Source organism: Helianthus annuus, chromosome 8, assembly GCF_002127325.2.
Source record: "Helianthus annuus cultivar XRQ/B chromosome 8, HanXRQr2.0-SUNRISE, whole genome shotgun sequence".
NCBI lineage: Eukaryota > Viridiplantae > Streptophyta > Magnoliopsida > Asterales > Asteraceae > Helianthus > Helianthus annuus.
Genome location: NC_035440.2, coordinates 42,150,026 through 42,222,114, shown reverse-complemented (window position 1 = coordinate 42,222,114; position 72,089 = coordinate 42,150,026). Strand labels below are relative to the sequence as shown.

Genomic DNA, 72,089 nt, shown 5'->3' with positions numbered 1-72,089 from the left:
GCCCTCATGCATATGAAAATCAAGTTCCTCATCAATAAGTGATTCTATCACATAGGGCTTGTTTTCAAATCAAAATAAGTGAGAATCTCACATCATATACGGTCAAACAGATGATAATCGGTATACTCACCGGTAAGATGAATCCTCGTGCATACCTTGATACGGGAATGTGTCGTGATGTGGATGAACACCGGTTGGTAAGTATAAATCATACCTCAACGTATCCCCTCGCCATGATTACATCTGATAAGTTGAGCTTATGTGGACAACAATACCGATAATTGTTATAGGATGCTTATCTTAATGTTAACTAACTGAACAAAGAGAGTGTTTTGGCTTGACCGTGCACTGATATGATTCTCTTACCCTCGAAACTCGCAAAAAGAATGTCTGTATATTTTTATTTACTGCTTTCAGTCTTTACATTTGAAAAATTCAAAAATACCAAAAAGATTTTAGGTGTGTTTTAATATAAACTTTATAAAAGCCAAAAAGATTTTATTTCTATTTTATTTTCGATCGTACGATGTTGGAACTCGAGTCTTCGTTGCCTGAAACCTGAATGAAAACCGAATTGACTAAATCTTCATAAACGGTCGAAATTTGCAAGTTTTGAAAGTTAGAAACTAAAACTGACAAATTTACTAAACTTTCAAACTGTCGGACGGTGTTTGATTGTGACATGGTCATTCGTGTGTCATTTGTTTATATAAACTATATTCCAAGCAGTTGTTCTCATTACGCGTTTAGATTTCTTGCATGTGCAGATTCTAAAGGTAAGGAGAACATGGTCGATGACAAGCTTCGGAATGAAGACACGACGTGAAGGCCCTCAAAGGATGAAAATGATCGAGTTGCCACTGACCATCATCAACACCACAAGGATCTCAAGCTATAAAGATCAAGTCTTTCACGAGCATAACTCAAGGGGGAGCTTATGTTAAGGGGGAGTTTGTCAACACACTTCCTACATGAAACGGGGAGTTTGTTGATACACTTTCTGCTTTCAAGACGTGAAGACTTTGAAGATCCTCCGACATTGAAGACTTGAAAGAACGTCAGAGACTTGAAGACACGAAGATCGAGACAAAGCTACAGCCAAGGGGGAGTTTGTTGGTGCACTTATGTCTGTACTTTGTCTGTATTTTGTCATGATACAAAACGATGTCTTTTGTTAGTCTGGGTTACGTCTTAGGTTTGTTAATATGTGTGTTTGATGTAAGTTTGACCAAGTCAACCATCCTCCTGGTTTGACTTGGCCAAACAGTTAGAACATGGTTGTAACATGTTTGTGTCGAAGGATGGGTCATCGAAGGATTGTTTAGATCCTTCGATGAGCTCGAAAGATAAACCTTCGATGGATGTTGATGGACCTCGAAGGATATCATCCTTCGAGGTATATGTGGATCCTTCGATAGGTTTCAGATCGATAGATGATCCTTCGATCAGTCTATCTGATCCTTCGACCAGACGAGCTGTGATGGGTATATATACTCATGTAATGTGTTCACTTAAGTGTGTGAGAAAGTGTGAGTGAACTTAGTCTTGTAGAGAGCGTATTTTCAGTTTGGTCAAGGGCTGTAACCGTGTCCACTGAAATACAAGAGAAAACTTTGATATCTCGTGTGTCTACCTTTCTCTTTGTAGCTTGTGTTCTCATATAAACTACCGGTTTGCATTCTAGCTTGGATTCCGCACTTGCTAGTGTGTTAAACATAACAAGGATAAGGTTTAACCTCAACCTCCGAGGGACCTACACGTGTTAGGCAGCTCCTTTAGATGAAAAAAAAATTAAATCGAGTCAACCAATTAAAACAAAAAACTTTTATAGTTTTGCTAGAAAAATTAAAACGATTAGGAAAACGTAACTTTGAACTGAGGGGGAAATCATAATTTTGTTTCAGAGATAAAATCGTAAATTAAATGGACCAATGGGGTTGAGGGCAAAATCGTAACTTGGCTGTGTGAGGAAAAAAAACTAATGGCAAAACTATAAATTTAAACGGGGCAAAATCGTAATTTTGAATCGAGGGCAAAATTGAAATTTTTAGCTGGGAACAAAAGCGTAAATTTATTTTTAAATGGGGGTAAAAACATAATTTTGAACAGATGACAAAATGGTTATTATAAGGGAAAAAACGTAATGGCAAAACTGTAAATTTAAACGAGGCAAAATCATAATGTTGAACCGAGGGAAAATTGAAAATTTTTAGCTGGGAGGAAAAGCGTAAATTTATTTTTAAATGAGGGCAAAAGCATAATTTTGAACTGATGGTAAAATCATAATTTTAAAACGGGATAAAATTGTAAATTTATTGTGTCAATAGGGGAGCGTCATGCATAAGTATAAATATAAACGGGACAAAATCGCAATTTAAAAAAAAAAAAAAAAAAAAAAAAAAAAAAAACAACCATAGGGTGGCATATGGCCGCCCAACTCACACAATCAAATCAATGGACTATTGCCGCCGTTGTTTTTTTTTTGTAGTAGGTAAAGGTAATTTTTATAGTAGGTAATAGGTAATTTGAAGTAAATAGGTACAACCTTGAATCCGAAATGCCCCAAAACATATTGAAAGGCTAAATGCAAATGTATATGAAGTATGAGGGGCTAGATGAAAAATTATACTTATTTTAGTGACTCATTGGTAGTGTGCAATAAGTGTCACTGTCATATAATATCAGTGAAAGGCTAAATGCAAATGTACATGAAGTATGAGGGGCTAGATGAAAAATTATACTTATTTTAGTGACACATTGGTAGTGTGCAATAAGTGTCACTGTCATATAACATCAGTGAAAGGCTAAATGCAAATGTATATGAAGTATGAGGGGCTAGATGAAAAATTATACTTATTTTAGTGACTCATTGGTAGTGTGCAATAAGTGTCACTGTTATATAATATCAGTGAAAGGCAGAGGCTAAATGCAAATGTATATGAAGTATGAGGGGCTAGATGAAAAATTATACTTATTTAGTGACTTGTTGGTAGTGTGCAATAAATGTCACTGTTATATAATATAACTTGAAGTAACGGTTGGAAATTTTTTTAACAACAAATTTGATGACTGAAGTACCACCGTACCATCAACGGAACCATCTGATCATATCCATCTTCACTGGGCAATAATGTCTATACACAAGGAAACCCAATAAATCTGACTCCCATGTGAGAATCAAACCAAGGATTAATGGTCCATACTCCATAAGTCTTATTTCAATTCCAAGATACTATTAGGCAATAATGTCATGGGTCAGTTAGAACTTTAAATCTGAAATGTCTCGGAGCATATTAAAAGGCGTGGTTTATAAAGTATGAGGGGTTAGATGAAATATTTTACGAGTTTTATATATAGGGAAGGATTTATTGGAGAACACCGAAAAAAGGCGTGGTTTATAAAGTATGAGGGGTTAGATGAAATATTTTACTAGTTTTATAAATAGGGAAGGATTTATTGGGGAACACTGAAAAAAAAATTGGCGAACTTGGGAACTAAGGGCATTTTTGTCCAACTACATTCCAAAGTTTATGAGTATCTCTCGGACTGCCATGAACCACCGGTCCACCGCCACCACAACCGCCACCCTAACTCGTTGATTCACACCAGAGCCAATCCTTCAAGCATATGTTCGTCTTCTTCGTGTTCGGATGATGACGATGATAGTGACATGTGCGTACGAGATTTGAATTTCAGTAGTAATGGTTTGGTATCGTTCGCTAGGGTTCCGATGGGGGTTTTCGGTGACTATGAGGTCTGGATCTCGCAACCGTCGTCGGTGGAGGAGCAGCGGCTGCGGTTGCTCCGCCGATGGCACTCGCCGGTGATAAACACGTGGATTCGTCTTCTGGCAACTTGATATTGGGTAAATCTATCCTAGTAGATGTTGTTCATGTTAATCATGTTCATAATGTTCATATTTACATGTAAAAATCATTATTTTGATTTTGTAAGAGAGATTTTAATAGCTAGGTTTTGTACAGTTTAAATATTTAGAAACAACAAACTAAGCCATTCACTATTGATTGAAAATTTTGAAATCGACCGGCCGAATTTAAAAGAATAAGCTGGCCGTGAAACCAAACCGATGAAACTGTGAAACCGGTTTGGACGATTTCAAAGCGGACTGTAAAACCACTACTAATTATGCTCCTTTTGATCATTAACTGTTTATGGTGACAAATGTGTTTAATATGGAATCTTGTTGAATTAAATTAACAAGTGAAATTAAATAATAATTCAAAAAAATTGAACTAACTCAAGTATATTTATTAAACATTTATAGAACAATAAAGTTGCAAATAGTAATAGACAAGTAGTAAATTGTGTCTAAAGATGTTCAGGATGATATTTGTTGTTTCAGCTGGAAGGTCCAAGGGTCCTATTTCAAGTGCGGTATCTACTTCATCCCACAAGAATGTCATTTCGGAGCCCTTAAATATTCAACAAAGGTTTACACCTAATCTATATTGTTTTATCCTGAGTATTAAAACAACATATTTAGTTCTTTTGGAAAATCTGATAATTTGTAATTGTAACAGCGACCCAAGAGAGACGCAACCCCATACCCCATCATACTATACACAGTCGAACTTTACCCTCAACGGTTTCATCTAATCAGGTGCAACCCTTTATTTTATGTTACTGACATATCAGCAGCATATATGAAGCTCTCAAGTCTCATTTGATATTGCATTGTATTTGAAATATCTGAATGTACTGCGGCATGCTGAATGAATCTGTTTACCTTGAAATCCACTAATGTTTTCTTAATAAATGAAGATGCGTAATGTTATAATATCCGAAATTCCTTAAGTTATGTTTAAGATTATAGTCGAATGGCGGGAGCCTATGTTAAGAGTTTCCTCAATTTGTATGACTTGAAAACTAGGATTTATGTTTGTATGGCTAAAAAGGGGCGAACGGTAAGAGTATTAATCATGTAAGTAAAGCTTTAGTCATGTGAACTCATTCATTAAGTAGGGAATCAAGAGCAAAAACTAACTTGTAGAAAAATTGAAATCCCATTCAATCTTCAGATATGGTTACCAAATTCAGCAATTTATGAGTGCACTTAGAGAGTTACACGTATATGTGTAGTATGCTTTAGCAGAGGCGTCTCCGAGAATTCACGTACCCTGTTCGAGCTTGAAAAAATATGCCCTTCCGTAATGTTTTATTATTATTTAAAAAAATAATCAAGTTAGTATTGAGCTCAATAAACCTAATGCCAAGTGGGCTAAATTTCTAAACCCTAAAAAATGATTTGTAAATGGGCCTATATTGGAATTGATATGTGTTTACTTTAAAAAAAATATAACATATACATATCAGATTTTTTTTTTAAATCGCGTGCCCCTCGAAATCACGGGCCTTGTGCGGAGGTCCTCCCCGCACACCATCAAAGCCACCCCTTGGAAAAAGAGGATTTAGTGTTATAAATACGCCAAAATCCCGAGCACACCACTTGTTATTTTGTAATCGCACCCATTAAACTTATCAAAGCCCTGCAGGAAGGACCTGCGTGTATGAAGAGAATGGAGAGAATATAACATCACCGGACTTTGATTTCTGGCAGCTGCAAGGGTGCCTGGTTATTAGGGGTTTGAACGTGAAAAAGAAACAACAAGATGGGCTTGAAGTTGAACTTTTGGTGGTATTTATTTTCTACAGATGGGCTTATAATAGCGTTTCTTTTACTTGAGCAAGTAAAGCCCGTATCTATTACTGTCATCATAATGGTCATTCATAACTCATAAGTCATAACGGACTAACGGTGGCTAATAATCTAGTAACCATCAAATTAAAAAAAAAAAAAACAAATACAAAGAAACAGGGTTTTTTTTTTTATAGGACGATATATCTTTTCTATTATTAGTTTATTTGATTGATGTGCTATACGGGAAATGTACTTCATATTAATTTTCTTTTACTTTATTTCCTCATTTGTAATAAGTTTAGTTAATTTAGAGTTTCATTTTATGATCAAGAAATGTATATGATCAGGCGATGCTTTTTATCATCATGATGTATTTTTAAAAATATACTGTGGTAAAAAAAACGTTATAATCGATCTTTATTAGTCTAAGTTATTATTACAAGTTGATAATTGTTGTCATTATAGTAATCGATTTGTAAAAAAGGTAACTAATATATGATTGTAAGACCACCCGTAGTGGTAAGGATTCTGGCGTTTTTCTCCTCCAATAACGCCTAACAACGCCAAGCCCCCACCCCCGGGGCGTTTTCCGGCGTGTTTTTGCAAAAATAAGCCACCGGCGTGATTTGAAAAACGCTAAAATGGCTAATCTTTGGCCAATCAGATAAGAGCATGTGGTTTAAAGAGAAAGAGATGGAATTTTTGGGTTTGAGTTTGCCGGGTTTTTTGGGTTTGCCCTAATTTTAGCCGGAGATGTTGTAGGTGTCACGCACGAAGAAGAAGAAGAAGGATGGAGGCGGGTGGTTGTTTTAAGAGTTTCCTCAGTTGTCACATTAGGCCCCTGTGGTTTTAAACTTCAATATCTTTAATATTTCCAGTTTCAAAAATGTTATATCAGTCCCTAAAGTTTTGTTTATTAAATGTCTCATTTGGATCTTTTATAGAACTTAAAATTTTGCAATGTAATTTTTTAGTATTGTAATTTTATTTAATTTAATGAAGTATTTTAAGTTTTTAATTTAAAAAAATAAATAATCGTGTAATGGTTGGATGGGGTGTTATTAGGCATTATTCCACTACGCCACTTTTGCAAAAACGCCCAATAATGCCCCCATGCTGACTGGACTGCCACATGACAGAAAACGCCACAGGGTGGGGGCATTATTTTTCAAACCACTACGCATGGTCTAAAAGTAGAAGAGAAAAAATATGTTAATGATTCGGCTCCGTTGTTGTGTACGGATTTTTTGGATCGTTGCTTTTTCGGCCATATTATGGTTTTTTTTTTTATTTTAGTGATGTTTTTTTATTATTGTATCATATATTTATTATGTAACTAATCTAACGTTTGTTGTACTTTTGTTGATTACATTAAATTTGGTTTAATTAGCCTATTTATATCACCCGATCCGATCAGATCCGACTTGAATCGGACTGAAAAATTATTATATAGAGATAGACAAATGATCCTTATAAATTTCCGCACCCCATAAAAAAATTTATTGGGTCTGCCACTGCTTATGGAATGGGTGATTTCATTCCATTGACCAACCAAACACCTTTTTCTTCATCCACTCGTAATGATCTATTCCATTCCGCCTCCATTTCCTGCATAATGAAAGAAACCTATGAACCTTAAAGTGAAGCCGAGGATGTATAGAACGACGATCAATGGGAGAAAAATAAGACGTGGAAGTGGAAAATCTAAACACTGAATACAAAACCTAAAAAAGCAATCCAGTTGTGAGTGATCTTTAATATTTGCTTATTTGATATTTGGTGGTCTAGTCATACGAAATTAAGGCTCAGACTATCCGGACACCTTGTCCGCCTATTTTCACACTTTTTGAAACCTAGACGCCTCGTATAGCTCTATACGAGGCGTACATGCACTGAATTCGATGGGGTCTCAGAGGGTGTCAGGCACGATGTTTAAGGAACCCTATACGAAGGGTATAGCCCTATACGAGGCGTCCATGTTTGGTTTTTTTTTTTTTTTTTTTGGCTGAAATGAGGGGTGTTTTGGTGGGTTTTGGTATGGTTTTTTGGATAGTTTTTGAAGATGTGTTTTTTTGTTGAAATTTTTTTTGGTTTTAAAAAAAGTTTTTTTTCTTTTTTACACTATAAAAAGTTTTTGTTTTTTAAAAATCTATCCAAAAATTTTAAAAATCGTTCTTTTTTGGTTTTTAAAAAAGTTTTGTTTTTTTTTTTTTGTTTTTTACACTATAAAAAGTTTTTGTTTTATAACGATTAAATCAACTATTTTAAAAATCGGCTCTTTAAATATATTATATCGATTAAATATTATATTGTTTTTAACATTTTACTTTTTTAAATATTATTCTTTCGATTAAAATTTTATTTCTTTCAAATATTGTTTCCGTATTATATTCAGGGGGTTATATTGTTTCCGTATTATCTAAATTTAAGACAACAATCATTAAGTAACCGAATAACTGAAAACAAACATAAATATGACATATATAAGATAACTTTTTACATCCATAACAAAAATATATAAGATAAGTTTGTACATCCATAATAACAATAAAAACAACAACAGGTCTATGCATCCAATTCCGAATCTGAATCCTGATGCTGCTGATGTGGTGCTCGAACCGGTGGAAGCGGTATCGGGGGCCATCCCTCTCTCTCTCGTCTATCCTGCTCCGCCCGTACCAGCCAACCTACTAAATCGTTGAGCCTGTCAAGCTCGGCTCGTACATCCGGATGTAGCGCAGCTCCTGGGGCATGACCTCGAATAACGTGACGTGGAAACTGAGGTGCCCCGGCAGGTGGCGGTGGCTGTGGCGGAGCTGCACCGTCTAGATCCTCCGGAGGGTCCTCCACGGGCACTACATCAGCAGGATCTGCAGGAGGATGAACGGGCTCGAAATGCTCTGGTAGGGCCTCCTCTCTCCATACGCCCCCCATAAAAAATTTTATTGGGTCTGCCACTGCTTATGGAATGGGTGATTCCATTCCATTGACCAACCAAACACCTTTTTCTTCATCCACTCGTAATGATCTATTCCATTCCGCCTCCATTTCCTGCATAATGAAAGAAACCTATGAACCCTAAAGTGAAACCGAGGATGTATAGAACGACGATCAATGGGAGAAAAATAAGACGTGGAAGTGGAAAATCTAAACACTGAATACAAAACCTAAAAAAGCAATCCAGTTGTGAGTGATCTTTAATATTTGCTTATTTGATATTTGGTGGTCTAGTCATACGAAATTAATTAAGGATGAAGGAAAAACATAACCGGTTATAGGCCTAAAAAATACATCCATCCTTCCATGCATCACATGGAAATTCATGTTTTCTTCTGTCTGTTGTAGTGTGGTTCGTTGTATTCGATCCAACATCTTCTTCTCTACGTTTACAGAAGTAAGCCGGAAAATTCATATAGATGTAACAATGAGTTTAGCCAACACTTTTCCTACTGATTAATGTACTAGACCTCTTTTTGGTTTATAACCACTCAAGAGTATATGAATATTGTAATTCTTTTTTGTATTTTTGTAACCATTTAAATTCGTGAGATGATATACTGATCATATGTTTCATTACCTTTGTATGTTTGGACTTGGAAATTAGACTTTGTTATGCAAATGATAGTCAAGCAACTAATCATTTAATCGGCACTAGCCTCTAACTCATAGTAAATCTCTAGTTAGATGGATTTAACATACAAAAGTTATTAATTGCATTTAACATAAATAAAGACTTTAAACATAAAACGTCATATGAACACATGCTAACTCAATTATGATTCTTGGTCATTTGCAGTGGCAGCTATGATAGTGTGCGGGGAGGACCTCCGCACAAGGCCCGTGATTTCGAGGGGCACGTAATTTAAAAAAAAAATCTGATATATATGTTATTTTTTTTAAATAGTAAACAAACACATACCAATCCCAATATAGGACCATTTACAAATCATTTTTTATGGTTTAGAATTTAGCCCACTTGGCATTAGGTTTATTGAGCCCAATACTAATTTGATTTTTTTTTAAATACTAATAAAATGAAATAGCACTTTTTTTCAAGCTCGAACAGGATACGTGAATTCTCAGAGACGTCTCTGATCATTTGAGTTTAATGGTAAATTGCGTTAGACTTTAACAAATAGTAAATTGGATATATTACTTTAAAAATAAATTGAAATAACAAAGACTGTAAAATACCAAATGCATTTAACACAAGACTTTTTAACATAAAAATTATGCAAGCATTAGAGAATAAAAATTATGCAAGCATCAGAGAATACAGTCATGAACAAAATTATACTATATGACAATATAAAAATGATTTGACGAGTCAACTTATTTAACTAAACAAGTTATACAAGTCCACAATCCGTTTAATCTAATTGGTTAAACATGGTAATTTGAACATAGTCTATTTATCAAACAAGTTATATATGACAATACAAAGCTTGATTGTTTGAAATCATGTCTAGAAATGTCACTCCTAATACATATTAGTATTAGTGTCAAATTCGTTGTGCTATTCAAATTTAGTTATTATGAGAACTTAGATGGGTGGATGAATATGTTGTATTCAAATTTAGTTTCCACTTTAATTACTTATTGTTTGTTTATAACACATTTCTTATGAGATGTTAAGGTTTAAAATATTTGTAAATAAGCTTATAAGGTTATGTGAGTTTTGGTTCTGAAAAAAAAATATGTCATGTGGCATACTTTTTTCACCTACAAGTAGAGGGATTTGGTTAGTGATTGACGTGCCAAAATATGATTGGTGAGTATACATCTAATACTAAAAAAACAAAAAATAACTTTCTTGCTCCGTCATGCCATGACTAGCCCTTCGGGCGAAGCCCCACACCCGCGCCTTTGTCGAGGTGTAGTGGTGTTGGCTGATGTGGCCTCTTCCTACGCCCCCAACGCCATGATAACACATGGTTTAAAAAACATAAAATTTACGGTGGTTTGGATAGATGGTAGCAAATACACTTTATATCTCTCTTGATAAGTTGATATCTAATAAGTGTTTGTTTCACTAAGGAGGTGTTTGTTTTTTCTTCAAACATCTTCAAGCGGCTGATGTTTGTAGGCACGCAGACGTTACCCTTGAAGAGTGTTTGTTTTTTTTAAACAGATCTGAACTCAGCTTTTTTCATCTTAAAAAATAAGTTATGGACCCCCTTCTTAAAACATCTTCACAAAAACCCTAATATACTCGTCCCTCATATACGTTTAAAATATCAGCCCCTCCCAGACGCTGCTCCTCCTCCGACCAGTTTTCGGCAACCTCCCTCTTCTCCTCGCCGTCCGACGACCTCCCTCTTCTCCTCCGACCAGGTACTTCTTTTTTGCTTCTTGATTTAACTTCTTAGACCTGATTTTTGCTTCTTGATTTAGCTTCTTTTTTGCTTCTTGAATGTTTATATTTCATTGGTGTTTATATTTCGTAGAAGATAATTACATTAATGTTGGATTTGTTGAACATAAGGTTCTTGAATGTCTGTAAAAATAAACAGTCTTATATTTTCAGCTTGCTTATAGCTACAACTTCTTCACGACTTGATTGTAAAAGTCTAATATTATATTTATGAATTTTATTAGGGTGATGGTATCTACACATCCCCTAAAATTTTTGTACATCCCTCAATAGAAACCATATAGGCCAACACGCTTCCCATAGGGTTTGAAGCATTAAATGCGACACCAATAGGAAGCGTATTGGGCAATACGGTTCCTATTGGTACCACGCAGTTCAAAACAAGTGACCCAATAGGAAGCGTATTGCCCAATACGATTCCCATAAGTTTAATAGGAAGCGTATAGGGCAATACACTTCCCATAGGGCTTGGGTTGGTGAATGCATTAAATCAATAGGAAGCGTATTGGACAATACGATTCCTATTGGTATAATAGGGAGCGTATAGGAAATATGGTTTCCTTGGACCCAAAGTATACGAAGCGTATAGGACAATATGGTTCCCCTAGACCCAAAGTATAGGAAGTGTATGGGGCAATATGGTTCCTCTAGGAGTGCCACCCGATCGAACAACCGTCCCTAGGAGTGCCACCCGATCGAACAACCGTCCGATTGGATTACTCTTCGGATCATGAGATACTTGACTTCAACACTTAATCGATTTTCAATATGTTCGACGCACTAGGAGTGCCACCCGATCGAACAACTGTCCGATCAGGTGACACCCTGCTGAGAACTAGTTTTGCCGAGATACCTAGCCGATCGGGTTGCCGGCCGATCGAACGACCGTTCGATCGACCGACCTGAAAGTTAAAGATACTTCAATGTTTTCAAATACTATAACAAAAACTTCAAAAGTCAAACCATCATACACAAACACATCCTACTCAAAGGGAGAAACAATCCACTCGAGCAGCCATCCGATCAGACTACCGTCCGACCGGACAACTGTCCAAACGAACTGTCAACCGAACGGTCAGCCGTCCGATCGGACTACCGACCGATCGACCAGCTGTCCGACCCTCCAACAGTTGTTTTCCGTTTTACGCGTTGCTTATCGTTATGCTATCAAACTATTCAGGCTAACCCTACTCCCAAGCACTCCCTTCAATCCATCAACCGCTGTGAGTATACTCGATCCCTTTTTGCTTTAAGCACTTTTGGGTGTTACATACGTTACTTATACGAAATCACATCGAACACACTACGCAATATTTTAAACGCTAATCGTTACCGCATGTATTACGTGACTTAATGAATGCTTGTTTGTTATGTTTACACATGGAATGTTGTCTACCTGCCTTAACGACAATAGTACTATAGTTTGGACTCAGCACCCGTTCACACGGGGATTGTTAAGGACAATTACTTGCATGGATTACGGTGGTAATCATGTATTGCGAACTGCCTCAGGCAGTCAACCCGCAGTCATTGGTATCGATAGATCTGTGTCGATAATTAACAGGCTTCGTTTTCCTCTGTGTACGTGTTGGTTATGCGTAAACTATTTCGAACTCTATATGCTATTACGAAACTTGTATGCTCACCTTTACACTATGTGTATTGACTTTTATTTTAACGTATGTGACAGGTGTTTAAGATGCTTATCTGCTAGGAAAGCGAGACTAGAATAAAGCTCTAGAGCCCAACAAATAGTTGTCTGTAGTAGTCAAATTATGGGTCTCTAGAAGCAGATAAACAATTGTTGTATTTAAAATCTGAGTTGTCGGAACGGAAATATTTGCCTGGATTTTGTCTGTAATAATTTGTTTACTGTTTGAGATACGGTATGGGACGTATTATTTTAAATGGAATAGTAATGATAATTGTTATGGAAATTTCTGGACAATTTGTTTCGCTCAGTGCCGCGCCCCGATGATTCCGCCATCGGTTGGGGTGTGACACTTTCCTTGCCACATTTTCCTCGGTCCGGCCAGACCATGCCGCTCTTTCCTCTGTCCGACCTTTCCATGCAGGTATGTTATTTTGTTTTATTTCTTTTTCTACGAACAATTTTAATGTTATGTAATGAGTATTTTGTTTGAATTTTTTATAGGATCCAGGCACGTCCTATACACAGCACAGCCCGTCACCCTCTACTAGGCGTGATCCGAACTTTACAGAGGAGGAGCTCGCTGAGTCTGACGAGGAGTCTGACGAGTATTGATAATGATAGTGGTTTTTATTATCATATTATGTAGTACTATACGAACAATTGAATTTAATTTTAAGTATTTGTAATATTTGTTTAATTTGGATATGTTTAATTTGTTTGGATTGCTTAATTTCACTACGTCTTTTATAAAATTTATAACAAAAAAACTAACATCATTTTATAATAAAAAACAACTTAATTAATGTTTAAAAAAATAAAGTTAAAAAAGATACTAATAACAATATGTTGTTCTTGCAAAAAAAAAAAAAAAAATCCTTCAGGGCGTATGACCCTATATGATTCCTCTTGTCTTTTGAAAAAAAAAATCATTAAGGGAGCGTATGGCCCTATACACTTCCTTTTAGCTGACCATCTTTTGAAAAGTTTGGTACACATATAGGAAGTGTATTGCTTAATACGCTTGGACCCAGAGGAACCGTATTGCCCTATACGTTTCCTCTGGTCCCCTAATCATTAGCTGACCATCATCTGAAAAGTTTGTACTTCAAGTACACATATAGGAAGTGTATTGCTCAATACGCTTGGACCTAGAGGAACCGTATTGCCCTATATGCTTCCTATATGGTTTAAGAGATGTGCAAATAACCAAGAGTATGTGTGAATAACCAAGCCCTTTTATCAAAGTATATCTTTAACCAAACTACTTTTTTTTGGGGAAATTAAAGTACATCTTTAACCAAACTATTATTCCCTTCTGCTCATCATCAAACTTCATCTTCTTCGTACATCTTTTACGCAAATCGCATTTTCACATAACCGAAGAACATGAGATTCAACAGATGCAGTAATCACCACAACCCAACACCATTTCTAATTCTAATTCTCCTTTTGAGTTTATCAGCGATCAATCATGTAAAAGCTTCAATCCACGAATACAAGAACGAGGGATTCATACCTCGATCCAAATATATCGGTTGATAGTCAAGACCACACCAACTGAGATATAGTTCCGTTAAATTTAATACCATGCACAACTAAGTCATATAATAAATTTAATACCATGCACAACTAAGTCATATAATAAATTTAATATCATGCACAACAAAAAAAGATTTACACATGATCAACAACATAAAACACTAAAGACAAGCAACATTAATATTCATATAATCATCAATAACAACAACAAATGATACTCTAGATATTACGTTTATCATATCAAAATGCATAATAAATATGTGGTCCTATTTCAGTTTTATTTGACTCAAAACATAATCAACTCGATTTCCAGAGCAAATATCAATAAAAAACAGGCTAAAGTGGTGGGGAAGAAGAAAAGTCAATAACTGATAAAATAACTAACAGTAAAAAAAAAACCTAATCTATGATAAACAACAGCGGTGGTGAGAATGAAAACAAGTAACCGACCTTTTTTTTGTTTATTTCTACCCGACACTTATGTTCCCCCATTCTGGGCCCACTTTGAAAGGATTTTAAGGCCCAATTCCCAAAGTGAGTGATCCAATATGTGATGAGAATAACCGGTTGTCCGGTTAACTGGGTTTTTTTACCGGCTATTAATCGAATTGGTTATTGGCCAACTTGGTCAAAACCAATAACTGTTTCGAGCATGCCTAAAAATCTAATATATCGGATTACGTTATTAACCAAACCAGTTAACCGATCCTATAACTATTTTTTTAATTAAAAAATCAATTAAATATATAATAAACTCATAATAAAGTTCTTTTTTATTTATTATTTTAACTTTAGAATAGAACCATAGAAAAATCGTGAATACATTTTAATTTTTTGTCTGTATGTTAACTAGTTATTTGTGGTTAAAAATAGCTACAAACAGGTTCTGACTCTAAAGCTCATCCTAAATCGGTTTCTCATGTATCAGTAACGAACTGGTCTTGATTAATAGCCGGTTTCAGTTATTGAACCCGAGTTTTTTGCCCTTCTATTCGTTGGTACTTGATTTGATGACCATATATGTGGATTTCAAATATATTTGATGTGACATGAGTGTGGGGGCTGGGTAGTGGAAACAGGGCCTGGGATGGGAGTTGATGTGAGGTCGTTGTCCCACCTTTTGTGTGACATGGGCCAGCCGAATGAGACTGGACCCATTGCCCTCCAACGACTATTTTAACCACATTATTTGAATTAAAAAAATTAATGGTTTAATTAAATTAAAACTAGAAATACCTGAATAATCTAAACCATTTTCACACAAATTTCCAACCAATCTTCTTCATATACTCTTCAATTTCACTCTAATGTAACTTTTTTATTAGTATTATACTTTTTTAAGTCTTCTAATCATGGTCGCAAAAGTCGTTAGGCACTCCCTAGTCGGATTTAAGAGTACCTAAGAAGTACTCGACTTAGGTGGAGAGTACTCGGGAAGTAATTGGCCTAAACATTGAGTACTCGAGCCTCGGCAGCCTACCTTGTAGTGAGTACTTGGCCTTCTAGACCTTGTTTTACAATATAGGCTTCTAATATTATGATTACCATTACCATTATCATTATCATTATCAATTATCATTATCATTATCATTATCATTATCATTATCATTATCATTATCATTATCAATCTATTAATATCTCATTGTTGTGAATAGTAACATAACAGAAACTAAACGGCGTTTGAGATATCTCATTGTTGTGAATAGTAACATAACGGAAACTTAACGACGTTTGAGTTCGTGATTTAATGTGAATGGGTCATTTGGACGGTTCTTCACACGTCATCCACTTACGTATGCAATCCACACCTCATTTGTACCCACTTTAGGGTTAAATAATTCAGTTGAAAAGTGTTATAAAAATTATTTTTTTTAATCAATCATACGTCACCTATATATTTTCTTAAAAAATCACTTTTGGGATTGTCAAGAGTTGCTCACTGCTTAAAACCGAACGTTGCTGGGGCTAGCTCAAGCTTGGCCCACATATCAAACGAGCCAACATGTCATAGCTTGAGATCCTCGATTGAACTGAAAACTTGAGCTCGAATGTGGCCTGATGAGCCGACTCAAAATAAGAAAAGAGTGGAGGACGAATTTGGTAGACTAGAGGAGAAAACTAAACGGATCGACATTAATCAATAATCAATCAAACGGTGCTCTTGTTTATTTATAAATTAATATAATAATGATAGACATCAACTACATGGTGGATACAACCTATTGAGTTGCATGCAGTCATGCACCAATGGAAAACCGAAAATCCAACATCTTATAAATATAACTTTGCACAAATATTCAGAGCTTAATTCATGCATACCTTCCTTCTGATATTGTGCTTATCTTCAGTAGTCCCATAGATTATACCATCCACCGGAGCTATCTTCGCACTGATCCTGTGGCGGGATAGAGTTCATTCTCGGCGGGCTCAGCATCATTCCTTCCGCCATATCGGATAACATATTTGGCATGTCGAATACTGCGTCATGGTCCAAAAATTCTCCACGTGTACTGCTTCGAGTCTCCTCCTTATTTGACGGATGTCGAGCAGCTGCTGCGCGTGCAGCCACCGCACATATGTCATCAGCAGTGGGACACTCAGGAAGAGGATCAGGCAGAACTGAGTCGGGAAAGTTTAGTAATGCATGAGATCCTTTGAGAGCCAATGCAGCCGCATCGTGAGCCGCAGCTGCCATCTCGGGTGTGGGATACGTGCCCAACCAAATGCGGGTGGACGTGTGTGGAACCCGAATTTCAGAAACCCATTTTCCAGTCTTAAGCCTGCATCTGATACCATGATACATCGGGTGTCGGCTTCCGGCAGTAGGAGCAGGAGTGTGAGGGTTGTTGTTAGTATCATTTGTGGAGTTGCTGCTTGTACGGTTAGCCATGCAAGTTTATGGATGCTTATGTGGCTACTTATAAACGTTTTGGATACTTGGGTTGCCGGTTAACGTGTGTCCAGATATACACGTGTTGCAGATATACACGTTTTGTAGATATGTGGGTTGTTTATTAACCAATAGAATTTATTTGTGGCTGGAGGTAGTTGGGGGCCCATATGGAGAATATGATAATATATGTGGTTTGTTTATTAACAAATAGAATTTATTTTGCGGATCTTTTTGTTTTCCAAACGAAGAAACCTCAGGGAAGAAGAAAAAGATCTCAATCTTTCCAGAAAACACTCCATTATTATGTAACTGTCAGGTAGAAGAAAAAGATCTCAATCTTTATCTTGACCTTCTACTTCCTATAAAGTACAGATAGACCCTCTTATTATGTAAATCTGAAATTGATGAATGAAAAACCAAGTTAAAGCACTAATCTTACCCACTAACATTGTAATCATAATCTCTAGCGCGCTAATACCGACCGAACACAAATAGAACCATTACTTATGCGATACCAATATATTGTACGGGTACCCAACCGGCAAAATTGGTACATCATTCGGTTTATACGTTAGCTCTTTTCTTATTCGTATGGAATATATACACATAATTACATAAATAAGATATGAAAACCTTGAAAAATAAAAATGATTTGTCATAAGAAACATCGTTAGTCTTTATTTAAGACGACGGTTCAATGTATAACTTACTTTTTGTTTTTTGTTTTTTTTAGAATCATAAAGCATTTATCTTTTTTTATGTTTTGTCTTTTTCTTAAAATTTAAATAAAAAAACACTTACACCATTAAGTATTGTTTAAATTTTCGTTGATAGCATGACGAATAGATTCAAATAACATTAACACCAATTTTCTTCAAATTATTATAAAAGCTATTCTTTTGATATAACCATTTACAAGAATCTAAAATACCTCAAAACATATTAAAAGGATAAATGCAATGTTTAATAAAGTATAAGGGGCGCATGAAATCATCTATAGGTACAATGACTTATTGGTAGTGTGCAATAAGTTTTATTATTGTATATTCAAAAAGGGATGGCAGCGCAATTTGTTGCTCGTCTACCTGTTATCCTTATGTAATTTGCCCTAATGATTGGAATGAAATATATAATGGAATTTCAAAAAAAAAAATCTAAATTTGAATAAAAAAAAATTTAAGTGGTTATCTAAAACATGTCTCAAAACCTATTGAAATGGTAAGTTCAATAGTTTTTAGAGTATGAGGGGCTTCATGAAATATACAAGTTTAGTGACTAATTTACAATATGTATGACTATAATATAATAAAATTCTAATGAACCAGGTAAAACATTGAATCCGAAAAGTCTCAAAACATGTATAAAACCTAAATGCAATCGTTTATGAAGTATGAGGGGTTAGAATATTTGTTAGGTATCTATGGATAGCAATCCACAACCAAACAATCACAGTCGAAACAATAATCAAAACAAAGAAACTATTCACAAGATTCATATGATTCCATTGGTGTGAGCTACGTCTATGTTTGCAAATAGTTGTCTATTATTATTCAGGTACTTAAATAATTACAAGCACAAAGATCAGTTTATTTCATATCTCTAGGGTTAACCGTTAACATAATAATTGGGGTCGGTTATAGGCTCTAATACTTGACCTAGGGTCAGGGGCGGACCCACATGGTGTGGGTCGGGGTCCCCGGACCCCAATCTTTTCTAAAAAGTTAGTAGAGACGGTATTGTAAATTTTTCAAGGACTCCATAAAAATAATAAGATGGACCCCATGGTAACAAAGCTAAGTTAGTGCAATGGTAAATTCTTTGTATTTATTCTTCAAGCTAGGTCACGGGTTCGACTCTCTTCATATTGTTTTTAGCGTTTTTTTATTCCAAAAAACACAATAGCAAAGCACCTCTGCCTTCACAGTTTTGTTCCTTCCATTCGCAGAATCACATCTAATTTTTATTTGAATACTTGTAACCTTTTTTTAGATTTATAACTTTGTTGAATATATAAATTTCTTATTTGAATACTTGAATAGAGTTGAATATAATATTTGAATTTTGTGAGCTATAAAATATGAACGTAGAATTTTGATTTAGTTTTGTTTAAACTTGAAATTTAGGACTAATTATGCAAGGATTATGAAAAGAAATTTTGAATCTTAATCTTCAAAGATTATTGAAAAGAAAGTTTTGATTTAGTTTTGTTTAAACTTGAAATTTAGGACTAATTATGCAAGGATTATGAAAAGAAATTTTGAATCTTAATCTTCAAAGATTACTGAAAAGAAAGTTTTTGGGCTAGTTATGCTAGTAGTATTGAATTTTAGGGCTAATTTGTTGAATTTTTATAACTATGCAAGAATTCTAGGGCCAATGGATCGTTTTTTAAAAGATCTAAATCCGTAAGGAACAACTTTAAAAATCTGTATTTTTTATATTGAATGACGTATTTTTATTGAGTGTTATACATTTTTATCATGATATTGTATTTTATTATGTTCCTCGCTCCGCCCCGCCACGCCCTGCACGTCGAACAACCCAAAAATCATAATGTACGACTGTGAAAAAAAATTACACCAAAAAATTGGACCCCATTAGAAAAAAATCTTGCGTCCGCCACTGCCTAGGGTCGTATGCCCATGCGGGTCGCAACATTCACACCAACTTATTGCTCAAGAGTATTCTATTAAGTCAATGACTTATTGGTAGTGTGCAATAAGTATGACTATTATATAATTTGAAGTAAATAGGTACAACCTTGAATCCGAAATGCCCCAAAACATATTGAAAGGCTAAATGCAAAGATATATGAAGTATGAGGGGCTAGATGAAAATTATACTTATTTAGTGACTTATTGATAGTGTGCAGTAAGTGTCACATATAATATCAGTGAACGGCTAAATGCAAAGGTATATGAAGTATGAGGGGCTAGATGAAAAATTATACTTATTTAGTGACTTATTGGTAGTGTGCAATAAGTGTCACTGTCGTACCCCAAAACATATTGAAAGGCTAAATGCAAAAGTATATGAAGTATGAGGGGCTAGATGAAAAATTATACTTATTTGGTGACTTATTGCTAGTGTGCAATCAATGTCACTGTTATATAATATAACTTGAAGTAACGGTTGGAAATTTTTTTAACTAACAAATTTGGATCACTAAAGTATCATTGTGCCATTAGCAGAACCATCTGAACATATCCATCTACGCTGTGCTATAATGTCTATACACCAATTTTGAAGAAAACCCAATAAATCCGACTCCCTAGTGAGAATCGAACCCAGGATTAATGGTCCATAAGTCTTATACCATTTTCAATTTCAAAATACTACTAGGCAATAATGTCATGTGCCAGTTATAACTTTAAATCTGAAATGTCTCGGAGCATATTAAAAGGAGTGGTTTATAAAGTATGAGGGGTTAGATGAAATATTTTACTACTTTTATATATAGGGAAAGATTCATTAGGAACATGGAAAAAAAATGGCGAACTGGGAACCAAAGGCATTTTTGTCCAACTATATTCCAAAGTTTATGAGTATCTCTCGGGCTGCCATGAACCACCGCCACCCTAACTCGTCGATTCACACCAGAGCTAAATCCTTCAAGCATATGTTCGTCTTCTTCATGTTCGGATGATGACGATGATAGTGACATGTGCGTACGGGATTTGAATTTCAGTAGTAATGGTTTGGTATCGTTTGCTAGGGTTCCGATGGGGGTTCCGGTGACTATGACGTCTGAATCTCGCAACCGTCGTCGGTGGAGGAGCGGCGGCTGCGGTTGCTCCGCCGATGGCACTCGCCGGTGATAAACACGTGGAGTCGTCTTCTGGCGAGTTGATTTTGGGTAAATCTATCTCAGTAGATATTGTTCATGTTAATCATGTTCATAATGTTCATAATTTTGATCATGTTAGTGATTGTAAACCTATTATTGTTCGATCTAAAACTGTTGAGATCATGAACACCGTTATTGTGTTTCTAATTGTGATCTTAAACCTAAACCATTATTTTGATTTTGTAAGAGAGATTTTAACAGCTAGTTAATAATTTTGAAACAACAAACTAAACCATTCACTATTGTTTGAAAATTTTGAAATCGACCAGCCGAATTTAGCAGAATAAGCTGGCCGTGAAACCAAACCGATGAAACTGTGAAACCGGTTTGGACGATTTCAAAGCGGACCGAAAAAACACTACTAATTATGCTCCTATTGATCATTTACAGTTTATGGTGACAAATGTGTTTAATATGGAATCTTGTTGAATTAAATTAACAACTGAAATTAAATAATAATTCAAAAAAATTGAACTAACTCAGGTATATTTATTAAACATTTATAGAACAATAAAGTTGCAAATAGTAATAGACAATGGGGTGGTGGTCCATTGGCAAAGGCAACGCCTTTAAAACACCTTTGGAGGGGGAGGTCTTGGGGTTGAGTCCCACAGACGACAGGAGTAAAGAAATTTGCCGTTCAAAAAAAAAAAAAAAAAAAAAACAAGTAATAAATTGTGTCCAAGGATGTTCAGGATGATATTTGTTGTTTCAGCTGGAAGGTCCAAGGGTCCTATTTCGAGTGCGGTATCTACTCCATCCCACAAAACTGTCATTTCGGAGCCCTTAAATATTCAACAAAGGCTTACATCTAATCTATATTGTTTTATCCTGAGTATTAAAACAGCATATTTAGTTCTTTTGGAAAATCTGATAATATGTAATTGTTACAGCGACCCGAGAGAGACACAACCCCATACCCCATCATACTATACACAGTCGAACTTTACCCTCAACGGTTTCATCTAATCAGGTGCAACCCTTTATTTTATGTTACTGACATATCAGCAGCATATATGAAGCTCTCAAGTCTCATTTGATATTGCATTGTGTTTGAAATATCTGAATGTACTGCGGCATGCTGAATGAATCTGTTTACCTTGAAATCCACTAATGTTTTCTTAATAAATGAAGATGCGTAATATTATAACATCCGAAATTCCTTAAGTTATGTTTAAGATTATAGTCGAAGGGCGGGAGCCTATGTTAAGAGTATCCTCAATTTGTATGACTTGAAAACTAGGATTTATGTTTGTATGGCTGAGAAAGGGGCGAACGGTAAGAGTATTAATCATGTAAGTAAAGCTTTAGTCATATGTGAACTCATTCATTAAGTAGGGAAGTACAGATGAAAGTATGAGGAATCAAGAGCAAAAACTCTGGAAACTTGTAGAAAAATTGAAATCCCATTCAATCTTCAGATATGGTTACCAAATTCAGTAATTTATGAGTGCACTTAGAGAGTTACACGTATATGCGTAGTATGCTTTAGCAGAGGCGTCTTCAAGAATTCACATACCCTGTTCGAGTTTGAAAAAATATGCCCTTCCGTGATGTTTTATTATTTTTTGAAAAAATAATCAAGTTAGTATTGGACTCAATAAACCTAATGCCAAGTGGGCTAAATTCTAAACCATAAAAATGATTTGTAAATGGGCCTATATTGTTATTGATATGTGTTTACTTTTAAAAAAAAAATAACATATACATATCAAATTTTTTTTAAATCACGGGCCTTGTGCGGAGGTCCTCCCCGCACACCATCAAAGCCGCTCCTTGGAAAAAGAGGATTTAGTGTTATAAATACGCCAAAATCCCGAGCGCACCCCTTGTTATTTTGTAATCACACCCCTTAAACTTATCAAAGCCCTACAGGGAAGGACAAGGACCTGCGTGTATAAAGAGAACGGAGTGAATATAACATCACCGGACTTTGATTTCTGGCAGCTGCAAGGGTGCCTGGTTATTAGGGGTTTGAACGTGAAGAAGAAACAACAAGATGGACTTGAACTTGAAGTTGAACTTTTGGTGTTATTTATTTTCTATAGATGGGCTTATAATATCGTTTCTTTTACTTGAGCAAGTAAAGCCCGTATCTATGAGCCTATTACTGTCATCATAATGGTCATTCATAAGTCATAACGGACTAACGGTGGCTAATAATCTAGTAACCATCAAATTTAAAAAAAAACAAATACAAAGAAACAGGTTTTTTTTTATAGGACGATATATCTTTTTTTTTTATAGGACGATATATCTTTTCTATTATTCGTTTATTTGATTGATGTGCTATACGGGAAATGTACTTCATATTAATTTTTTTTTTTACTTTATTTCCTCATTTGTAATAAGTTTAGTTAATTTAGAGTTTCATTTTATGATCAAGAAATGTATATGATCAGGCGATGCTTGTTATCATCATGATGTATTTTTAAAATAAAATGTGGTAAAAAACGTTATAATTGATCTTTATTAGTCTAAGTTATTATTACAAGTTGATAATCGTTGTTATTGTAGTAATCGATTTGTAAAAAAAGTAACTAATATATGATTGTAAACGTAGCAGAGAAAAAATATGTTAATGATTTGGCTCCGTTGTTGTGTACGGATTTTTGAATCGTTGCCTTTTTGGCCATATTATGTTTTTTGTTTGTTAATTTTAGTGATGTTTTTATTATTGTATCGTATATTTATTATGTGACCAACCTAACGTTTGTCGTATTTTTGTTGATTATATTAATTTTGGTTTAATTATCCTTTTTATATCACCCGATCCCGATCCGATCAGATCCGACTCGAACCGGACTGAAAAATTATTATATAGCGATAGACAAATGATCTCTATAAATTTCCGCACCCCATAAAAAATTTACTGGGTCTGCCACTACTTATGGAATAAGTGATTCCATTTCATTGACCAACCAAACACCTTTTTCTTCATTCACTCGTAATGATCTATTCCATTCCGCCTCTCATTCCTACATAATGAAAGAAACCTATGAACCCTAAAGTGAAACCGAGGATGTATAGAACGACGATCAATGGGAGAAAAATAAGACGTGGAAGTGGAAAATCTAAACACTGAATACGAAACCTAAAAAAGCAATCCAGTTGTGAGTGATCTTTAATATTTGCTTATTTGATACTTGGTGGTCTAATCATACGAAATTAATTAAAGATGAAGGAAACACATAACCGGTTATAGACCTAAAAAATACATCCATCCTTCCATGCATCTCATGGAAATTCATGTTTTATTCTGTCTGTTGTAGTGTGGTTCAGTTGTATTCGATCCAACATCTTCTTCTCTACATTTACAGAAGTAAACCGGAAAATTCATATAGATGTAACAATGAGTTTAGCTAACACTTTTCCTACTGATTAATGTACTAGACCTCTTTTTGGTTTAGAACCACTCAAGACTATATGAATATTGTAATTCTTTTTTGTATTTTTGTAACCATTTAAATTCGTGAGATGATATACTGATCATGTGTTTCATTACCTTTGTATGTTTGGACTTGGAAATTAGAAATGATAGTCAAGCAACTAATCATTTAATCGGCACTAGCCTCTAACTCATAGTAAATCTCTAGTTAGATGGATTTAACATACAAGAGTTACTAATTGCATTTAACATAAATAAAGACTTTAAACATAAAACGTCATATGAACACATGCTAACTCAATTATGATTCTTGGTCATTTGCAGTGGCAGCTAATGGTGTGCGGGGAGGACCTCCGCACAAGGCCCGTGATTTCGATTTTCGAGGGGCACGCGATTTTAAAAAAAATCTGATATATATGTTATTTTTTTTAAATAGTAAACAAACACATACTAATCCCAATATAGGACCATTTACAAATCATTTTTTATGGTTTAGAATTTAGCCCACTTGGCATTAGGTTTATTGAGTCCAATACTAATTTGATTTTTTTTTTAAATACTAATAAAATGGAATGACACTTTTTTCAAGGTCGAACAGGATACGTGAATTTTCAAAGACGCCTCTTATCATTTGAGTTTAACGGTAAATTGCATTAGACTTTAACAAAAAGTAAATTGGATATATTACTTTAAAATAAATTGAAATAACAAAGACTTTAAAATACCAAATGCATTTAACACAAATACTTTTTAACATAAAAATTATGCAAACATTAGAGAATACAGTCATGAACAAAATTATATATGACAATATAAAAATGATTTGACGAGTCAACTTATTTAACTAAACAAGTTATAGAAGTCCACAATTCGTTTAATCTAATTGGTTAAACATGTTAATTTGAACATAGTCTATTTATCAAACAAGTTATATATGACAATACAAAGCTTGATTAGTTTGAAATCATGTGATGCAATCAAGTAATTAATTAACGGTAGCTGAATGATTAACAAACGAAATCAAAGAGAAAGTCTGCCCCAATTCGAGAAGGGGAAATCTCCAAACACAAAAACAACTTTCAAAAACTGAATAATCCCACTAACACATAATACCCTAATTAATAGCTACCGTAAAACTAAATAACTGCTCCCCATTTCCCTCTCAGCCACTAACAGCGAATAGTGGATCAAGGGACAGGCCTGCGATGGTCTTCAGCTGGTCCAATATATCTAATTGGGCTTGGACTTGGGCCTTTTTGTGTCTCCTGTGGTAAACCCGCAGAGGAGTCGTAACAATGCTTCCGTCCCCAAAAGCAGACGTGTCCTCAAGTCGAAAGGCAGGAAATTGGTTCTGTAGTAAATCGTAGGTCTCCCAAGTTGCTTCTTCTGGTGGCCGGTGTTGCCATGAGATGAGTAGTTCGAGTACCGGTTTGCCAGCTTCCATGACCCAGCGATGGTCAACCACCGAATGCAGTTGCACGTCATATTCCCAATCTCGTGTGAGTGGGAGAGGGGCGATCATTGGCGGAGTTGCAATTCCCCTAGCCGGTTTGAGCATAGAAACATGAAAGACGGGGTGTATTCGAGAGTCGGATGGCAACTCCAACTCATAAGCAACAGAACCCACTTTGCGAATGATCTTGTAGGGCCCGAAAAAACGTGGAGCTAACTTTTCAAACCGTCGCTCAGCTAAACTGCGTTGCCTGTACGGTTGTATCTTTAAAAACACCATGTCACCAACCTGAAAAGATAATTCCTGACGTTTAGCATCAGCCTGTGCCCGCATACGATTCTGTGCCTTGACCAAATTAGCCTTTAATAATTTCAACATATCGTCCCGGGCAATTAATTGAATTTCAAGGTCTGCATTTTTGGTCTCGTCTGGTATATATGGATGAAGGGCTGGTGGTTCTCTGCCATAGACCGCTGCAAAGGGAGTTGTGCGAGTAGCGGAATGAAAACCGGTGTTGTAGGAATATTCAGCCCAAGGCAAAAAAGAACTCCACTTAGTTGGCTGTTCCTGTGCAAAACAACGCAAATACGCCTCAAGGTAGCGATTCAACACCTCGGTTTGCCTGTCAGTTTGGGGGTGATAGCTAGTACTCATCTTTAACTTGGTCTGGCTGAGCCGAAACATTTCCTGCCAAAAATTACTCAAGAAAATAACATCACGGTCAGTTACTATGGAACGAGGGATGCCATGAAGGCGGACAATTTCTTTGCAGAACACATGAGCCACGGTCTTCGCGGTGAAGGGATGGGTTAATGGGAGAAAGTGTGCGTATTTGCTGAGACGATCAACCACCACCAAGGTCGTATCAATTCGGTTGGAGGGCGGTAACCCAACAATGAAGTCCATAGATAGATCTTCCCAAATTTGATTGGGAATAGGGAGTGGCTGTAGTAAGCCAGCCGGCGACAAAGTCTCATACTTGTTCTGTTGGCAAATCAAACAATTCTGCACATATGCACGTACATCCCGAGCTAGTCTGGGCCAATAAAAATATGTAGAGATCCGCTTCATTGTTTTAAGAATGCCCCCATGTCCAGACATAGGGATCGGGTGAGCTTCATGAAGAATACGAGAACAAAGGTCCAAGTAATCAGGCACAACCAACCTGCCCTTGTATAATAGTGACTGACCCACTATTGAATATCCCGGAACTGCAGTGGGGTCTGTGGTCAAAGAAGTCATAATTTCCTTAGTATTCGGGTCCACCAAGAGGACTGCATAAATATCATAAATATCCGAACAAAAAGGAAGAGCCAAGGTGAGTAATTCGGCCGGATGGGGTCGTCTAGATAAGGCATCAGCCCCCCGATTCTCTTTACCAGAACGATAAATTATTGAGAACTCATATGGCATTAATTTCAGTAATTGTAACGCCCTGCTTTTTCATACTTTCCATAATTAGAAAACTCGCCTTGTAATGCTATTTTTGGAAATCTTGTATTATTGTAGTCGTCTTTTCGTTGTAAAATCCGAGACATGATCATAAATAAAATTCGTATTTCTTTATTCACCATCTACATATTCATACATGTTCATACGTTCGAATTCATTGTACATCGAATCCTTATTTGTAATTCATACTTATACGATACTTATTCACGATGCATGTCCATGCTTGTCCTTAAATTGTTGATACCTAAAAACCCCTAATAATATGCTTATTTATACAACGGTTAATCATCTAATATGTGACATATACTTGTCACTTACAAACATGTTACATACTTGTACATTACACTTTTTACCTAGTTAAATCATGTTTTATTTCATATTTCACCTTGTTACAAGTTAGGGGAAACATTGTTGCATATTATTACACAACTTAATTAGCAAAATTACTCATTATCATGTTTTAAAAAAATAAAAAAATAAAGAAATATGGCAGCCCCAATTCAGCAAAATTCAGCCCCATATAGTTGGGTTTTGTGGGCTAGTTTCAAGGTGTAACCCCTTCTAAACACTTACAAAGCCCAACCCATTGAAACCCTAATCCTCCCCCCTATAAATATCACTTATAACCAGCCTCCCTACCACTTTTGCAACACTAAAAACTCTCAAAACATCCTCCAAACCGTAGCTGAAAGCAAGGGTTCGAGCAGATTGACACCCCTTCACGAAAATGAGCATAACTCACTCAATTCTTATCCGATTCACTCGATTCTTTTTCCTACTACTTTGTATTGACCTTATCTACGTTTCCATGGGTTTTTCACAGTAAATAAGTCTCTGGAACTCCGACAAAAAGGCTCCAAAGTCCACTGATTGTTTTTGTTTTCATGAAATCCCTGTTATTTCTTACCAAACTTGAGTCTATCTCATCTCAAACCTATGTCCTAATGCTTACAACACTTTAGTGGTTGGTTAGGCTTAAAAACAAGGTTGAGACACTTAAAAATCAGAGGACTAAACCTCATAAACTTGGTGTTTTGTTTAGGGTTTTTAACCCACAAGTCATGTCAAACTTTGTCTTTGATACATGAGTGATTATGGAACAACTTGGGTTGTCCAAACATACAATCCTCACATGATTTGATGATTTCTCTTAGTTAGTGTGTATATTTCTTATTCTTTATTGTATGTTCATGACCCTCCTTGGTTGTTTTTATATCAAGTGTAGTGGTGAACACATAGAGGTGCCTAAATGGAAGACTTGATCTTCCTACCTCCTACATGATTTCTATGACATTTAGAGGTACCAAAATGAAGATTTTAATCTTCTACCTCATGCTTGAACTATTGGACATATACCCTAAACATATTATTCGAATAATCGAATCCTTGATGATGAACTAGTGTTCATATGTCGGGGTACTAGATTACATCATCCTAGACTATGATAACTTGTCACGATTCTAATGGAACCTTGTTCCATGAAAACATCTAAACTCCTTCGAGTTTCCTAGTGTCAAGAACAAGCATCATATGTACTAAATGATTATTTTCCATGTTATTCTCATATCTTATTTTTATGTTGTTTTAAACACCGAATCTCGACTCTAAACATACTTGAACTTTAACCCTTATACATTCGGACTCTAAATCTCTACTCGTCAACAATTGGATAATCGGAAAACATATGCAAACCTTGTGAGTATACTCGTATTCCCCTTTTTACTTTTACCACTTTTGGGGTGTAACATGTTTATCTATCAACAAACTTACACATGAACATTTTGCTTAAACACATGAACATTCCTATAACATGCTTGTATACGTGATGGCTTGATGCTTTAAACTTGGATTTATCTTATGTGTTGAATTTATCATTAACTTCGTACGAGCCAAACCGTGACATATGTAGCGCTATAGGATTAACGGCCCGCCTCTTTATCTTCGGTTATGTCATGAGCATATTGCGTTTCCTTGGTTTGATATGTTAGACACATACCATATTTAAATGTTCATCTTGAATCACATGCTTGCTATGAGGAATTGTTCAAACTTATCTTTTGCTATGTACGTATCAAACTTGTATACTCGCCTTTGCTTTTGCATTGAACTTTATTTTAACATGTTACAGGTGGATGTTGACGATGCATGGAATCTAGTAGGATGCTTAGATACACACTTAGAAAGAATTGTATTTGTATTGTATCATTTTATTATTTATGTTGTTGTATTTTGTTTCAAAACCTTGTACTTGATTCTTTAGAAATGAAATGAAACGATTATTTAAATACTTGTCACAATTATTAGCGTTATGATGTCTCGAGCAATCTTCACACTTCGTCTCATCCCGATGTTTCCGCCATTGGTTGGGGTGTGACAGATTGGTATCAGAGCCATAACTATAGGGAATTAGGAAAAGTAGGAATGCTTTAGCCTAGTCTATAGTTTTAGAGCCTTATTCTTATGTTTTACTTGAAACTACTTGCATGCTACCTTATTTGCTCTTATTCATTCTCTTTTGATCTTTTAAGCATATATGGCGCTTATGTGTTAACACTTGACATGCTATACTTGCTTTATTATGTGCTAACACATGTTTTATTATCCCACACATTATGTGCTATTCTAAATATGCTTCATTGTGCGTTTATATTTGTTGTTTATTCCTTTAACATACTCTTTCCCTCATGCATTTTACTCGACTATTCTAAATCCGTAAACACTCGAGACGAATTCACCAAAATAGGCGTGAAACCCACAATTTGGTGAACGACTCACAATCTACCTATTCTTCTTTTTACACGAGATATCGCCATTAAGCTAGGAGTGAAATCCACATCTTAATGGTAAATCTCAAATTTCAAATTCTAATGGACCCTCGTCAACATGTCGAAATTAAATTTTGACCCGACGAGTACCAACCACACTTAGGATACGAAATTGTCAAGTTAGGGGTGAAACCCGCACCTTGTCGACTAGTTCCACTCCTTGATATTTTGTTTTTCATAAATCCCGCCAAGTCTCGAAATTTCGATTGATTTGGGACATGTAGTAACCGGAAGGGTAAATACCGTTAACCGACTTGTCGGCGAGAGTATTTTACCTATTAGGCCAAAGCATGCTCCTCAAATTCAAAAGACTTTTCGACCACTTTGGTTAGTTAAAGTTCCGTTTTGGAACCATCCAAATTTTGATCAACATGTGTTTCTAATATTTATTTTATACGATGCAATCTTTCAAACTCGAGTATACTTTCGATATTCTCTTTTCATGCACACAACATATTGAACCTTTACCATACATTTATATATATGCATGATTTCATATAATATAATTTCATATTCCTTGTAACGACGAGTGGAGACATATCATTAAGATTGGAGTGATTTCCTTACCTTGACGACTAACTCCACTCCCCTTTTTCTAAAAAAAAAAACGACATCACCAACGAGTTGGGGGTGATTCCCTTACCTAGGTGATCGTTACCAAAACGTCTCTTCAAAATATCTTATTATGCAAACTCGATCATATTTTATACCCAAATTGTTTATCATTATTCAAAATACCCACTCATACCGATTTCAAAATGCATTGTTTTATCAAACGTACTTCTTATTCTACAATCTATTTTCACTCAACTCATATACGCGAAATTCATAATCATGTCTTAAAACGTTTTATTGCTCGAACTTCAAAACCTTACGAAATGCTACCTATCAATTTAATCGGCTCAATGAAACTCTTGCCCATGAACTTCATATTCGACTTAATCACTAAAACATGCTCACCTTCTACTTTTAATCAAAATCCAACCAACCTTTCTCAAATACTTATAAGATCTTATAGAGGTTATATGATTGTTTTACCAAATACCCTTTTCAACATCAACAAATCATTTGTTAATTTTTTAATCACTAAGTCCTTTTGCTAAATTTCTCTTCTAAGGATCCTAGTTTTCACAAGAACCTCCTAAATTCATAATTTCTTCTTTGATGAAACGAACTTACTTTTTAACGAAAACATTTTTCCTACACCAATTTACAAAACACGTGGGCAAGAAGACTTCATAGGGACCGACCATTTTTCGGATTACGTAAACCCTTTTAAACAAAAATTAGCATTTCTATTTGTTACAAAATACGTTATGCATAACCAACGAGTACTTTATGTTCCTTTACATATACAAACTATATTCTACCTTTCAAACCAGGCTCAATCTAATTTTGATTCGATAAACTCAACGTTTTGTTGGAACAACTATACATGCACATCGTCATACACGTTTTAGTCGATATCTCGCGATAACACCATTTATATCGTTCGTATCTACATACTTAGCCTTTCTAATCCGCAATGCCTCAACGTACACCATATACGCAATATTTATTTTTCATACCTACACCTATGTTCATACGTTTTATGCTTGTACTCATACACATACTACTTATACGTTTTACGCTTCTGCTTGTACACATACTACTTACACGTTTTATGTTTATGCTCATACATACATGCGTATTCATACTTAAACTTATGCTCATACTTTCATCCTTACTCATGATTCATACATTCGTACCTATACGCGAGCGTAACCTGAGGGATTCGCTTGCGTAGGTCCCACACATACTTAAACATGGACTTGCTTATATACTATATTCTTGTACGTACACATTCTAAACTTTTTTATGTATACCCCGATTCATACACAACTAGTACAAGCTATGCGGATCATGCGACGATCTGCACACGGGATTATAGTGATAGGCGTATGAGAACCATAGAGTGTGCTACTGCGTATGGTAATACACGGAACGTAACATGACACCGAAGACGAAACGGACGTAACATGGTCAAAACATGGTGGATACGCCGCTGGTACTTCCTATATATAAGTGTTTTCACCATGTTACCAAAATTTCGTAAAACGTGCCATGGGAAATTCAGTGTTTTACAGACCTCTTGGACCTAATACAAGCTTTAAGCAACTCACAAACACATTATGTCCGATTATCCATGACGAGACTTCATCCTTAACATGCACTTTCATCTATCTAATGCCCATATCATTCGTATACTTGCGTTCATTTAGTGTCAATTGTTCGCCCCATGCTCCTATTTCCTTCCTTTCATACAAACCTCGTTCACAATCAAGCTCGCTTAAGCATTCAAATCCTAACTTATCTTATTACCCTTAGAACTTTCTATTTTTTAGCCATTTCAAATCGTTTTACCTATACCTGTTTACCCCTGCTTATGCCTCAAACCCATTTCGGCTCGACAAATCATTTTACAAACTTATCTTTATCTTCCCAAAATCTCGTACTTTTCAAAACGTTTCAAAATCTAAAGGCTCGAACTGTTACCAAAACTCTTTAAATCTACCTCTTAAATAAATTTCGGGACGAAATTTCCTAAAGGAGGGGAGACTGTAACGCCCTGCTTTTTCATACTTTCCATAATTAGAAAGCTCGCCTTGTAATGCTATTTTTGGAAATCTTGTATTATTGTAGTCGTCTTTTCGTTGTAAAATCCGAGACTTGGATCATAAATAAAATTCGTATTTCTTTAAATTCACCATCTACATATTCATACATGTTCATACGTTCGAATTCATTGTACATCGAATCCTTATTTGTAATTCATACTTATACGATACTTATTCACGATGCATGTCCATGCTTGTCGTTAAATTGTTGATACCTAAAAACCCCTAATAATATGCTTATTTATACAACGGTTAATCATCTAATATGTGACATATACTTGTCACTTACAAACATGTTACATACTTGTACATTACACTTTTTACCTAGTTAAATCATGTTTTATTTCATATTTCACCTTGTTACAAGTTAGGGGAAACATTGTTGCATATTATTACACAACTTAATTAACAAAATTAGTCATTATAATGTTTTAAAAAAATAAAAAAATAAAGAAATATGGCAGCCCCAATTCAGTAAAATTCAGCCCCTTATAGTTGGGTTTTGTGGGCTAGTTTCAAGGTGTAACCCCTTCTAAACACTTACAAAGCCCAACCCATTGAAACCCTAATCCTTCCCCCTATAAATATCACTTATAACCAGCCTCCCTACCACTTTTGCAACACTAAAAACTCTCAAAACATCCTCCAAACCGTAGCTGAAAGCAAGGGTTCGAGCAGATTGACACCCCTTCACAAAAATGAGCATAACTCACTCAATTCTTATCTGATTCACTCGATTCTTTTTCCTACTACTTTGTATTGACCTTGTCTACGTTTCCATGGGTTTTTCACAGTAAATAAGTCCCTGGAACTCTGGAAAAAAGGCTCCAAAGTCCACTGATTGTTTTTATTTTCATGAAATCCCTGTTATTTCTTACCAAACTTGAGTCTATCTCATCTCAAACCTATGTCCTAATGCTTACAACACTTTAGTGGTTGGTTAGGCTTAAAAACAAGGTTGAGACACTTAAAAATCAGAGGACTAAACCTCATAAACTTGGTGTTTTGTTTAGGGTTTTTAACCCACAAGTCATGTCAAACTTTGTCTTTGATACATGAGTGATTATGGAACAACTTGGGTTGTCCAAACATACAATCCTCACATGATTTGATGATTTCTCTTAGTTAGTGTGTATATTTCTTATTCTTTATTGTATGTTCATGACCCTCCTTGGTTGTTTTTATATCAAGTGTAGTGGTGAACACATAGAGGTGCCTAAATGGAAGACTTGATCTTCCTACCTCCTACATGATTTCTATGACATTTAGAGGTACCAAAATGAAGATTTTAATCTTCTACCTCATGCTTGAACTATTGGACATATATTATATACCCTAAACATATTATTCTAATAATCGAATCCTTGATGATGAACTAGTGTTCATATGTCGGGGTACTAGATTACATCATCCTAGACTATGATAACTTGTCACGATTCTAATGGAACCTTGTTCCATGAAAACATCTAAACTCCTTCGAGTTTCCTAGTGTCAAGAACAAGCATCATATGTACTAAATGATTATTTTCCATGTTATTCTCATATCTTATTTTTATGTTGTTTTAAACACCGAATCTCGACTCTAAACATACTTGAACTTTAACCCTTATACATTCGGACTCTAAATCTCTACTCGTCAACAATTGGATAATCGGAAAACATATGCAAACCTTGTGAGTATACTCGTATTCCCCTTTTTACTTTTACCACTTTTGGGGTGTAACATGTTTATCTATCAACAAACTTACACATGAACATTTTGCTTAAACACATGAACATTCCTATAACATGCTTGTATACGTGATGGCTTGATGCTTTAAACTTGGATTTATCTTATGTGTTGAATTTATCATTAACTTCGTACGAGCCAAACCGTGACATATGTAGCGCTATAGGATTATCGACCCGCCTCTTTATCTTCGGTTATGTCATGAGCATATTGCGTTTCCTTGGTTTGATATGTTAGACACATACCATATTTAAATGTTCATCTTGAATCACATGCTTGCTATGAGGAATTGTTCAAACTTATCTTTTGCTATGTACGTATCAAACTTGTATACTCGCCTTTGCTTTTGCATTGAACTTTATTTTAACATGTTACAGGTGGATGTTGACGATGCATGGAATCTAGTAGGATGCTCAGATACACACTTAGAAAGAATTGTATTTGTATTGTATCATTTTATTATTTATGTTGTTGTATTTTGTTTCAAAACCTTGTACTTGATTCTTTAGAAATGAAATGATACGATTATTTAAATACTTGTCACAATTATTAGCGTTATGATGTCTCGAGCAATCTTCACACTTCGTCTCATTCCGATGTTTCCGCCATTGGTTGGGGTGTGACAGTAATAATCGTTGTTGTTCAGATGGGGTAAAGCGCTGCTCTAATAAAAACTTTAAAGTAAAGTGGTCCGTTCGTATGAAAAAGTGTCGACCGATCAAATAATGGCTCCACTTTTGAACAGCTAACACCAGTGCCAGCAACTCCCGATCATATGCAGATTTGAACGTGTTGAAGGAGAGAACCCCTTGCTATAATAAGCTACTGTGTCACACCCCAACCGATGGCGGAATCATCGGGGCGCGGCACTGAGCGAAATAGATTGTTCAGAAGTTTCCATAACAACTATTTATATAATCCAGTTAAAGATACGTCCCATACCGTATCCCGAATAAACAAACATGTCATTACAGATAATCATCCAAACAAGAAATTCCGTTCCGACAACTCAGACTCAAATATTATTATAGCAATTGTTTATCTGCTTCTTGACCCATATTTTGTTGACTTTCTGGCTGTAATGCTAGAGGACAAGATCTACTGACAACTATGCCTCAAATGCTTGTTCTTGGCAGACAACTATTTGTTGGGGGCTTCTAGAAACTTATTCTAGCCTTGCTTTCCTAGCAAATTAGCATCCTAATTACCTGTCACATGCGTTAAAATAAAGTCAATACATAAAATGTAAAGGTGAGCATACAAGTTTGGTAATAGCATATAGAGTTCGAATAGTTTACGCATAACCAGCACGTACACAGAGGAAAACGAAGCATGTTAATTATCGACATGGACCTATCGATACCAATGACTGCGGGTTGACCGTCCGAGACGGTTCGCAATACATGATTACCACCGTAATCCATGCAAGTAATTGTCCTTAACAACCCCCGTCTGACCTGGTCAGCCTTTCGTCTAACTCTTGGCTGTTTAATTACTTGTTGTCATATCGAGGTAGTTTTGATAACGAGTTGAACTATGATATCCTCCGTTCCTACTCGTTTCTTCGACTCGGACAGGAATCACCCAAGTCCGGCCGGTGAACGGTTCGGAACGTCGGTTTAGAGTTTAACCCATCGTCGGTGAACCTAGTATATAGAATCCGAATCTTGAACCTCTTAACTGTTAGAATGATTAGTTAGCCGGTTTAAGCTCCGTTTCTACCGGTTTTAAGGTTTTGAGTGTAAAAGGTTGAAGATAATTGGAAACTATTCATAAAATGTTAAGATTTGTAAGAATCTTAGTTTGTTTATGTGGAAATCAGTCAGATCTAAGTTATTCATGGTTGAATGAGGCCAAAGTTTGGTGTTCTTCAAGAACACCATGATGACATCACCCAAGAACACTTAGATCTTGGTGATTTCACGGTTAAAAATCAAGTTTTGAAAGATAGAAAGGTGTAGAATCATGCAATGATCAAAATCGTACAAGAATTAGAGTGAAAGCTTACCGGAGTTGAGAGAAATCTGAGAAAAGGTGAAGAAGAAGGCTGGTTCGGCCAGAGCTTTCCAAAAATGGAAAGTGTGACAATGACAACCCTATTTATAGGCTCCAAAAGAGGAAAGTGGCAGCCGATCGGCCAGGAGCTCCGATCGAATGGGCTGCTCGATCGGCTAGGAAGATGCTAGCCGATCGGCTGGCCTGTTCGATCAGGATGCCTCCTGTTCGATCTGTGACCCACTTTGAGCGTTTCGCGACGATTTTCGATGTTTCGATTTCGATGGACGATGATACGAATACGATAGAGTTCCTAGTCAAATTACTTTCATTCCCAACTACTATATCTAACATACAATCTTCTAATAGTCATGTTTCGATGTCGGTTTCGATTGAGTTCGATTGCTTTTCGAGTTTCGATTTGATTTTCGATTGATTCACTTGAATACCACACCAAACATATAAGTAAACACGCACAAGTAACACATAAGGCACACACACACGTATAATAACACCAGAGTTCGCATAATTCGAGTCTCGAGTTCGATTGATGAATCGATTAGCTTGGTTATTGATTGATTAACTTTATCGCATTGTTACTTCCTACTATTCACCGTCGTAACTCGGTCGCATTGATTAAACATTCGATCATTTCATTAGACAACACTTACTCCACATAATACAAAAAGCAAAGAGAAATATTAACAGTCAAAGTTGACTTGGACTTTGACTTTGACTTTGACATTCGAAAACACGGGGTGTTACAGCCTCCCCTTGTTTAGGGAATTTCGTCCCGAAATTAGGTCGAAGGCTACACAACGCCGTGATTTACCAATTTGATGCTTTAGATCTATTTATTTAAACAACTGCGGGTACTTGGCCTTCATGTCGCTTTCGAGTTCCCAAGTGAACTCCATGCCTCGTTTGCCTTCCCATCGGACCTTCATGATCGGAATGCGAGAGCGCCTGAGTTGCTTGGTTTGGCGATCCATGATTTCGACAGGCTTTTCCACGAAGTGTAACGTTTCGTTGACCTGAAGATCGTCGAGCGGTACGATTAGATCATGATCAGCAAGGCATTTTCGGAGGTTAGAGACGTGGAAAGTTGGGTGGACGTTACTGAGTTCCTCCGGTAGTTGGAGTCTGTAGGCGACTTTTCCGATTCTTTCCAGAATCCTAAAAGGTCCAACATATCGAGGCGCGAGTTTCCCTTTCTTGCCGAATCGGACTACACCCTTCCAAGGTGATACCTTTAGGAGTACGTAGTCACCAACTTCAAATTCCAGGGGCTTGCGTCTTCTATCGGCGTAACTTTTCTGTCTATTCCGAGCTTTTACCAAGTTGTCTCGAATCTGGTGGATCTTGTCAGTCGTTTCTTGTAGAATCTCGGGACCGGTTAGTTGCGAGTGACCGATCTCGTGCCATACAATAGGCGATCGACATCTTCTACCATACAAAGCCTCGAAAGGTGCCATTTGAATGCTGGCATGATAGCTGTTATTGTACGAGAATTCCACCAACGGCAGGTGTTTGTTCCAACTACCACCAAAATCTATGACACACGCTCGGAGCATGTCTTCAAGAGTACGGATCGTTCTTTCAGTCTGTCCGTCGGTTTGAGGATGGAATGCAGTACTCAGATTAAGCGACGTACCAAGGGCCACTTGAAACGTTTCCCACAATCGTGAAGTGAACCGAGCGTCACGATCTGAAATGATGTCACGAGGCGTACCATGATTACAAATGATCTCGTCGGTGTAGATTTTGGCTAGTCGCTCCACCTTGTAGTCTTCTCGTATCGGCAAAAAGTGGGCTGATTTCGTTAGACGATCGACTATGACCCAAATACTGTCGTGACCTGATGGCGTGAGCGGGAGTTTCGTTATGAAATCCATAGCTATACTCTCCCACTTCCATATAGGTATCCGCGGTTGTTCGAGTAAGCCAGAAGGTCTTTGATGTTCAGCCTTGACTCTTGCGCAAGTTAAACAACTTCCAACGTATAGGGCGATATCTCGTTTCATGCCCGGCCACCAGTACTTGTAGCGTAGGTTCTGGTACATCTTATCTGCGCTGGGATGAATAGAATACCGAGATTTGTGGGCTTCATTCATGATAATCTTTCGCAAATCGGTACGCCTTGGGATCCAAATTCGGTCCAGAAAATAGAATATCCCATCTGATTTGCTTACCAACTGAGCTCCATCGTGATAGATCCTTTCTTTCTTCAGTGTACGCTCATTAAAGCAAGCATGTTGAGCTTCGCGGATAAGGGTTTCGAGGTTGTGCTGGGCTTGGATGTTTCGGGAACTGAGCACGTAACTCTTTCTGCTGAGCGCGTCGGCAACCACATTCGCCTTGCCTGGGTGATAACGAATCTCACAGTCGTAATCGTTGAGAAGTTCTACCCATCGGCGTTGATGCATATTAAGCTCTCTCTGATTAAAGATGTGCTGTAAACTCCTGTGATCAGTGTAGATTGTACACGTAGTGCCATACAGGTAGTGCCGCCAAATCTTCAATGCAAAGACAACCGCGCCTAGCTCGAGGTCATGGGTTGTATAGTTCTTCTCGTGGATCTTGAGCTGACGAGATGCGTAGGCTATAACCTTGTCTCGCTGCATGAGGACACAGCCGAGACCAAGGTTAGAAGCATCACAGTAGACAATGAAGTTGTCGCTTCTGTCGGGCAGCGTAAGAATCGGAGCGTTGCACAGCATATGCTTGAGGGTTTGAAAGGCAGTCTCTTGTGCGTTTCCCCACACAAAAGGCTTGTCCTTATGAGTAAGAGCGGTAAGTGGCACAGCGATCTTGGAGAATCCTTCAATGAATCGTCGACAATAGCCCGCGAGTCCGAGAAAAGAACGAACTTCAGACGGGTTCTTAGGCGTAATCCAGCTTTTGACGGCTTCAATCTTCGCGGGATCGACATGGATACCCTGGCTATTCACAATGTGACCCAGAAACTGAACCTCCTCCAACCAGAATTCGCACTTGGAGAATTTGGCGTAGAGTTGATTCCCCTGGAGTAACTCGAGAACCAAACGTAGATGTTGCGCGTGTTCGGTTTTCGTTTTGGAATAAATCAAGACATCGTCGATGAACACGATCACGAAACGGTCAAGGTAAGGCTTACACACGCGATTCATCAGATCCATAAAAACCGCGGGTGCGTTGGTTAGACCAAAGGGCATAACAACAAATTCGTAATGCCATAACGGGTTCGAAAAGCGGTTTTAGGAATGTCTTCCTCTTGAATCCGTAGCTAATGATATCCTGAGCGCAGATCGATCTTAGAGAAACATGATGCACCTTGTAGCTGATCAAACAAATCGTCGATTCGGGGCAAGGGGTATCGGTTCTTGATGGTTAGCTTATTCAATTCCCGGTAATCGATGCACATCCGGAACGATCCATCCTTCTTTTTGACGAAAAGGACTGGCGCGCCCCAAGGAGAGGTGCTTGGGCGAATAAAGCCTTTTTCGAGTAATTCCTGGAGTTGGTTCGAGAGTTCCCTCATTTCGGATGGTGCGAGTCGGTAAGGGGCTTTGGCAACGAGGTTAGCTCCAGGAATGAGGTCGATGCGGAAGTCGATATCTCGACTTGGTGGTAGTCCGAGAAGATCGTCAGGGAACACCTGAGGAAATTCACGAACCACTGGAACGCCTTTGGCTTCAACTTTCTTTTTCTTTTCCTTCTCCGCTACTATAATGTTGGCCAAGAAGGCTCGGTATTCCTTACGGAGATACTTGCTGGCTTGAATACAAGACATGAGCTTGAGACCTTTCGACGCCGTTTCACCGTACACACACAATAGATCACCATTCGCGAGCGAGAATCGAATCATCTTTTCGAAGCACACAACTTCAGCATGGTTTTCGCGAAGAAAGTCCATGCCTATTATGACGTCAAAGCTTCCGAGTTGCATTGGAATAAGGTCAATTGGGAAAATGTGATTATTGAGTTCGAGAGTACAATCACGGAGTACTGAATTAACGGCATTCTTCCCATAGCGACTTCGACTTCGAATGACGAGGACAGAGAAGAGCGCTTACGACTAAGAAGCTTCTCGAATTCAAACGACACAAAGCAGTTATCGGCTCCAGTATCAAACAAACATGATGCATAAATACCATTCACAAGGAACGTACCATTAACCACGTTGTTATCCGCCTGAGCCTGACGGGCATTGATGTTAAAGGTTCGGGCATGGGCTGCTTGCTGCTGTTGCTGAGGCTGCTGTTGTGGTTGTTGCTGCTGGGGCTCTTGCTTAACCACCCTGTTCGGGCACCTGTTTGCAAAGTGGTTAGGGTCACCACATGCAAAGCAGACTCGAGCGTTGGCTGCAGGGGCTTGAGCTGCTTGTTGGCCTTGAGGGGCGGGAAGTAGAGCTTGGTTGACAGTAGCTTGAACTGGGGCTTGACGGGGACCATAGCGACAGTTTGCAGTGAAATGACCGTAAAGGTTACAGTGAGCACAAAAACGACAGGCTAGACCCACCGGGTGATGATACGAACACGTTGGGCAGAGTGGGTGAGGGCCTGTGTATGCACGCTTTGCTGGCGGTGCATTGATCACTAGAGCTGAGCGGTGCTGTTGCTGCTGTCGAGCTGGTACAGCTTGTAAAGGAGCAGCAGTGGTTGCGGCAGCACAGCTCTTATTGCTGGAGCTGTTGTTGCTGTGCTTCTTCTTCCTTCTTGATGTCTTGGAGGGTTGAGCAGTGGTGTTGTCGGTGGATGCTGTTGTAGCTTGGTGCAGAGACTTGGTTTGCTTGTCCCAGAAACCAGCCTTTACCCGCTTGTCGTTAATCTCAGCGGCTAGCAGGTAGGTTTCCTCGATCGTTGCTGGCTTGGAGGCGTGAACAAAATCTGCTACATAGTCTGGCAGAGCTCGGATATACTTCTTGATGGTCATTTCTGGAGTCTTGACTTGATCGGGACAGATGATACTGAGCTGCTTGAAGCGAGCAGTGAGAGCAGCGTTGTCTCCGTCTTTCTGCTTGATGACCCAAAATTCATCCTCCAACTTTTGGCGTTCATGGGGAGGGCAAAATTCGTCGATCATAATTGCATTCAGTTCCTCCCATGTCAGCTCGTAAGCTGCATCATTCCCACGCTTGTTTCGTTCAGCAATCCACCAGTCTAGAGCACGGGACTGGAAGACGCCAGTAGCATTGAGAGTGCGGAGATTTTCGGGGCATCCGCTTTATCACAGGGTGACTTCGACCGAGTCGAACCAATGAAACATGGCAGTAGAGCCATCCTCACTGGTGAACTCCTTCGGTCCGCATGCTTTAAACTGCTTGAAGCTAAAAGCAGTCTTGCTTGAATCCTTAGGGTTCTCAGCTCGGGATTCTTCAGACGTTTTGCTGGCATTTTCATACACCTCACTCACGGCTTTCGCCACTTGTTTGGAGATGATAGCAGCGAGGCGTTGGTCTCTCTTTTCCTGGCGAGTCAGTCGGTGTCGGGATCCAGACGACGACATGGTCTGCAATAGACATCGTCACAGGACTCAACACAACGTAATCGATTCTCACCTCACACGTCTAGATTACTAAAGCTTAGGAACACGTCGAAACACGTATCACAAAATCCAAACATAAAAGCACAGAATCCACATAACCACAAAAGCACATAAGCAAGTAGAGCACAGAAGCACATAGTCACGGAAAGCACATACGCCCTAAATCACAGAGGCAGGTAATGTCACGTAATTCCCCTATAAGCACATATAGCATTCTGACTGCCTCAAGATCCTATCATTCAAAGCTCGTGTGTCGTTCGTGTCGCATATCGAATAGCATCGTTTTAGCCTAACTTGATCGTGCAGCATAACATAGCATAATATTGTCTGGATTGCAGCAACTGGAGATCGAATGGGGATAGAATAACAGTACAAGTCGTGTGTGTTGATTGAAATGGCAGTAAAATCGAATAATATCCAAAATATAAACACGTAAGCAGATAAAGCACACAAAATCACATAAAATCAACGAGTCATCCGAGTACGCGACTGCGGTTCTCAGAATCGAAACACATAAAATCGAGAGATAGATTGTCTGCGGCTACTAGACATCGACTACCCTAGGCAACTCGACTATTCACAGTAGACTTGTCATCATTTCCGACTCTAGAGGTCGTGTTTCTGCCTCGATTCCTGGGCATTCCACACGCGTTCCCTAGGTCATACTTGTGAGTTCAGGTCGTTGGAGTCCGTCGAGGCCTTGGTGAGATAAATAAAGTCCAGAACAAACTGCCAAGGTTAGGGTTTCACCCCTTGGCTTAGCAATTTCTTCCTGGTTTTAAGAAAATTTCAGGAGGATTTTCATCAAAATGGGGGTTTCACACCTGATTTGGTATAATTCTCCTCGTTTATTGGCGAAAATGTCAAGATGAAGGAGTAAAATCCCCGTAAGCCAGTCAATTTAGTCGGGAGTTTGCGGTTTTCACACCTATTCCTGACTGAATCGCCTGACTTTCATCGAAAATTTGAGTGCAGTGATAGTGAAGGATTGCAGAACAAGGCAAATAAACTGGGTCTGTTGGTTCCTAACTATAGTCTAGGTCTCTAAGACAACGACCCGGAATAGGTCGTGTCTAACCTAATTCCCTATAGTTATGGCTCTGATACCATTCTATCACACCCCAACCGATGGCGGAATCATCGAGGCGCGGCACTGAGCGAAACAGATTATTCAGAAGTTTCCATAACAACTATTTATATAATCCAGTTAAAGATACGTCCCATACCGTATCCCGAATAATCAAACATGTCATTACAGATAATCATCCAAACAAGAAATTCCGTTCCGACAACTCAGATTCAAATATTATTACAGCAATTGTTTATCTGCTTCTAGACCCCTATTCTGTTGACTTTCTGGCTGTAATGCCAGAGGACAAGATCTACAGACTACTATGCCTCAAATGCTTGTTCTTGGCAGACAACTATTTGTTGGGGGCTTCTAGAAACTTATTCTAGCCTTGCTTTCCTAGCAAATTAGCATCCTAATTACCTGTCACATACGTTAAAATAAAGTCAATACATAAAATGTAAAGGTGAGCATACAAGTTTGGTAATAGCATATAGAGTTCGAATAGTTTACGCATAACCAGCACGTACACAGAGGAAAACGAAGCATGTTAATTATCGACATGGACCTATCGATACCAATGACTGTGGGTTGACCGTCCGAGACGGTTCGCAATACATGATTACCACCGTAATCCATGCAAGTAATTGTCCTTAACAACCCCCGTGTGAACGGGTGCTGAGTCCAAACTATAGTACTACGTCGTTAAGGCAGGTAGACAGCATTCCACATGTAAACACAATCAACGAGCATTCATTAAGTCACGTAATACATGCATATTGGTTAGCGTTCAAATAGTTTGAGTAGTGTGATCATTTGTGTTTTGATATAAGCAACGTATGTAACACCCAAAAGTGCTAAAAGCAAAAAGGGATCGAGTATACTCACAATGATTGATTATGGATTGAAGGGAGCGCTGAGAGTAGGGTTAGCCTGAATAGTTTGATAGCACAACAATGAGTAACGTGGAAAATAAGACAAGTGTGAATGGATCGAATGGGCTGGTCGATCGAACGGCAGGTTCGATCGAACGGGCTGTTCGGTCGGCTGGTATGTCCGTTTGGATAGTCCTGTTCGATCGGCTGGGCCATTCGAGTGGATTGTTTCTTCCTCTGGTGTGTTTGTGTTTGAGGATTTGAACTTTTGAAGTTTTCGTTGTAGTATATGAGAACACAAAAATGTCCTTACCTTTCAGGTCGATCGAACGGTCCGTTCGATCGGCCGGCTTAATCGATCGGCTGGGAACCTTAGAGTGATGCTCAATAGGATGTCGCTCGATCGAACAGACTGTTCGATCAGCTGGCATTCCATACTACGAACGAGTTGTAAAAACGATTAAGTGTTGAAGCATAGTATCTCATGATCCGAAGAGTAATGTTTACCAATCGAGTAGCGTATTCGATCGAACATCACTTCGTCAATAGCATACTTCATAAAATTCGAAAAGTGTGGGACCATATGCTAGCCGATCGGCTGGCCCAGTCGATCGGCTGGCATGTCCGATCGGCTGGGCTGTTCGAACAGCCTAGCCGTTCGGCCAGCAAGTCTGACCTGGTCGGCCTTTCGTCTAACTCTTGGCTGTTTAATTACTTGTTGTCATATCGAGGTAGTTTTGATAACGAGTTGAACTATGATATCCTCCGTTCCTACTCGTTTCTTCGACTCGAACAGGAATCACCCAAGTCCGGCCGGTGAACGGTTCGGAACGTCAGTTTAGAGTTTAACCCATCGTCGGTGAACCTAGTATATAGAATCCGAATCTTGAACCTCTTAACTGTTAGAATGATTAGTTAGCCGGTTTAAGCTCCGTTTCTACCGGTTTTAAGGTTTTGAGTGTAAAAGGTTGAAGATAATTGGAAATTATTCATAAAATGTTAAGATTTGTAAGAATCTTAGTTTGTTTATGTGGAAATCGGTCAGATCTAAGCTATTCATGGTTGAATGAGGCCAAAGTTTGGTGTTCTTCAAGAACACCATGATGACATCACCCAAGAACACTTAGATCTTGGTGATTTCACGGTTAAAAATCAAGTTTTGAAAGATAGAAAGGTGTAGAATCATGCAATGATCAAAATCGTACAAGAATTAGAGTGAAAGCTTACCGGAGTTGAGAGAAATCTGAGAAAAGGTGAAGAAGAAGGCTGGTTCGGCCAGAGCTTTCCAAAAATGGAAAGTGTGACAATGACAGCCCTATTTATAGGCTCCAAAAGAGGAAAGTGGCAGCCGATCAGCCAGGAGCTCCGATCGAATGGGCTGCTCGATCGGCTAGGAAGATGCTAGCCGATCGACTGGCCTGTTCGATCAGGATGCCTCCTGTTCGATCCGCGACCCACTTTGAGTGTTTCGCGACGATTTTTGATGTTTCGATTTCGATGGACGATGATACGAATACGATAGAGTTCCTAGTCAAATTACTTTTAGTCCCAACTACTATATCTAACATACAATCTTCTAATAGTCACGTTTCGATGTCAGTTTCGATTGAGTTCGATTGCTTTTCGAGTTTCGATTTGATTTTCGATTGATTCACTTGAATACCACACCAAACATATAAGTAAACACGCACAAGTAACACATAAGGCACACACACACGTATAATAACACCAGAGTTCGCATAATTCGAGTCTCGAGTTCGATTGATGAATCGATTAGCTTGGTTATTGATTGATTAACTTTATCGCATTGTTACTTCCTACTATTCACAGTCATACTCGGTCGTATTGATTAAACATTCGATCATTTCATTAGACAACACTTACTCCACATAATACAAAAAGCAAAGAGAAATATTAACAGTCAAAGAAGTCAAAGTTGACTTGGACTTTGACTTTGACATTCGAAAACACGGGGTGTTACATACTGGATGTTCATGTTGTATTAGTATGGCCCCTACTCCATCCGATGATGCGTCACATTCCACCATAAACGGTGCGTGAAAATCCGGGAGTCGGAGAACAGGGGCAGAAATAAGAGCTTGCTTTAACTTCTCAAATGCAGCTGCTGCCTCTTGAGACCATTTAAAACCCTCCTTCTTTGTAAATGCAGTAAGGGGTCGAGCAATGATTCCATAATTACGAACGAAGCGCCGATAATACCCAGTGAGACCCAAAAATCCCCGAATAGCCTTGACATTAACAGGTAAAGGCCAAGCAACCACTGCTGAAATTTTCTCTTGGTCTACCTGGACTCCGGCTGCTGTAACAATATGACCCAAGAACGGAACCTTGGATTGACCAAAATAACACTTGGTTAATTTTGCAAAAAATTGTTGTGCTTGTAGTAACCCCAAGGCAGTTTGTAAGTGATGCACATGTAAGTCTCGGTCACGACTGTAGATTAAAATGTCATCAAAGAACACCAGAATAAAACGACATAGGTGTGGCCTTAATAGATCGTTCATAGCGGCTTGAAAGGTCGATGGCGCATTCGTTAGTCCAAAGGGCATGACTTTGAACTCATAGTGCCCAAAATGAGTTCTGAAAGCGGTTTTCTCGACGTTGGCAGGATTCATTCGAATTTGATAATACCCAGATCGCAGATCCAATTTGGTAAACACCTGAGCACCATGCAATTCATCTAACAGCTCATCAATAGTGGGTATGGGGTATTTGTCTGCTATAGTGGCTCAGTTCAAGGCGCGATAGTCAACACACATGCGCCAAGTTTGATCCTTTTTTTAACTAAAAGAACCGGACTGGAAAACGGGCTAGTGCTGGCCTGTATGAAGCCAGACTCTAATAGTGTAGCTACCTGCCTTTCAATTTCATTTTTTTGAGAGTGCGGGTATCGGTATGGTCTGATGTTGGGTGGTCAGGTGTTCGGAAGGAGAGGAATTGAGTGAGTGTGGGTTCGAAAAGGGGGAAGAGTAGTGGGCTCTTGGAATATGGTTTTGTAGGTGGTGATTACAGGTTGTAGAAATTTGGGTACATCAATCTCAGTCGTGGGTTCGATGCACAGGTGTTGGAACGCAGCTGATTTTTGTAGCCCGGAAGCCACCCCCTATAACTTATACTTTTGACCATCAATGGTAAAGATGAGAAACATTTCATTCTAATTGGCTTGAACGGTATTCAAAGAGGCCAGCCACTGTATTCCTAAGACGACATCAGCGCTACTAATTGAAAATGGATAGAAGTCTTGGGATATTTTAAGTTCGGTGAGCTGGATCGGCACATCTCGACGCACCTTATTACAACGAATTATGTCCCCGTTCCCGATTTGAACTCCAAAAGGGGTAACCAAATGAGTAGTTAACCCCAATTCCCTCACCAGATTATCTGAAATAAAATTGTGGGTAGACCCACTATCAATTAAAATGAGAATTTCGGTGGAGTTTAGAGTACCGGATAATTTCATGGTGGTAGTGTTGGATTTGCCAAAAATAGCATTAAGGCTGATCTCTGCCATCTCGTCCAAATTGAGAGCGCGATCAGTTTTTTCTTCCCCATGTTTCCCCTCAATTTCTTCACTTTCCAGCAATTTTAGTGAGCCGGTTTTACAACGGTGACAGGGTCCAAATTTATCCCCGCAGCGATAGCACTCCCCTCGTATATAACGCGCCTGTTTTCGGTTTATGTGAGCCGCGGGGTTGATTTCGGGTATGTCGGAGTTGGTGTAGGGTTGTTCACCGTCAACTTTGAATCCGTTGTAGACTTGGAAGTAGGAGTCCAAGCTGCCACCCGTGCTAATCGACTATGCCCTATCTTTGCCTCATATTCCATGGCTAAACTCATAGCGTTGTACACCGTCTTAGGTTTCTGAATACGAACATCAGCCTTGAGTTCATCTTTTAACCCATTCAAAAACACTCCCAATAGACTATTATCTGACCAATTCGACACCCGGGCGGATCGCTTGGCAAATTCTTGTCTATATTCCTGCACCGTCCCTGTTTGCTTAATACTACAAAGGTATTCGTCTGGATTCTGAAATTCTGCAGGCCCAAAGTTCTTCTGAAAAGCCAGAGTTAATTCCTCCCAGAATTGAAGAGGTTGTTCTGCTGAAAGCCATGAATATAAATCCAGAGCATCCCCTTCTAAATGCATCGAAGCAATAGTCACCTTTTCTTCATCTGGTATGTTATAATACCTAAAGTACTGTTCTGCTTTCAGAATCCATCCTCGTGGATCTTCACCACCGTACTTTGGAAAGTCAATTTTGTTGTAGGGTCGATAATTGCGGGAAGATTGCCCAGAACTCTCGGTGTCATCATACCCCCCTGATCTGCCACTTGATTTTTCCTTTTTTAGCGCACTCATTTCCTGTTTCAGGGACTCCATTGAAGCCGCCATCGTTGCTATTTGGGCAGTTAACGCTTCCAGGGTTGTACCATCACCTTCGATGCCTGAATTTCCCCGGGTCTGCACCATGTTTTCGTTTCCCGGCAATGGAACCAGTTGATGCAATCAAGTAATTAATTAACGGTAGCTGAATGATTAACAAACGAAATCAAAGAGAAAGTCTGCCCCAATTCGAGAAGGGGAAATCTCCAAACACAAAAACAACTTTCAAAAACTGAATAATCCCACTAACACATAATACCCTAATTAATAGTTACCGTAAAACTAAATAACTGCTCCCCATTTCCCTCTCAGCCACTAACAGGGAATAGGCGAATAGTGGATCAAGGGACAGGCATGCGATGGTCTTCAGCTGGTCCAATATAAATAATTGGGCTTGGACTTGGGCCTTTTTGTGTCTCCTGTGGTAAACCCGAAGAGGAGTCGTAACATCATGTCTAGAAATGTCACTCCTAATACATAATAATATTAGTGTTAAATTCGTTGTGCTATTTTTAATCCTCGCTCCTTTCTTTATCATCATAGTTATTATGAGAACTTAGATGGGTGGATGAATATGTTGTATTCAAATTTAGTTTCCACTTTAATTACTTATTGTTTGTTTATAACACATTTCTTATGAGATGTTTAAGGTTTAAAATATTTGTAAATAAGTTTATAAGGTTATGTGCTATGGTTTTGGTTCTGGAAAAGAAAAAATGATGTCATGTGGCATACTTTTTTCACCTACAAATAGAGGGACTTGGTTAGTGATTGATGTGCCAAAATATGATTGGTGAGTATATATCCAATGCTAGAAAAACAAAAAATAACTTTCTTGCTCCGCCATGCCATGACTAGCCCTTCGGGCGAAGCCCCACGCTCGTGCCTTTGCCGAGGTGTGGTGGTGTTGGCTGGTGTTGGCTGATGTGGCCTCCTTCCTATGCCCCCAACGCCATGATAACACATGGTTTAAAAAACAAATATGAGTACAATAAACATAAAATTTACGGTGGTTTGGATAGATGGTAGCAAATACACTTTATATCTCTCTTGATAAGTTGATATCTAATAAGTGTTTGTTTCACTAAGGAGGTGTTTGTTTCACTAAGGATGTGTTTTTTTTTGGGGGAAATGGACTGTATCACCCTCAACTATGCAAAATTGGCCGATATCACGCTCAACTTTCAAGTTGGCTCCCACCACCCCCTACTCGACACTTAGGTTGCTGTGTCGCCCCGTCGTTAACCAGACACTAACGAGGTTAGTTTTTTTTGCTGACCTGGCCAATTTTTGCTGACCTGGCCAATTTTTACTGACATGGCATGGTTATGTGGACTCACCCTTTATCATCATCCCTGTAACTAAATAAAAACCCTAAATCAGTGGTGGTCCGATTCAATATTTTCCGATTCAACCTCTCAGCCACCTGAGAACCTTCATTTACGTATCGTTAACTGCCGCTGGATGTAACCGGCACTGCTCTATGTGGATTCTCATTTTATTCCGGTTGGAATAATGTTTGAAGGTCAAAATCCAGATCAGATCAAAACAAAAGCTAAATCAATCCAAAAACAGAGTATGATGATCAATTTCTTCAAGAAACAGAACACCCATATCAAGAAACAAGATCATAACCTCAAATCTTCATCAAGAACCAAACTTTAAACATAAAAGTTGAGAATTATGAACACCCAGATCAAGAAACAACAACAAATGCTCAAATCATTAGTGGGTTACACACAATACCAACAACCCATCTCAGATTGCATTCAATCTTTATCTTGAAACAAACTTTGATTAACAACAAAAACTTTGATTAACAACAAAAACCTGAATCAATCGCGAGAACCGTTACAGAAGTGACCTTTCTTTCTAGGGTTTATGAAGTGACGGAACCGTTGCTTGTTGCGGACAGATCTGAAAACCCTAGACGTTGAAGCAATCGCGAGAACCGTTACGGAAGTGACGGAACCGTTGCTTGTTGCGGAAGAAACGGTAACTGAGGCGATTACTGTGACGGAGGATGTGGTGGAGAAGGTGTCGCCGGTGATCAGAGTATTCGATTCGGTGAGGTGGGGTTGGTTTTGTTTGATCCGAGACAAGCTAGAGCCATTTGAGGAAGGTTTGGATAGATGTTGTTGTTGTTAGGGGAGTTATTTGAGATTTGGGAATTGGGAAGATCAGTTAGGAGAGTGACATTGGTGAAGATTTGGGAAGATGGGTTTGGGTGATTTACAAAGATGATAAAGGTTGTCCACCTCACAAGTCTCTTGCCATGTAGGTTGTCCACCTCACAAGTTTCTTGCCACGTAGGATTAGAAACCTAACTGAGTTAGTGATTATTTAACGAAGGGGTGACAGTGACACCAAGTTGTCGAGTAGGGGGTGGTGGGAGCCAACTTGAAAGTTGAGCGTGATATCAGCCAATTTTGCATAGTTGAGGGTGATACAGTCCATTTTCCTTTTTTTTTTCTTCAAACATCTTCAAGGGGCTGACGTCTGGAGGCGCGCAGACGTTACCCTTGATGAGTGTTTGTTTTTTTAAACAGACCTGAACTCACCTTTTTTCATCTTAAAAAATAAGTTATGGACCCCCTTCTTAAAACATCTTCACAAAAACCCTAATATACTCCTCCCTCATATACGTTTAAAACATCAGCCCCTCCCAGACGCTGCTCCTCCGACCAGTTTTACGGCGACCTCCCTCTTCTCCTCGCCGTCCGACGACCTCCCTCTTCTCCTCCGACCAGGTACTTCTTTTTTGCTTCTTGATTTAACTTCTTAGACCTAATTTTTGCTTCTTGATTTAGCTTCTTTTTTGCTTCTTGAATATTTATGTTTCATTGGTGTTTATATTTCGTAGAAGATAATTACATTAATGTTGGATTTGTTGAACATAAGGTTCTTGAATGTCTGTAAAAATAAACAGTCTTATATTTTCAGCTTGTAGTGCTTCAGACCACATCTTTAATTACAGATATAAAAACCGATGAAATCAACTTATAGATAGTTTTATGTCTGAAAAACAAACTAACACCTAAAAGTTATAGCTACAACTTCTTCACGACTTGATTGTAAAAGTCTAATATTATATTTATGAATGTTATTAAAGTATATCTTTAACCAAACTACTTTTTTGGGGGAAATTAAAGTATATCTTTAACCAAACTATTATTCCCTTGTGCTCATCATCAAACTTCATCTTCTTCGTACATCTTTTACGCAAATCGCATTTTCACATGACCGAAGAACATGAGATTCAACAGATGCAGTAATCACCACAACCCAACACCAATTCTAATTCTAATTCTTCTTTTGAGTTTATCAGCGATCAATCATGTAAAAGCTTCAATCCACGAATACAAGAACGAGGGATTCATACCTCGATCCAATTCCTTCTTCTTTCATGGCGGAAGCGAGGGAATGTATGCTTCTAAGGTCCACCTTAATGCCTCTAATCAAGATAATTCTATTCTTGGCAAATCCTTTATACGGTAAGTACACATTTTCTTTTGTTTTCTTCATTTAGGGTTTGATCTTTGACTTGATTGTAATGTATTGTGTGTTATGATATGCTTTGTTCTGTTCTGTTGTTGTATTGAAATTTGAAAGTATTATCTGACTGTCTGAAAGTTTTAACATACTTGATACATGATGATTTTTAAAATGTTAACCGGCTGTTGGACTTAACCGAATGGGTCAGGGATATAACTGTCTTTTTAGTCAGGTTTATTGTTTGGCAAGATGTGAATGGTTAAGTGCTGAACGAGGAAGAGGTCTGAACCATTAAGTGTTGAACCGGTTTGATATTAACTTTTTTGTTAATATTTTATAAAAAAATTCACTAACTTGAAACATTTAATGAAAGTTATGTGACTTTAGAGGAAAAAAAACTTTATTTGACTTTGGTGAGCACTTGAGAAACTTGATTGATCACTACTGTATGAAGTTACCAAACCCTTTTCGAATTAAACGAAAGAGCTACTTGCATTGGCGTAGCTTAGTGGGGGCGGGAGGGGGCGGCCGACCCCCCGAACTTTTCGCTCATTAGGGGAGAGTATGTAGTTTTTGTATAGAAATTTTTGGGTATATACGTTTTCGACCCCCCGCTCAAAAATCTCAAGCTTCGTCACTGGCTACTTGGTTGGAGCTTATGAATAAAAAATCTATTTACTTCTATACTTTGGTTGAAATCACATCACAAACTACACTTTAAAGTTTAAATATTTATTCATACTAACCATATGATTGCAGGTTTGAATCTATCATCTTTAGAAGACCAAAGGAGGTTGCAGCTAAACAAAACGAGATGCAACAAAGTACTGGTTTAGTCGAGGCTATATTAGTCGAAGTAAAAAACCGCGATAAAATCGGCGGTGCATATTTAAACTCAGATGCAATATGCTGCACACCCAAACTCGCCAGTGACGGTTCTTGCAAAGTAGGAGAAGTCATCATCCGCCAAGACCCCGATAACCCGGGCTGGCCCAAACGGATTCAAACCCCTTTTGGCGGAAAAAGCGAAGAGGCAAAAATGGTGCTACATACCGTTGAGATCAACAGAACCGGAATGTATTATCTTTACTTCATGTTTTGCGATCCGCAACTTATTGGCACGACGATAATGAGCGGAAGAACTGTTTGGCGAAATCCAGATGGTTTCCTACCGGGAAAGATGACACCACTTATGCCATTTTACGGGTTTATGTCGTTAGCGTATCTTATCCTCGGTCTTCTATGGTTTCTTAGATTTGTGCAGCACTGGAAGGATATAATACCGCTGCATTACCATATAACGGTTGTTATCGGTTTGGGTATGTGTGAAATGGCTCTTTGGTATTTTGAGTATGTGAATTTTAACGTCACGGGAAGCAGACCGATTGGAATTACGCTCTGGGCGGTTACTTTTAGTGCGTGTAAAAAGACGTTTTCTCGACTTCTTCTTTTGGTTGTATCGATGGGATTTGGTGTTGTGCGGCCTACTTTAGGAGGTGTGACGTTGAAGGTGTTGCTTCTTGGTTTTACGTATTTTCTTGCTTCGGAAGCGCTTGAACTTGTTGAAAATGTTGGAAATATTAATGATTTTTCTGGGAAGGCGAGAGTTTTTCTTGTGTTGCCTGTTGCTCTACTGGATTCTTGCTTTATTCTTTGGATTTTTTCGTCGTTGTCGAAAACTTTGGAAAAGCTTCAGGTAAATTTGTTCTTAGTTCTTTTTGCTTCATTGCAATGTTAGTTGGTCCCGTTATATTTTTATCAGGATATATAATATTGCGTAATGATGGTACGTAGTCACATACTTTGCTTTAATTACTATTTGGGGCAACACACTTTTAAAGAAAATTTGGATCAAGTTTCTGAGCTAACTCATTTACATGTGCCACGCCAGCACCACAAAAGTCAACACGGTCAAAGATATCAACGCACCATCTGCCACATCATCATGCTTACCCATAACCGGGTCACATTATCAAAGTTTGCTTATGATTGCGACTGTTGGCATTTAGCTGCCAGTGCTGATGTTTAATGTATTATGATGGTGGCTTAGCTTCTTACTGAATTACTGATGTGTCACAACAACATGTAATTAATCTACTTAATTTTGCTGAAATTATTATTGCCAATTTTGACTCAGATACGGAGAAGCATGGGCAAACTTGAACTATACAGAAAGTTTACTAATGCTTTAGCTTTATCAGTGTTGGTTTCTGTTGCTTGGATTGGTTACGAGGTACTCTACTTGTTTACCATTTTCAAAATCTTTAATAAATTATATGTGTGGGCGCTTGGGGGGCTAAAGTGAAAGTGCACTAATTTTAACGTTATTTTACTAATTTCGTGAAAATAACGTTAAAAGAGGGGGATGGTTAATCATGCATCATGTGGTGGCGTTGATAGCCGAAAGACAAGGGGGTACATGCACTAATCGGCGTTTGTCTCAATTGCTGAGTGTTATGTGCCTTATGTCCAAGGCTTGATACAAAACTACTATCGAGCCGGGGGTCTCATTGGAAGCAGCCTCTCTATTCCTACGAGGTAGAGGTAAGGCTGTCTACATCTCACCCTCCTCAGACCCTACCTTAGCTTTGCTATTGGTGGGATATACCGAGTATGATGATGATTAGGTTTAGTTACATAAACAATATCATTACAATAATATCTAAATGATGTATGTATTATTAATAGAGTTTGTGCGATTTTCAATCCACTCTGCTTTTAGTTAAGTTTTTATTATGACCCGTTTGAGATAAAACGAGACCCAAATCTACCCATTAATAAGTAAATAAATCAAGCTAAAGTTTTCTAAATTACTTTTAATCATCCTCATTAATATTGCTATGCTAATATGAGGTGCTACTTAACCATTGGGTGTCAGCCCAGTGGCCACCGACCCCCTCTTTAATCCGGCTCGAGGACCCTGTGAGGTCACAGGTTCAAAACCTGATAACCCCAGGCTCTTCAGTTCCCCTCGAGTTGGTAGGGGTTTCTCCGCCAGGCAGCGTTGTCGGGTCGCTAGCTTGGGAAGTGAGTTCACTTCCGCGGTCGGGGGTACTGTGCATCTACCCTTAAGATGAGGTGCTACTTGCTAACATATTTAGTTGTTAACAATTCGCCTTCATCCACATTCAAGTAATTGTAAATATGGCAATTCATATTCTTTCTTTTGCTTCTTCACTATCTACTAAGTATTTAACTATTAAATAATGATGCTTTTTATTCAGTTATACTTCAATGCAAGTGATCCCTTGAGTGAACTATGGAAACGAGCTTGGGTTATTCAAGCTTTCTGGGCTGTTTTGGCATATATACTTTTACTAGTGACATGCCTTCTCTGGTCTCCTTCCCACAATCCTACCAGGTAAACTAATGTTGTTATGTTTCGCCATTTATACGACTTAATATACAGTCACATACAAGGGTTTGAATAAAGATTTGGAGTAAAATGCCATTTTCATCCCTGAGGTTTGGTCAGCTTTGCGACTTTAGTCCAATGGTTTGTTTTTCCGCATCTGGATCCAAAAGGTTTGAAATCTTGCTATTTTCATTCGGCTCGTTAACTCCATCCATTTTTCTCCGTTAAGTCAAGGGTATTCCTGTCTTTTCTGTTAACTTAAAGGGCAATTCGGTCTGGGGTATTTTAAATGCTTGTAAATAAAGTGAAAAAGACTGAATTGCCCTTTAAGTTTACAAGACAGACAAAAATACCCCTGACTTAACCGAGAAAAAATTTGGATGGAGTTAACGAGCCGGATAAAAATGGCAAGATTTCAAACCTTTTGGATCCAGGTGCGGAAAAACAAACCTTTGAACACAAGTCGCAAAACTGGCCAAACCTGAGAGGGACGAAAATGGCATTTTACTCAAAGATTTGATGCCACGGATCCTTCAGTTACAAATTTTAAGTCTCAGTTGACTCATTGTAAAACATATTGATAGTCAAATTCAAAATTTTGATATTGGTATATAATACTTTTACCGTGTGCAGATATTCATACTCAGAGGAGGTTGAGGACATAGAAGAAGAAGGTATACCTTTGACAGCCAGTGGAGTCAAAGTGTCGGGAGAATTGATGGAGAGAAAACCCGCAATTATAACAGATCATGTGTTCGAGGTCATTGAAGAGGACAAAAGAGAATGATGCAACCACAATTAGTTATCAAAGAGTGAGATATAGTTACCTCTTTACCCTTTTTGTTTTTGGTACATTAGTTCCTTAAATAAGTAGAATCACATCCAAATACTATATCCGCAAAAGTCATATAATCACTAATACATCTTATTCATATTATGCAGCGAACACAGTTAAACGTTTCAAATGTTAGAATGACTAGAATCATCCTCGTGTAGCTGAGAATTGCCGCAAGAACTAGTCGACAAACCATTTCTGTGACCTGATTGCGTGACGTCAACTAACGATGACAGAATTTTATAGCAAGTTTTTAACCATTATATATGGATTGCAAGTATGTTTCATGAACTGGTCTTCGATCCGTTGATTTGATTAGTTAGCTTTCGGCTTTGATTGTCCTATACTCCCACCTTACGATGGAAGAAAGTTTTGGTAAATTAACTGAAATCTTTGTGCGAGGAGGATCATAACTTATGTGTAATAGGTTATATCTGATTTAATTTCAGGTGTTGGTTGTATTAATATCCATTTTGACATGTTATATCCACCTGCTTGACCCGTTTATCTTATAGACACTTGATTATTTCCTATCCAAATTTGTGAAGGAGAGTAACAAATATTTATGTTGACAACAAAGTTTGTATGACAATGTTTATAATCTTGACTCTTCAATAATATATCAAGGTAACATACAAAACCAAATTGTAAAACTGAATCCAACTGAATTGTAGTTTTGTTTGTTGGTTTTGACCGATCTTTGACGGTTTGGATAAATATTTTTTGACAGTTATTTGAGGAACAAAAGTATAATAAAAAGATTATGAGCTTAGGATACATATTTAAGGAAATTAAAAAATTATCTTATTGGATTGGATCAAACCGATTTGTGAACAACACTACTTACACTATAGCTAATTTGGACTACGTAAGTGTATGTAGGGTAGATAGCTACATAATAGATTTTGAAAAGGCGTATGGTCGTATAAATTGGGATTTTCTCGACTCATTTATGGAACAGTTGAACTTCCTGGTTAAATGGCGTAGGTGGATAAAGGCTATTTTGTCTCCGGCTAGATCTTTGGTGCTTATTAATGATTCTCCTTCCTTTCGAATTTCAATTCCAACGAGGAATGAGACAAGGCGACCAAATTTCTCCATTTTTATTTATTTCAGGGATGGAAGCGTGTATGTTCATAAAGGCTATGGAGGTGGGTTTGTTTGATTGTTTTCAATCTCCAAACAACGAACCCTCTACTTGCACACCTTTTATTTGTGGATGATGTGATGATTTGCAGGGAATGGTCTCGAAGCAATCGGTTCTTAACATGGTTCGGCTTCTTAGATGTTTTCATATAGTGTCGGGTCTGGAACATAATGAGGTATATTCTTTGCTGATATGATAAGTACACACCCAACTTCCTTCCTTGTAAGTATCTTGGTCTAATAACATTGCTAAACTGAAAATCAATTGGCAAAGTCTAATATTAATTTGGCTACCCTTAGTAAAGGTGTGGTTGGGTTGGGGAATGGTATTCGTTTTTGGATAGATTCGTGGGTGATAAACGAACCCCTAAAAAACGTTTTCCAAAATTTATTATTTTTTATCAGAAAAGGACAAGGACAAATGTTGGTTGGTATCGAGTGTTACAACATAATCAGCCAAAATATAATGTGGAAGTGGAGGTGGAAAAGAACTAGTTTGAATCAATCGGAAAGGACAGAGCTGGAAAATTATTTGAGTTTACTATAGAATGTTACTTTGTCTCAACACCCGGATAGGTATTAGGTATGTATGCCCCAAAGAACCCAATGGCTCATTGTCGATGGCATCTATGATGTCAGATCCACATCTAAATTGGCGTTGGGTACTCCTCAATTCGTTTTGGAATGGAATAGCTAGGTTTCGAAGAAATTTATTGTTTTTGTGTGGAAAGCAAAATGGATCGTATTCCCTCGTTGGTGGCACTTAGTATAAGAACCATAAATGTGGGTGCGATGTTATGGAGGCTTTGCAGTAACTATCAGGAAACAAGCGAACACTTAATAACTTCTTGCTATGTTGCTATGGTGGTTTGGCAGTTGGTTTCGAGTTGGTGTGGCGTCTTTCCCATCTTCGCTTTCTCAGTTTGGGACCTTCTTGTGTTGCATAAACCATTAAATTTGGGTAGTCGGACAAACAAAGCTTTTCAAGGAATCATTTTTACAGGGTGCATTTGAAAGGCTAGAAACGATAAAATCTTCTCCAACAAAGAGGTTTGTAATGCAAGAATTATGGAAGAGATCAAGTGGCTCGGGTATCTTTGGATAAAAATAAATCGCTGATTAAATCATTGTTATTATTATGAAAAGATTAGTGTAATTTCTCTTACTAACTAAATCATTTCATGAATGTTGTTTGTCTCTTGCCTTTAGCTTCTTGCTAGGCCTTTTTTTTAATAAAATTTCCCGTTCCAAAAGAATATTGTTTATATTTAAATATATATTTTATGGATCACACGGGCATTCAAAAACGAATATGATTCCAACTAAAATCAATCAAATCTGAAAATATGTTCTAAATTTTAATTGAACCATCTATGTTAGACTAAACGGTATGTGGACTGACCTAAGACTGGCGGGCTCCGACGCCAGGCCAGCACACCGCTCCTCTAGGGCCGGCCCCGTCCTCTCCAGTTTCACCTCGACGCCCAAGACGGGTCTTTGTGGTTTGAACTAAATGGTTTAACGGTTAGATTTAAAAAAAATTCAAATAAATGTCGTTCAATGGCTATTTAGAAAATTAATTATTTTATCTATAAGTAAACAACACTCACCCCATTTTTAAATCATTCCAACCCAATCTCTCTCTCAACTTTATAAATTTCTTCATCTTTTTATATAAATTTAGCCATGGATCCGTACAATCTAAACAACCCGAACCCAAACGTTTTCTCGGTACCCGGCTACTATCCAACGATGGATTCAAGTTGGTCGGCATCGCAATTCTCTTTCTCGAGTTTCCAACAAAGTCCCAACGCTTTCGTTCAAATGAACCAAATGCAATCGATGCAAAAAATGTTGATGCGAAACCCGTTCAACTCGCAATTTCAATCACAACCACAACCTTCACCGCCACCGGTAGAATAGTCTCAACCCGTATAAGATGAAGTTGAAGAATATGTGTCGGAGACGCAACCCCAAACCTCCAAACGAAAAAAAGGGAAGCAACTAGCGTGTCTAGCCGGTGATCAACCTTCGAGACCGAAGGCGCAACCATGGTCAAAGATCGAGGAGGTGGCGTTAGCTAAGGCGTGGATTAGCACGTCAAAATGCCCAATTATTGGTATGTAAAAATATATAAATTTTAAACTTTTTAATATATAAACTTTAAACTTGTTAATATATAAATTTTCTTACATTTTAAAAATATAGGAAACAACCAAACTGGCAATGGTTTTGGAAAGAAATACTAGCAAAATTCAGTTCGATTATGGAACAAGGTACGTATCGCGATCTTGATTCCGTCGATTCAAAGTGGTGAAAGATGCATCCGGTCGTCAACCGATTTTGCGGGTATTATAATAATTTATATGTCAATCGTCCAAGTGGGTGGAGTGACGAAAGCGTTTTAAAGAGGTGATGCGTAGATACGAAGATGAGCATCGGTAGGTTTTCCCACACGTCCAGGCATGGGAGATTATGCGAACCAATAAGAAGTGGGTGCCGGTTCCAAACGAGGTTGAAAGCGCTAAACGGATGAAAACTTCAGAGAGAGACTGGAAGTTATAGTGCGAGGGGCTCGGACGCACGATGTCAAATAAATATAAACGACGGGCCGGAATTTGAAGACGAAGAGAACGTAGTTCGAGAAGAGGTACGTCCCCCTGGAAGGGACAAAGCCAAAAAGGCAGCGGCTGCAAAAAAAAACAAGCCTCATCGGGGGGCAGTTCGAGAATGGATGACTTGATGGCCCAGTTCAAAGCATACACCGAGGTCACAGTCCAAAAGGTACAAGCGAAGCAACGTGAAGTAGACGAACGGGTTCAGTTGAAGCAAGAGGAGGTAGAATTACAGGAATGGAAGATAATGACAACCGATATCAACACGTAATCGGAAGAAGACCGTCAAATTTTTCGTAAAATGAAAGAAAAGATCGTCAAAAATGGAATTCTTAGAATTTTTAATTTTTAGAAATATAGTATTTTTTAAGTTAAGGGTTCTTTTTTTAAGTTATGTAATGTTTTTTTAATATGTAACGATTTTATTTTATAAGTTATTTAATGTTTAAAAATATGAATTAAATTAAAAAAAAGAGGGGGGGGGGGCATCCTCCATCCCCTTGGTTCATCTTTGGAGGGGCATTCTCTTTGGATGTTGACGTGGCAGGTGACATGAAGGGCCATCCTCCAAGGACTACCCTCCTCCACACCCCAGGGTCGTTCCTACGTTTTTGGAGACCCTGAACTAACTATGAAGTGAGGGCCCTACTTTCGCCGATAAACTCTCCTCCAATCCCGACTCCATGGGTGATTACCTTTACTTTTTTCGTATAGTGATAGCCGATAGCCTAGAAATTGAAAGGATATGAAGTGGGAACGATGATTGCAACTGTATTTAGGGGTTTTTAACCGCTAAATATCGATGATTAGGTCGATGGTTGTTACCAATGGGGTGGTGGTCCATTGGCAAAGGCAAAGCGTCTAAACACCTTGGGAGGGGAAGGTCTCGGGTTAAAGTCACACAGACAATAGAAATAAAAGAAATTTACCGTTCAAAAAAAAGGTCGATGGTTGTTTTGTTATAATAGTTGGAAATCAAGGCGAAATGGATTTTAAAACTTGACCTTTTTTGCTAAACAATATTTATTTTGGCTTCTTCAATGAAAAACCAGTTTAGTTTAAAATAAACGTACTTATTCAGGCCTAATACATATTGAAACACCCTAACACGTAATAGCTTGAAAATGACGCAGCGGAAAAACGAGCCTTAAAAATTAATCTTGCTTTACAAAATACATTGCTTACGTAAAGACTCAGTCACAAAATGTTCAACATTTACTAATTGAATTAACAACATTCATGCTAAAATAATTCTACAAGTGTTACATAGTCCAAGCTAGGTGACCGTTCTCCCCGTACAATTCTTGCTCCTTGACTCGATATGCGCCGTATATCTTAATTAATAAAAAGGAAAATCTACTTAGTTCCTGCGGACATCATTCACAACATATCCATTAGTCATCGTCAACATCTTATGACATTATTATCATATAACTAAAAATCCGTATAACATTCGATAATATAAACTTGATCCATTTCATATCTCTTGTTCCGGGTTCGGCTTCAATACTTTTTGAACCTGATGTTCTCATACCTGTATTACATTCCAATCTCAAGACAATTTATTAGTATTCGTCAATGACCAAACATAATATACCATTCATTCATACATCGGTAACGTCTCGCATTCACACATATTCACATTCCAAATTCCACTTGTATACAACACTTACCTCTACACATACACACACATACATACAAGCTCTTGCGCTTACCATTTGCATTCACATAATCCTATACATCTTGTCATAATCACAACTTTTTTAAAGATAAAATTTATACTCACCATCTTGCATACCCAATCGTCCCTAAGTTCGATTACATATAGCAGAGCCGGCTATTGGGCCGGCCAATCCGGGCCATCGCTCGAGGCCCAAGCTTTCAAAGGGCCCAATAGTTTTTTGTAGGTTTTTTTATTGCAAGTTTTAGATTATATACTTTATAAAAATGCTAGTTTTGCACTGAAATTGGTAGATCAGTTGGCTCCTTACTGGCCTTTTAAAGGCCACTTTCCGTGTTCGAGGCTTGCTCTTCACTTGTTTTATTAATTTTTGACCTTTTAATTTAGCTTCATGGACTTTGTGGAGCACATACGTCTATAGTCTGGCATATTTCCACATTTTTTTTTGTCTTTTTCAAACATTTATTATATTAGTATTTTATTATGTAACCCTTTTAACTTTATTATTTTCGTTTAAATTTAAGTTTATTTATTATACACGTTTAGTTTTTTTATTTTTTTTATAATTTGCTAATATATTTGTATACTCCATCTACTTTTATTCCTTTTAGTATTTTGCCTTTGAACAATTTTCTCTCGCTAATATGACAAACCAAACTGATTCCAAACGAACATTATCATTAACATTGTCAGTATTATAAGAACCGGTAGTTTTTTTGCTTTTCCTATTTTGTCTTTTAGTGTTTTTTCGATATGTATGTTGACGTTACAATGAACTTTTCCCCGTGGTTTTACGTTGTTTCTTACCAAGTGTCGATATTATACTTATAATCAAACTTCCACCGCGAAGCGCAGTGTAAATTACAAGTTATATATAATGATAAAAGGCCAAAAACACTGTTTATACGCTTATGGCCTAGAAAAGGGGCCCAAATTTTCGTCTCGCACGAGGCCCAAAATTTTTTTATACTTCTCGGGGACGGCTCTGACATATAGATTTCCTTCACTAACACGAAGGTAAAAATCCATACTTTCATCATTCGGTGACTCATAACAATACTTATGTCCTAAACTGGCTTTAAAATAAGTTAGGAGACGTGAAAATCATCCAAAACATCGAGTTCGTTTAAAAACTAGGAGTCTCATAACTTTTACTTGGAATCAATATTTCATAAATCATGAAACAATTAGTCTTACGTAGTTTAAAACGCGTTTAAACGAGTTCGCGAGACAAAACAAGTCAAACAAATAACTTTTGCCGGCCCAACATACCGTCGCGTTGCGCGACGGCTTTTTGCCTATGATGTCGCATGGCGCGACCCCCTTATATCGACAGAAAGTTCATTTTATTTGAGTTGCAGATTTCCAGCTCCAACTTCTCGCTTGTTAAAACTTAAAACTTGCATAACTTATGATCTAGACGTCCGTTTTGAGTAATTCTTGTTTCTACGAGTCCGTAATTTAATTACGGATCCGTTTATCATCCTATCTCACATCAAAAGTTGAATTAAAAGATAAGTACTTATACATTCTTCAAACCATTATTCGACCCGTTTGATTTCACTAGTTAACCTTCGTTACATACAAATCCTTCGATATACTGAAGTAACGCTTACCTTAATTCTCTCCTTCATTACATAGTACTTGCATAATTTTCCACACTCATAAATATTAAATTCTACATACATACTAAGAAGTGAATCAGAATCACTTACCTTGAGCGTCTGTTTTCGCATTTGCTTCCTTGTTTCCTCTTGACCCGTTAGCCTTTCTTACCGGAGTCCATTTCCACATGATCCCTATGCTTTCGTGTCACCGAAATCACATCCTTGTTAGTATACATGATTGTACATATAAATGATCATGTCGAATGCATAACTCACATTTGACTTTCATTAGTCAAGTCTAACAAGCATAAGGCATATACCCAAAATAACATCTTTTCAACTCATATAATCCATCATGTCAACGCATATTGATTTAACACATACCATATGGCATTCTAAGATCTTACAATTGTGACAAAATCCTAGCCATGCTTCTTATGTGCAGTTGGCTTTCAAAAGTCAACGGTTTATTGTATAAACTTTCGACTTAACCTCATATCTTCGCGACATCTTATTAGGCTATACATATGACACTATATACATCTCATATTTATGATGCAAATGTGCTTACAACCTCATGATCACATAATTACATACACATACACATTTACTTACACATACTTCCACATGTAAATGTTTTGTGATTCTACATTTGGCAATATCATTTACGGTAACAATACGACATAACTCAAACATTATTACTTACCAATAAGCTATTTGTTTCACATTTCGTACACATTCACTTTTAATTACCATAAATCAAGCGCATCAAATACATGGTGAGTATCACACCATTCAAGCACAAGATACAAGTTCCTAATGCATAATTTTATCAAAACATACATTCCTCCGAAAACTCATATGGATTCTATCTAAGGCACATTATTCAAGTTAGTTTACTACTAACCTCTTCTTTCCACAATTCATTCATAAATCTCAAGCCGTTTCATATAATTCTCATATCATAACATCACTTAGACATTCCATCAAACACTTGGCGTGCGTACTAAGATCTAAGCATATTGTACAAGTAATTTAAGCATATTCTTCCCATATTCACCTCATGAATCCTTTCATTCAAACAAGATCACATTATCATCTACATCATGTTACTATCAAAACCTAGCACGTAACATATGCATCAACATAATCAAAATCATCATCATACACATGTTCATCATAATCTTTCTCATACTCATAAACATGGGTTTCATTCTAAATCACTAAGATAACTAAAATTTTGCCAAGATTCAACTTAAACATGATAACATTAGCAAGCTTTCGTCCTAATTTAGATCAAACTCACGTTTTCATCAAAACCCACTTCATGGTTGTTCATAAAAACTGAAAATTAAGACATACCTTGGCTAAAGATTGCTTAGATATTCACTATTTAGGCTCATGCAAGTTCGAATTCAGCCCGAATCCCATCCAATTCGTCGATTAGGGTTTGAGAGGGGTTTTCCCCCCTTCTTCTTCTTCTCATCTGATCGGACACACACGCCCAGGTGTGTGTTTGAGGGTTTAAAATTTTTATTTTATATTTTATCTTTTCATTTATTCCATATCAACCCCTCATGTTTGTCACTTGTTCATAACTTGCCCAATTTCATAGTCTTATTTGTTTTAACCAAGCATTTAACTAGGTTTAATAACCTAGTTATTACATTTCCTTCTTTTAAACATGATAACATATTAGCAACTAAATAATTCGAGTTTTGGGGTGTTACACATATATTAGGCTACACGGTATGGTGATGGTCCTACATTGGAGGATGATCCGCCACGTAAGCACCACGTAGACAAGCGTGAGGATGGGGCAAAGAGGATGGAGGTAAGGAAATGAGTGGATAATCCTAATATATATATATATATATATATATATATATATATATATATATATAAGTTGTTGTATATGTGTGTGTGAGTGTGTTTTGTCTTGTAGTGGATGATCCTCAATGTCCACAAGTCGACGAGGAGGACGCTGGAGGATCGGCGACGAGGGGGGCGAAATGGCTGGAGGATCGGCGACGAAGGGGGACAGACCTCCATACCGTGGAGCCTTATATATAAAAACTTTCTAAAAACTTGAAGGGTCTTATTTTTTGATAGCCTTAGACCCGTGTCTAGATTGCCATTCGTATGGAGCCGGATTTGTCACACCCTATAGTATCTATATAATCTATAAAAGGAGATTAAATGCTGATGTAACTTTGCTTATGTGTCAACTAACCAGGTATGCCACGTAAGATCTGCTGATGTCATAAATCCCACTTTGTTTTAAAAAAATCATTTCATTTATTTAATAATAATACATAAATAATACTGATGGTTTTAGAGCCATTTTCAAAATTCAAATTCAATCCCTCTTTCTCTCAAATATAGTTATGGCTCCATTTTCAAATTTCAAACCATAATTTCAACCTCTCTCTCTCTCTCTCTCTCTCAAATCCAGAGTGCCTCCATCTTTCAAAATTCATCTAGGGTTTCAAGATCCGCATTTAGGGCTGTCACATGATCAGTTTAAGTGTTTGGATCCAATACAAGTTCCCTATTCTCCATTCACTAATGAAACCCTAGCGGCCTCCCTGTAGATCCATATGTTGAAGTTTCACAATCACAAAACAAAGGCTCCGACGCCGCCACTGATCCAACACTCACGCTGTTCTCGCCTGCGTCAACAAGGCCAACTCCGAGCTTTCATCCCACCAGCGGAAGATCTTCAAGGTTGACGACCATATCGGTGTCGCTATCGCCGGTTTAACCGCTGACGGTCGTGTTTTGTCGCGGTATATGCGATCCGAGTGTATTAATTATGGCTATACTTATGAATCTCCGCTTCCTTTTGGCCGCTTAGTTGTTCAATTGGCCGATAAAGCTCAGGTTATCCTTTTTACCAATAGATTTATATGTATTCAACCGTTAGGGTTTTGTTTGGGGAGATTGTTGGATAGTTGTTATTTAGTAATAGACTTATATGATGTAGTAGTAATAGAATTGTATTTTTGTTGAATTGTTATGGTATGCTAGAAGATTTTTTAGTTAATAATATATTAATAATGGTGTGTGTGAGGTGAAATATTGGACATTATTTTAGCTATGTGTATGAAACTAGAGTTTACTGAAATGCTTTGGGAGATTAATGATACATGCTAATGTGAGTGGTAATTTTGAGGTTAATGCTTTAATGGTTTTAAGTTTGAAAACTATTGGAGCGTAACTTTCTATGGAAAAATGCATTTGAGATGTACATGATAGATGTTTTGTTGCGTTGGAAATGTTGTAAATGCGACATCTTGATTTAGTGTGTTTTGTTAATTATTGGTTTTGTCGATCGGTGGTCGTGTTATTCGTGAATTATTTGTTGATGGTTATTGTTTGGATGGTAACAAGAAGATGTATACAATGGTAAATTTACAGTATGTGTTAAAACTTTTATTGTGGTTAAGTTATTGTTCATTCAACGCCTTTCCTTTTTACTTCTTTTCAGCAACTGTGTGTGAATAATTATGTTTGGTACTTTATATGAACAAATGAACTACTCATTTAAGGTTATAGGTGCATAAAGTTGTGTCTATTCGCGTTTTTGTGTGTGGCATTTGTGCCGTTTTTAGCTGCTCAACATTCTATGCAGATTTTTCGTAAGGAGTCTCGGTAAATATGAGTACGCCCACCCTGAGTATTTGTTGCAGATTGTTTTTTGCAATTTTTATTGTACATTCTGTTACATATTTTAATTATGTAAAATATAAGGATGCATATTTTCGAGTCAATCTTTTTTATAATTGAATTGATAGATGACAAATACTTGATATATTAGTTATAAACATCTTATTTTCATCAATTATTTTGGGATTTATGACGGAGAACGATGACACCAACAGCGATGGTGTAGTAGCCGCGTTCTCTTGACAGTTGCGTTAGGGTTTCTAATTTGTTATGTTTTGTTTTGTGATGTAGAACAATGAATCAGTTTCAGTTTTCGCTTTCTAATCCAATTTTTATTACTTTTATGTATCTAATAATCCGATTTTTGTATGGCTGCATTAACGCACTTCTTTCTCTGTAGTGATTATCCTTAACAACATTAAAAGGGACAACAGGATACCAATTAACAACGGCTCTTGCCTTTTTTGTGATGAATTTCTTTCAGAAAGGTATTATTTAGTAGGCGTCTTTGAATTTTTCAGTTCGTTTGTTTAGGGTTTCAATCTTTTTAATTTTCTTCAAGAATTTTATAGAACACTGATTACTTAATATGGTTTGTGTATTGAATATGTGAAATTACTTGATTAAGATTTCTGATGTATGATTGGTTCCTGTTATTACTTGATTCAAATTTAAATTACTGATGCAAATAGTTTTTTTTTTCGCTGGTAACATGGTGGTTCTGAGTTTGGTTATTGAGAACAATAAATTTGTTATTTAATTTTGAAGTTATGATCAATTCATTGACTTTATAGAGTTGTGGATTGAGATTATTGAATAGTTGCTACTATGGATACTTTTACAGGATGGATACGGATAATCCTGATGTCAACACTGTAAGTCCCTCTGCACACTCAATATGCAACTTTTTATGAATTATTTTTATTTGATCATGCATTTTTATTTTTTGTTAGCCTGAGCTATGTGAGGATGATGAGTTTATTGTGCTGACATGTGATGGTATTTGGTAAGGGTTTATATGAAATGGCACTATAATTTATGCCATGCAATTATTCTTTCTTAATCTTTTGGATCATTAATAAATTATTTTACTTTCATGTGTTTAGGGATTGCATGTCAAGCCAAAAGTTAATGGATTTTATTCATGAGCAATTGATATCGGTAAGTTTGAGATAACTCATGTTGCCCTTTAAATTACATCAGGTTAGAGGTGACGTTGTTTGATGACAGTGTTGTGACAACCCTCACATTTATAGGTATCCGTACACTTAATTAATATTTAATTTGTGCTTAATGACTGTGCTTGATTACAACTGTGATTAAACTGTTTTCTATTTTCTGTTACATACATACATACATATGCATCACATTTCATACTATCACTTTATTTATTTCATACAAACGTTAGTGACAGACTTGATGCACAAAGCACAGTTAGCACACTGAACGGATAACCTAGAAAACATGCTGACAATGCCAGCACCTAGACAGACAATATTTTTAAGGCCAGTATGAGCCAGAGATAGAATACTACACTAGTAGGGTTCTTCAAGAATTTTATAGAACACTGATTACTTAATATGGTTTGTGTATTGAATATGTGAAATTACTTGATTAAGATTTCTGATGTATGATTGGTTCCTGTTATTACTTGATTCAAATTTAAATTACTGATGCAAATAGTTTTTTTTTTTTCGCTGGTAACATGGTGGTTCTGAGTTTGGTTATTGAGAACAATAAATTTGTTATTTAATTTTGAAGTTATGATCAATTCATTGACTTTATAGAGTTGTGGATTGAGATTATTGAATAGTTGCTACTATGGATACTTTTACAGGATGGATACGGATAATCCTGATGTCAACACTGTAAGTCCCTCTGCACACTCAATATGCAACTTTTTATGAATTATTTTTATTTGATCATGCATTTTTATTTTTTGTTAGCCTGAGCTATGTGAGGATGATGAGTTTATTGTGCTGACATGTGATGGTATTTGGTAAGGGTTTATATGAAATGGCACTATAATTTATGCCATGCAATTATTCTTTCTTAATCTTTTGGATCATTAATAAATTATTTTACTTTCATGTGTTTAGGGATTGCATGTCAAGCCAAAAGTTAATGGATTTTATTCATGAGCAATTGATATCGGTAAGTTTGAGATAACTCATGTTGCCCTTTAAATTACATCAGGTTAGAGGTGACGTTGTTTGATGACAGTGTTGTGACAACCCTCACATTTATAGGTATCCGTACACTTAATTAATATTTAATTTGTGCTTAATGACTGTGCTTGATTACAACTGTGATTAAACTGTTTTCTATTTTCTGTTACATACATACATACATATGCATCACATTTCATACTATCACTTTATTTATTTCATACAAACGTTAGTGACAGACTTGATGCACAAAGCACAGTTAGCACACTGAACGGATAACCTAGAAAACATGCTGACAATGCCAGCACCTAGACAGACAATATTTTTAAGGCCAGTATGAGCCAGAGATAGAATACTACACTAGTAGGGAGTGTAGGGAGGTGAGGACCATAAAACTGCGTCACTAGGTGATATTTATAGTGCCGGGAAGTGCCTAAAACACACTTTAAATGCAGAATTATGCACTTAATAAACAAAATTCAGCATTTAACTATGCTAGTAAAGTGCAAAAACTTGGCAAAATAGTCCTAGATACTTTCCAAAGTGTTAGGAATTAAATGTGTCACTAAAAGTAATATAAAAGACACTTTATGGATTAATTTAGCACTTTAACGGACAACACCCAACCGAATAACCGGACTTTACCCGGAACACAAAAATATTGCCAAACACATTGTTTTTTTTAAGCTAGTTAGGATCCCCGAACACCCTAACACACTATATAAATAATAACACTCATAACACACTAACTAAACAATTGAAATCTAACTAGATTAGTAACTTTACCAATGAAACCCAACCCTATACCCCCCCCCCCCTTGGGACGGTTACCATGGGTGTCCCCACCCATGGATTTGTTCCAATATTTTATTTGATTATGTTGATGGTTAGGGAACACATTACACATGAGATAATAGTGTAATTAGAGCTTATAAGTATTAACCATAAGTCTACCCTTCTCTCACTTCTCAACACCATTTCACCATCACTCTCTCCTCCTATCTTCTTCTTGATCGGCCGAAACCACCACACCCATTATCACCATCATCAAGTTCCATTCCAAGCAATCTAAGGACATCCAAAGGTGCTAGAGATCATACAAACAAGCTTGGTGTGTTCGGAAGCTCAAGGACCTCTTTCATTCTCTTTTATCCACCACTTTTACACTCTTGAACTCCCCTAGCCTTGTGCTAGTGGTAAGTGTCTTAGATCTTCATTCTCTTATTGATTTTGATGGTTAATAGTTAAAAGAATGATGAAAAGATAAGAACTCTAAAGAAACATAAACAAGTCTTGGAACATAAACTAACTAGTGATGAAGTAGTGTTATAATGATGAAGAAATCATGTTATTCTTGTGTTGTTATGATTGTTGTTTGTTGTTTGCTAGTAAAAATGATACGGATCATCATATGGACTTGCTAGATCATGATTAAAAACATGAACTAGCAAGATGTGAAAGTTAGAGATATGTAGGATGAGGAAAACATCCACACATAAACTATGAACTTGAATAAATAAATGCTTTCTTGAAAAATAAAGATCAAAGTAGGTTGTAATCTTGTCGATCTAAAGATCCATGAGTGGTTTTTCGAAAGAACCAAGTGAAAAGTATGAGTTTTGTTAAAACTTGGATCTTACATAAACTAATCACATTTTTAGTGGATAAACAAGTGTAGAAACACTTGTGTAATGAGAAAATTTCACAAATAAATATTTTTAGAAAATATGACTAGAAGTTGTGAAAAATCAAACCCTTTAAAATGAAGTTTTAAAGGAACTAATCACATTTTGGAAGGTAACAAAACTTGCTAAGTGTGCTAGTAAGTTACTACATGCTTTTATAAATTTTCAAGTTCATGAGTTTATGGTTTATGCTTGTTTTTGACAAGTGTGGTAAATAGAGGTTGTATGTTGATGATTGAGAATTGACTGAATGATTTTACAAAAGAAAATGATATGCTAGTAAGCATGGACGCCTCCATTTACAAAGGAAACTCTGGCGAAATTTTTCTAAAATTTCAACACTTAGAAAATATTTTTCTAGTAAGTGTTTACAAATATATTTCTAATTTTATTCTCAAAATAAACTTCGCCATGATTTTATTACAAAATTTCCAAGTGCAGGAGGTTGATTTTCGTAAATAAAATTTGATAAATATATATGTAGAATATATATTTTATACTAAAACTCTTGTGTGATTATTTGTTTATTTTGTGAATAGTTATATTATTTTTAGGATGAAATAATATAACTTATGAATACCATGAAATTACGACTCCAAAATAATACCAAAACTCTTACAAAATAAATATTTAAGTTACGCTTTTGTTAAGCAATACGAAACGCTAAAACGTGACTTATGTAATATTTCAGAGAAATACTCTTATACGTATATTTTTGGTAATATATTATTTTGGAAAACTTATGAAGTAAAATATAATATTTTTGGGAAAAATATATATATATATTGAATTTAGATGTTTTAGACAAATAATTAAATATATTTTCTAAGTGGGACTTAAAATATATTTTTCGGAATTACAAAGAGTACATGTATAAATACCCCCATCCTTGGGAAGGAAATACACATACAAAATACTTAAGAAGTGTGGATACGAAATAGTTGCCTAACTATTTTTCCTAAATACAAAAGTTAAGATAAAATAAATATTATTATTTTAACAAGTATAATATCAAGGTAACGCAACTCAAAACACTAAACCCTAAGCCAAGGCACGACCCGTTCGTCTAATAGACATTAGTACGTGTAGGTCGTCGCGCAGCAGATCGAGTTTGAGATTGACGTTACAGGATACGCACTTCTGTGAGTTCATGTCCCCCTTTTCTCTTTACTGTTTTCAGTTTTATACTTCGGGAGTGAAATACATGCGACAATTATTACAAACAATGATTTTCATGGTATGGTTAGCGTAGGGAGGGTTTATACTACTAGATCATGTGAGGGGTGGGTACAACACTCGTTGTTAGGACCAAGGGACACAAGAGTGATAGATCTATTTGGGTGTATCGAGCCCACACCCGTGAGGCCGGGGCGGCCCATAGAGGTGACTGTGTCTTACCGCCGAAGCCCGGTAACAAATTTGCTAGGTTTGAGTTTTCCTGCACCTTCTCACACGTACCAGTGGCTTTGCAACCCATTGGTGATCTCTTTT

General features: G+C 37.3%; 3 protein-coding genes and 2 long non-coding RNA genes across 7 annotated transcripts; 3 read left to right on the top strand and 2 right to left on the bottom strand.

Annotated features, from left to right (window-relative positions):
- Positions 1–3,467: 3,467 nt before the first annotated feature.
- Positions 3,468–6,037, top strand: LOC110872662. 2 transcript variants are annotated; one of them, XR_002554591.2, is made up of 4 exons: positions 3,469–3,865; positions 4,364–4,451; positions 4,542–4,621; positions 5,514–6,037. It is a non-coding gene; the product is annotated as an uncharacterized LOC110872662 (long non-coding RNA). The 2 variants fall into 2 exon arrangements; XR_002554590.2 differs by lacking the exon at positions 5,514–6,037 and having other exon boundaries at positions 3,468–3,865; positions 4,542–4,800.
- Positions 6,038–16,386: 10,349 nt separating this feature from the next.
- LOC110872660 (ethylene-responsive transcription factor ERF026) lies at positions 16,387–17,116 on the bottom strand. The gene has a single exon (XM_022121509.2). It carries the CDS (start codon positions 17,114–17,116, stop codon positions 16,571–16,573), a length of 546 nt encoding a protein of 181 aa, XP_021977201.1. The 3' UTR covers positions 16,387–16,570.
- A 3,470-nt stretch (positions 17,117–20,586) lies between these two features.
- On the top strand, positions 20,587–22,113 carry LOC110872663. The gene is made up of 2 exons (XR_002554592.2): positions 20,587–20,975; positions 21,682–22,113. It is a non-coding gene; the product is annotated as an uncharacterized LOC110872663 (long non-coding RNA).
- A 21,346-nt stretch (positions 22,114–43,459) lies between these two features.
- On the bottom strand, positions 43,460–47,467 carry LOC110869884 (uncharacterized mitochondrial protein AtMg00860-like). Its single transcript, XM_022119089.1, has 3 exons — positions 47,246–47,467; positions 45,921–46,283; positions 43,460–43,483 (listed from the first exon to the last, which is right to left on the bottom strand). Exons 1-3 carry the CDS (start codon positions 47,465–47,467, stop codon positions 43,460–43,462), a joined length of 609 nt encoding a protein of 202 aa, XP_021974781.1.
- A 4,017-nt stretch (positions 47,468–51,484) lies between these two features.
- Positions 51,485–56,534, top strand: LOC110872659 (transmembrane protein 87A). Of its 2 annotated transcripts, none has more exons than XM_022121508.2 (6): positions 51,485–51,836; positions 52,597–53,533; positions 53,975–54,070; positions 55,062–55,198; positions 55,826–55,996; positions 56,133–56,534. In XM_022121508.2, exons 1-5 carry the CDS (start codon positions 51,595–51,597, stop codon positions 55,977–55,979), a joined length of 1,566 nt encoding a protein of 521 aa, XP_021977200.1. In that variant the 5' UTR covers positions 51,485–51,594; the 3' UTR covers positions 55,980–55,996; positions 56,133–56,534. The 2 variants fall into 2 exon arrangements, with proteins under 2 accessions (XP_021977200.1, XP_021977198.1); XM_022121506.2 differs by having other exon boundaries at positions 55,826–56,004; positions 56,135–56,534.
- The last annotated feature ends 15,555 nt before the right edge of the window (positions 56,535–72,089 follow it).

Bases quoted from the DNA above. Each gene is read 5' to 3' on its own strand.
- LOC110872660 (XM_022121509.2), bottom strand. From the start codon at position 17,116: ATGGCTAACCGTACAAGCAGCAACTCCACAAATGATACTAACAACAAC.
- LOC110869884 (XM_022119089.1), bottom strand. From the start codon at position 47,467: ATGGCAGAGATCAGCCTTAATGCTATTTTTGGCAAATCCAACACTACC. The intron at 46,284-47,245 runs GTGCGTCGAGAT...GGTCAATCCAAG, and splicing joins ACATAATTCGTTGTAATAAG to GTTCCGTTCTTGGGTCATAT. The intron at 43,484-45,920 runs GTATGTAACACC...CGTATGTGACAG, and splicing joins TAATACAACATGAACATCCA to GTAATTAGGATGCTAATTTG.
- LOC110872659 (XM_022121508.2), top strand. From the start codon at position 51,595: ATGAGATTCAACAGATGCAGTAATCACCACAACCCAACACCAATTCTA. The intron at 53,534-53,974 runs GTAAATTTGTTC...ATTTTGACTCAG, and splicing joins AAACTTTGGAAAAGCTTCAG to ATACGGAGAAGCATGGGCAA. The intron at 55,199-55,825 runs GTAAACTAATGT...TACCGTGTGCAG, and splicing joins CCTTCCCACAATCCTACCAG to ATATTCATACTCAGAGGAGG.